Genomic DNA, 72,089 nt, shown 5'->3' on the forward strand with positions numbered 1-72,089 from the left:
TCAAATACTAAGAAAATCACCTTGAAAGTTGTCCGTATGAAGTTCTTAGCAATGCATATTACTAATCACAAAATATCTTCATGGAAGATGATCTTTACTTCATATCCTAATGATTTTGGGCATAAAAATTGATCATTTTGACCCATACAATGTATTTTTGGCTATTGCTACAAATATACCCGTGCTACCGTATCATTTTTAATTGTTCAAATATAGAATTAAGCAATAAATGTTATTTAAAAAACAGTAAACATCAGTGATTTTGTTTACATTTATTTTTTACGTGTGAATGTTTAGACACACATTTTGTTGAAAATGTCAAGTTAGATCTTACATTAAATTGCTACTTCTATACCACTTTTATTGTTGAAAAATCTTTAATTTATCTTTAATTCATACATTTGAAAGCTGAATAAGTAAGCTTTCTATTGATGTATGGTTTTTAGAATAGGACAATATTTGATCGAGATACAACTGTTTGAAAATCTAATCTGAAGGTGCAAAAAAATCTAAATACTGAGAAAATCGCCTTTAAAGTTGTCCAAATGAAGTTCTTAGCAATTCATATTACTAATCAAATATTAAGTTTTGATGTATTTACTGTAGGAAATTCTCAAAATATCTTCATGAAACATGAACTTTACTTCATATCGTAATTTTTTGGGGCATAAAAATCAATCATTTTGACCCATACAATCTATTTTTGGCTATTGCTACATATATACGCGTACTACTTAAGACTCTTTTTGTGGTGCAGAGTCACATACATGTATAATGTTTCATTGTTTAATACAGTACAGACCAAAAGTTTGGACACACCTTTGAACCAAAGTTTTCTATGAAAATTGTAGATTCACACTGAAGGCATCAAAACTATGAATTAACACATGTGGAATTATATACATAACAAAAAAGTGTGAAACAACTGAAAATATGTCATATTCTAGGTTCTACAAAGTAGCCACCTTTTGCTTTGATTCCTGCTTTGCACACTCTTGGCATTCTCTTGATGAGCTTCAAGAGGTAGTCACCTGAAATGGTCTTCACTTCACAGGTGTGCCCTGTCAGGTTTAATAAGTGGGATTTCTTGCCTTATAAATGGGGTTGGGACCATCAGTTGTGTTGTGCAGAAGTATATATAGAATTAAATATTTTATAGAATTAAATATAATTCCACATGTGTTAATTCATAGTTTTGATGCCTTCAGTGTGAATCTACAATTTTCATAGTCATGAAAATAAAGAAAACTCTTTGAATGAGAAGGTGTCCAAACTTTTGGTCTGTACTGTATATTTAAAATATATAATTTAGCAATAAATGTGATTTAAAAAACAGTTGACAGTAGTAATTTGATTGTTTACCTGTCTATGTTCATATATATGTATATATATATATATATATATATATATATATATATATATAATCACACATTTATTGTGTGCTATAGTGTGCTTTTGTTACAGTGTGAATGATTTGGTGTTCTTTTTCTTTAATCATATGTTTGTTTGCTTGTGTTTTCAGATCCGTTCGTCAGTCATCACGCTGTGTTTCGCCGGGAAAGAGTTCAGCTGGATCCGACACTTCGTCATCGCTGCTGCTATTCTGGCCTTCAACAACCTCCTGGTGATCTTCGTCCCCACCATCAGAGACATCTTTGGCTTCATCGGTCAGTAGTTTCTCTGTACAGCTCTCTTGAGAGGAGAAGAAACTTGAACGCACACATATTAATTCCTCATCTTCCTCTTGTAGGTTCATCTGCAGCCACCATGCTTATCTTCATCCTACCAGCGGCGTTTTACCTGCGGCTGGTCAAGAGCATACCCTTCAGATCACCTCAGAAAATATCTGTAAGTACAGACAATACGTTACAATACAATATTATGTTACGTTATATTATATTAACCTTTCATTTGATCTCCAGGCGACCATTTTCCTGGTGGTCGGCATCTTCTTCATGATCGGCAGCTTGTCTCTCATCGCCATGGACTGGATCCACAACCCGCCGGGCTCTAAAGGTGCTCATTAAAGCAGCGCCGGTCCTCTGCTGAAGCCGTTTCATCCCTCAACATGGACTCTCAGTTCTCACCGAACCCTGTGCCTCTACCTCTCTCTCCTCTCATAAGCTCTCGTTTGTTGTTTTAACTTCTCCCGTGTCTTTTCCCAGCACTCAGATCATTGCGTTCACGAGTCACGCTCATCGACACGGATGTGAACGATGGAAAGAGAGAGAGCTGGGTAGAAGGGTTCATCATATAAGCACTTGGGGATTTTTATCAAGACATGCCAACAATCACGTTTTCATCACGTCTTCGGGTCCTAGATAGTTAGTTTGTTATTATTAGTTCACTCAAAGATGACATTTCAGTCATTTTCTCATCACGTATGCTGAGGAAAATCTTCGACATGCAAAAGGAAGGCAACTAAACAATGCTGATTTCCATTTCTGAGTGAACCCTTTGTTTAATATGATCATATTTCCTCTTTGAGAGGGGGAGAAAGGTCCAATTATTGCATTTTTGTACTAAAATTAAGTACAGTTGGTCCACTAAAGCTCAGCTTTTTCCTCTCAAACTGATCCATAAACATCGACTCGATTCTCTTGGTTAAGAGGATTTTGAGTGGTTCAATTTTGGTTCAGTTCAAGATGTCTCGACAAAAGCAATTCAGCTGCTTTTTGAACCACACCAAACAGGCAGAAACATCCATTTCTGACTCATTAATTACCGTTAAGTCACACACACAGGTTCTAACCTGACCGTTTGCTCTCAAAGCCGGCTTCGCTTTATATTAACAGAATGCGGTCCGTACAAATCAGCTTTTATTGTGGAGATCTGTGCCTTCTTCCTGTGCCGTATCTGACTACACTGCCTTGCTGGAGCGAAACATGGAGGTTTACAGAAGCGAGACGGTCACGCCTGTCTCCGTGCTGAAACAGGTTTCTGCATGCGCCGGTCCAGCCAAAGTGGACGATATTTAAAGATCATTTGGTGATCTATTTACTCGGAAAGCAAGTGAATATTTCAAATGAAATGGTTATGATATTTTTGCATGTTTTAAATCACAAACATGGTCTTTTTGGACGTTGTATATGGTTTGTAAATAGTCTAATTTGGGTCACTGATGGACGCTGGAAGGGACGGATACATCAGATGTTCACCGGTAGAGTTTTAGTATTATATATTAGATGTCAGTGCCATTATGTTTTCTTTTTGTAAATTTGTAGAAAAGCCATTGTATTTCTATTGTGCCTCCTTGACGGTTTTTACGATGAACTGAAAAATGGAGTTGCGTGTTTTTTTCTTTTCTTTTTTGTATGTTACTTGATTAGTTAGCAGCTGAAATGGTACAGAGAGACTCGTACAGAGAGTGAACGTTTGGTCACATTTGACATCTAGAACGTGCTTGAAAAGCATCTGATTATAAGCAGGATTTGTCTTCCAATGTTTACCTCTAGAAACCACGTATCGGACGTGTTTGTAAGTGCGATTTATATATGTCTTGAAGTCGACATGAAAACTGACCCTATTTGCTTTCTTATTATTGCATAACTAACAATAGCAATACATTTATTACAGTATTTGTTTTTTAATCTTTATTAACACTACCCATACAGCCCCAAAAAAAAAATCTGGCCAAAAATAATTTTAAATAAAAATTAAAATATATTTAGTATATTCAATCATCATATACCAAAATAGTATTTCGAAATATTTGGAGGGCAAATTAAATACTTAAAAAAATATATTTATATTTTTTAAATACTTAAAAAAAAATGTATTCACATAAATATAAATTGTATATTTATGTAAAAAAATAAATAAACATAATTTATCAAATATATTTTTGGGCCTAAAACTTTATGTTTATGATAGCTCATGTATTAACATACAACTTTTTATAATAATGTATTAGTAAACTGTGAAATTAACACCTAAGAAAGTTTTTTCCATGTTATGTTAACAGATAAAACCTTATTGTTCCAAGTTCCAAAGAAAATGTCTGTTTGAAAAAAAAATTCATCAAAATGTCAAAACCACTTCACTTTTTTCTCATTTCTGACTGATTACAAGAAGTAAAACGGGTTACGAATGTGGTTTCATGTCGACTTTAAGCGTGTTTACATGCTCCTGATCGCTGCAGACGCTCCGTACGTCCACAGCCTCGTGCCTGTCGCTTCCTTCAGGAAAAATGTGCAGGAATTGTAATGTCTTTGAATGTACGAACTGTAACAGTTTACATGTATTTTGGTAATGTGAAGTCAACTGAGTATCCCAGTATTTTTCTGACTGTAGAGGAACAATCGAGAGGAATGAGGTGAAGCCTCGTCCGCTCACAACTTACGAAACCACAGCCAATCGGCTGCGGCCTCCTGCTGCTCGACCAATCACGAGCCGCGTATATCTGCCACGTGACTGGGGGATTTTTGTATCACTGAAGCTGTTTCCATATTATGTAACATGAAAAATAAAGAAATGTGAAACAATGTTTTTCTTTGTGATGATGATATTTGTTTGAACACACAGTAGTTGTGCATGTGTGATGAGTCATTTCCGGTGTAATTTGACCATGCACGCCAGGGCAATAAAACACTAGTGTGTCATGATCCAACACTTGATCTGACACACACTCACACCCTCAATCCAGAGCTCATGTTTAATGCAGTGCTGCAAATGAATGAATGAACACAGCAGGAAGAGAGGCCATGTGTGTGTGTGTGTGTGTGTGTGTGTGTGTGTGTGTGTGTGTGTGTGTGTGTGTGTGTGTGTGTGTGTGTGTGTGTGTGTGTACCTGGTATTCATCACGTTGTGGGGACCAAATGTCCCCACAAGGATAGGAATACCAGTAGATTTTGACCTTGTGGGGACATTTCACAGGTCCCCATGAGGAAACAGGCTTATAAATCATACACAATAAGTTTTTTTGAGGAAGTAAAAGTGTGCACAATCTCCTGTGAGGGCTAGGTTTAGGTGTAGGGTAGGTGTAGGGCGATAGAAAGTACGGTTTGTACAGTATAAAAACCATTACGCCTATGGAATGTCCCCATAAAACATGTAAACCCAACATGTGTGTGTGTGTGTGTGTGTGTGTGTGTGAGCTCTCAGGATGCAGGTCACAGGCTCAGCATGAATCACATCAACAGCTGCTTATGTAAGACCACCATACAAGCACATCTGGCCGCTGGTCACCCGTGTGCTTCTGCTGTAATGACAGATGCTTTTACAGCATTATAGCCTGTCAGAATGAGTCTGTGTGAACATACTATACTTAAAGACAATTTCACAAAAATTTTAATCATTTTAGAATTTTCCCTACATGCATATAATTACCAAACAAGCAAGTCATGCCAATGAGACATACACTGACATTTTTTCTTCTGCATTTTATTTTTGGAAACATGTCAAAATAGTTTCAGAGTCTCTACTAATGGTTATTTGAGGAATTTGACTGGGTTAATCCTGGCACACGGCACACAATAATCATATTCAGCACACATTACACAATAAACATGTGATCTGACGCAAGAATGCAAAATATTGAGTTAAGAATGTGGAGGAGTGAGGAGTTTGTGCGTTGGCATGAGGAAATGAAAGTTAAACATTAGCCAGATGGCAGAGAATGCGAGCAAGAAAGTTCTGGTAATGAAAAGAATGTCTATGTCTAAGGTATAATGTAATTTTATGTTCTTATAAGACTGTCGTTATTATCTGTAGATCCTAACGTTTGTTAAACTCAAACCTTAAATGCATCCGCCAGTCATCTGTGTAAGCAGGCATACATATAATACAACACTTTATCAGAGAAAATCTCTATTAAAGCAAAAACTGCACAAATATAAACTGAACAGTAGCTCTCAGTGCGTTTCTGATGTCTCAGCATCAAAATCAGCGCGTGAAGTCAGCATTATAGAGCCTATAGAAACAAGTTTTGAGTCAGATTTTGCTGACTCATAAAATGCACATATGCATTGCATCCAATTAAATACTCTCTAGAACGAAAACGGGGAAATCTTGGGGTCATTCCTCTAGAAAGTACCACAAAACTTGTCTAAAAAAGCATAACCAATGTTCTTTTAAAACAACATGTCAACACAGGAAAAATAAAAATATGCATTAAAGGCAGATTCGTGTTCGGAAGTGGCTATTAGAGAGCTTTGTTTGCTAAATCCTATAAACAGAGGCAGCTCCCTGCCCTGAGAACACATTCATTTCTATGACCTGAAAAAGACATCCTTCACACAATATCTTTATTCAAATGATAATGATTATAAACTAAGCTCTGAGGCCTGTACAAGAATGATGATCAGATGCCTTGAGGTGATGCTCACTAAAATATAACCACACCTGTCTGATAGCATTGGTATTAAACAATGCTGGAATCAATTAGCAGCATGTTGCTCATATTCAGGGTTTGGTGCCTAACACATCCTTCAGTGTTTGTGCTCTAGACTCATGGATCATTCTTCAAATCGTGTCTTTTGACGAGAGAGTGCTGGTAACTAATCAGAGACACTATGAAACCACAATAAAGGAGGAACCCAAGCCGAATCTAGCTCTTTTGAATTGGCAACCACAAGTAACACAAGTTTAACTCTCCAAAGACGGCACAGAAGCACTTGTGAATAGCATTCAATGCTGGTCAGAGGTGGCATAAATGCATTTACACAGCAACTGTATATTGATACATCGTAAACAATGTAAAGTCATGAAAGTCAGACTAAATTAAGCCTGCTCTGACCCACCTCAGCCCCTTGTATCAAAGTTATCATTGCTGTATGCCACATCTGAGCTTTAAAGTGTTTCTGAAAAATGTAGTCTTTTATGCATGCATTGCATCTTTACACTGAATTTTTTGAGCATGCACAGAGCAGCGTTAACTTGGCTGGTAAAGATGCCAAATGCCTGAGCAACCACCAGAACAATCTAGAATTAGTGAGTTTTGCTTTACGCTCACAGTGAGCGAGTTTTGCTTTAATTATGCTAAAGGTGTTTGATGAGTGATTGTGCCACATTCACCCCGAAAGCTCGATTTATAGCACAAACGACCCCACAAATCTCAATCCGCAGGGATTCTGCTGTTGGTGTAGTGTTCAACATCCAGAGAGAGATCGGGGAGGTCATTTAAGGATATTGTTTTCTCACTTAACAGGGCATGTCAGTGTAACATGTGTGCACAAGCAAACTAAAATGACCCAGACACAAACACTCGCAGTGAGGATAAGTGTGGAGATTCAGGAGACATTTAGAAAACAAAACAGTCATTTTTTTTCTGTTTTGCCAACATCGTGTTTGTAATTGTGCATGTTGTTTAGTCTATGCGGTTCTTGGTGATAATAATAAACTGTCATGTTTAACTTGTAGGGCAATTTTATTTACTTTTTCCTGATAGTAGGCTACTGTGTTGTGTCACTACTTGAGGACCAATGTAAAACTTGGATCCTTAAGCAAAAAAAGAATAAATCAACGATTATGAAATGTAATGAATCGAATCGGTTGACCATAAATTAGCCTTTGATCACGATGACTAAGGTGGTTTTGACGCCACAGCAACATCATGCATGAGGGAGGCTTGCACTGTCATGCTCTCCCTCTCTCTCTCAGACACACCCTCAGGTTTACAGATGCTTAACTACGATCTGGGTGACGCATGCTTTCTATCGCACATAAACAATGCTTCACCTGAGTAACAGCACAGGCCACGTGAGCAGGAGGCTGTGTCAGCTTTACTCTGGAGTTTTTTCACTTTTGAATGAAGCTGCTAATTTTAACATGCATCTGTCCAGTCTGTCTTTAAGATACAGTATTGCTGAAAAGTATCTGTGTTTTCCTGTATGGCGAAAAAAAAAAAATTAATTATGTGCTAAATATATGTTTTAAATAGCAAAGCTCAATTAAATGTGTTTTTAAAATGTAAAAACTTTTTAAAAATACTTAAAAACCTTAAAATGGATAATTAATTCAAAAAGATATATAACACACATTTAGAAAACATAGGGTGAATCTTTATTTCACTTTATGGCTTGTTCACACAACAAGAATGAGCAACCGGAGTCGATCCGTTTGAATATATCCTGTAACCACAGCAACAGACTGAAGTAAACATAAAAAATGGCGACGTCCATATCACGGCAGATTCGTATCACAGCTGACGCGAAACTAGTTCAACTGAAGCGCGTCAAATCGTTATTAACCGACAGCGACTTTTATACCAGAGCTGAGACCTAACCAGACGCGACGCGACACGATATGAGAGGTATCTTTTTCATGTTAATCAGGGTTTTTGATTAAACCAGTCGCAACGGCGATACGCGGGTTAACGGTTTACCGACGTCGAGTGCTAATTTCGAGTATTGATTATGTGCGTTATGTAATGTTAAAAGAGTTAATTGTAAATTCCAGTATCATTTTTGCAGTTTGATTTATCATTACCCTGTTGAAAAAAAAAAAAACAGTATATGCTGGTTAGGTAGGTTTTGATGCTGGGATGCTGGTTTTAGATGGTTTATGCTGGTGCTTTGCTGGTTCATGCTGGTCCTTATCTGATTTATGCTGATCCTTTTCTGGGTTATTCTGGTCCTTAGCTGGTTTGTGCTGGTGCTTTGCTGGTTTATGCTGGTCCTTAGCTGTCCTTTGCTGGTTTAGGCTGGCCCTTTGCTGGTGTATGTTGGTCCTTAGCTGGTTTATGCTGGTCCTTAGCTGGTTTAAGCTGCTCCTTTGCTGGTTTATGCTGGTCCTTTGCTGGTGTATGTTGGTCCTTAGCTGGTTTGTGCTGGTCCTTTGCTGGTGTATGTTGGTCCTTAGCTGATTTGTGCTGGTGTTTTGCTGGTTTATGTTGGTCCTTAGCTGGTTTATGCTGGTCCTTTGCTGGTGTATGTTGGTCCTTAGCTGATTTGTGCTGGTGTTTTGCTGGTGTATGTTGGTCCTTAGCTGGTTTATGCTGGTCCTTTGATGGTTTATGCTGGTCATGTTGCAGCATAAGCCAGCAAAGGACCAGCTTAAACCAGCATCCCAGCATCAAAACCTTCCTATCCAGCATATGCTGTTTTTTTCAGTACGGCCTGGTGGTACTGGTAGGTATGTTTTTATTCTGGTTTAAGCTGGTCCTTTGCTGGTTTATGCAGGTCATGTGTTGGTCAAGGACCAGCATAAACCAGCAAAAGGACCAGCATAAACCAGCAAAGGACCAGCATAAACCAGCAAAAAGACCAGCATAAACCAGCAAAGGAACAGCATAAACCAGCAAAAGGACTAGCATAAACCAGCAAAGGACCAGCATAAACCAGCAAAAAGACCAGCATAAACCAGCAAAGGAACAGCATAAACCAGCAAAAAGACCAGCATAAACCAGCAAAGGAACCGCATAAACCAGCTAAGAACCAGCATAAACCAGCAAAGGACCAACTTAAACCAGCATCAGAACCTACCTAACCAGCATATGCTGTTTTTTTTCCAACAAGGGGGTATAGCCATATTGAAAGTGACAATTGATATTTTACCTCAGGAAGACGTTGTGAACTCTTTGTGAACTAATAGATGAATTCTATTAAAATTTACTTTACTATTTATTAATTAGATGCTGCATTTATTTATAATTATAATTTTGATGTACAGTGTGCTTGCAGAGAGAGACTCTTCTGAGCTCTCTAGCTGTGATTTTTGATTGTCACATCAGGACAGAAAAACAACTACTTGTTGCTGGAATTGCATCACATCTCTGTGATATTCTGGTCTCCACTGACTCCTTCAATGTAAGTCTGTGTGATCTTTGTGTATGTTTTATTGTGCAACTGATCTTTCCTCATCTTTCCTCAGCAAGACCCGTGGTTTGAGGACTTTACGTCAGGATTTGTAACCAGAGCGATGACGGTGACCTGTGACTTCTCTGCATTTCTCACCTCTTTTGGATCGTCCGATTAGGTAACCATGTTATACTCACACCTGTGCTAGAGGGTTAAACGCCTCATTTAGCAGCCGTGCATGAAATGCATCAATCAATCATCTGACAGTCAAGTGCAAAATGATGGCGTCATTCTGTACTACTTACAAATACTCATAAAAAAGCTAAATCACAACTCACTATAAGCATAAGCAGCACATATGTTGTTTAAGAGTATTAACACTACACACTATTGCCGGACCGGAGCATTTTTGAGTCTGTTTTTGTTGCAAATAAACACAAAAGGTGGTTAACGTGGAGGAACACAATGTACTTTTATACTAAACGATCAAATATGTCATATGTTTTCTTTCTTGTTGCAAAGACCAACACCTGCATAAAAGTATGTTGTGTTCCTCCGCATTAACCGCATACGTGTTCACATCGTAAAAGTATGTTGTGTTCCTCGATAACCGCAAATATTAAACCAAGTACAGATGCATTAATGATGGAAACTAGCCCATCATTTAGATCAATTGTGACGCATGAGACCAAAACCTGATGTCATGTTCATAGTCACAAAATGTTCTAGAACAACAAACTATTGTCTTTGATGAACTAAATTGATCACCTACTGACAACTGACAGAAACTCAGGACAAGACAAACGAGAATAATGAATGGGAATAATGGCAATTTCAAATAGAGGAACTTAATTAATTTTTAGGTTGACTTCTAAAAAAGGTTGTGTCTCTGGATCTATTTAATCTTATCTATTTTAGTTAAGATCGACTGCTAAAAGTAGCTTATTTAGCATGTATATTTAATGAACAAGTAAGAAGGTGTCACTGCCATTAGTACAGAGTCAATGTTGTGTTACTTTACTAAAAAAAACAACACCACATAAAATTACAGTTAAATTGAACATTTACTCTTCTTATCCAGTTCTATGCAAAGCATGCTTGGAATAAAAAATCTACTGCACAATTTCCAAATTTAACAAGACATTTTAATTACAGTTTTTTACAGACGCTAGGACACATTTCTCAATACTTTGGTCACTTTTGCAAAACTCTTCACACAATTCTCCTAACTGACTTTCAGCTTGGCAAAGCAGTTCATTTCACATTCAAAATGCACTACAACTACCAAAACACTTTATTCAGGTCTCAAATAAACTCATTCTTCCAGAACACTAGCAAAGGTTGACAGCCGACAAACACACTTTGTCACCCACAAAACAATGACCTAAAAAACACTAACAACATGTAGCATTACGCAGTGTTTTCTTGTGTAAAACAAGGAAACATCTGTTTATAATTGCAATATATATTGTTTATAACTGCAATATATGTTACTGGAATGAATCAGACATGATGCAGAATTCATCAATATTTTATGTAATTTATTTTTATATGGGTCCATGTTTACATCACAATACAAACCTATTCAGCAGTTGTCTCCTTTTGTAATGAAATTGAAAGAGTAACACCTGTGTAGATGTTCATCTACTACAATGAGAATCATCTGTGGCTGGTTACAGTTTTTCTCAATTGCTAAAACACTAAACCCTAATGTCTGAACCAAATGCTCAGTTGCCTGAACCCATTGATTGAATCAATCACTCTTTTGGCAAAACCATAAGCACTTTTCACCTGTTTAGACACAACTTGCCAACACATTTTCATTGTGATGCACCCGTGCTGCATAATGGTGAGCACAGGTGACAAAAGTCAAACACAATTACAGTTTTTTCCAATTGCTAACACACAATTTTTCGAACTAGTCTGGTTTTATCAAAATACTTAACACAATTCACAAAACCACACACCCAAACTGCAAAATACCTCATATATCCTGTAAAATGAAGCACTGCAAACGAAACTACACAGAGCATTATCAAAATCAAACTTTTGCATGAAATGGCACACACTTCATTCATATTACCAGATTTTTGCCTAACCAACTACACACTCTTGGGCATAATGAAAAGCACCCCCATCTTTAGTATGCTTTGCCATAATACTATAATATGTATCAAATTGTTCACATGCACAGAAATATGCAGATACACACACATCCTGTTGCAATATTTTTTTTTCATTTTTTTTTTTCACTACAGTAAACAAGTCAGTGCAACATATGCACAGCAGATATATTTACATGGGACTGAACAAAAATATTCTTACAAAAAACAGTAAACTGAAAAATAAAATTTCAGAAAAAATATATTACAGTAAAAAAAAAAAAAAAAAAAAAAAGGTTCTCACCTGTGGTCTTTTTATAGTGCTTACATCCTGATTGAAGTGTTCACAATTAACCATTGAGGTGTTTGGCCAGGTGGCACATGTAATTGGCCAATTAGCTCATGCAGTGTCATTTTGAATAGCAGTGTTTTGAAATGGCAAGCATGTGACTTTATGTCAGATTGTTGTGTCTTATGCAGAGAACTGTTTTCAGTGCATTTAAAAAGTGTCATTTTGAATTGCAAAATGTGTGTAAAGCAAAAAAAGTGTTTAAACTTTTGGAGACTTGAGAAGAAGTTTTGCTCTCTGTGTGTCAGTTTAAATAATTGTGCTGTGCATGTCATTTTAGTGTGTTAGCAATTGGAAAAAACTGTAAAGCACAGGTTTCACCACTTGAACACAACAACTCAAAACTGCTCACATTTGTGGCTAATGATGTGAGGGAACATATACAGTAAGCCAGTTCAGAGAACACAGGTTTGTGAGGCCTGAGAGGAAGAGTTCGTGTGAGAGGTGGTCGAGGTGGTCAGCGAAGACAAAGAACAGTAATATCTGATGAAATCCAAACATCAGTAGATTCACTGTGTCCACCATAATCCGAAGATTTAGAGAAGAGAACAGGTAATTACCATTTTTTGACATTATAGTCAAATAATTATTTTCTCACATTCACTTGCATTGACGGTTTTTCAATCTAGAGGTCCAGTGGGGTTTTACGGATGGGCGGGACTTACCAGCTCTATAGTATGTCATACAGTAATTGCTGTCAACATTTACATACTGTACTATAATGTCAAAAAATGGTAATTACCTGTTCTCTTCTCTAAATCTTCGGATTATGGTGGACACAGTGAATCTACTGATGTTTGGTTGTACCCTTTGTCCAGCCTCCCTCATGCTCATACCATGGACAAGAACATGGTCAATCACAGTCGCTCTGATTTCATCAGATATTACTGTTCTTTGTCTTCGCTGACCACCTCGACCTCCTCTCACACGAACTCTTCCCATCTATGTTGTTGCCTGGCCAGACAAAATGTGGCCTGTGATGTGGATGAAGTCCTGTGGCCTGACCCAGTACGGAGACATGATGCTGTGGCTGAGTAATGCACTTATTTGTATATTTTTGTACTTTATTTTTACATGGGCTTACTGTTCACAAGTGGCAAACGCATAGGATTTCTGTATGTTTTTACAAGTGCTACGTGTAAATGCACAAGATTTCTGTTTTGTCTTTTTGTACAAGTGCTAAATGCACAGGTTTTCTTTGTTTTGCAACATGCATTTAGCCTACAGTGAACAATAAACATTTATTTCTCCAGCTTCATGTCCTGAGCATTGTGTTTTCTATTTTTCTACGTAGTGTTTAGTGACTGTTCAGTAGTGTTTTTAATTTTGATTGACTCGGGGCACTACTTGACAACATAGTTCAGTTTTGAGCACAGATTGAACTGTTTTGAGGTGAAAGTTTGGTTTTGCAAGAAGAGTCTGAGATTTTGTGAATATAGCTTGAAAATTGGGTTTTGTGTTCACAGTTTAGAGAAAAGGAGAGCAGCTTTCAAGAAATGTGTCTTAGCAATCGAGAAAAACTGTAAACTGCATTTTTAGATTTGAAATGTGTTTCAATAAAATATTGCTGTTGAATTCTGCTGTCTTATTCAGTTTTGCATTATGTTATTGTTTTGAACATAAGTTTAACAGTTTTGAAAACAGCATGTAAGCACGTGCAAAATGTCCTGTACGGACAAAGAGTTTTGGCAGTTGTTGTGTCTGAGTGAGAAAAGAATTCATGAAATTTCAGAGATGTAGTCATTGAATGCATTTTGTGCCAAAACTATGATAATTGATCCTCAGTTTAGCCCACATAGACTTCTGTTGTGCTCACAGTGTGAAGAGTTTTGCAAAAGTGACCTAAGTATTGAGAAGTGTGTCCTAGCGTCTGTAAAAAACTGTAAGTTACTGCAACTTAATTTTTTAAAGAATTGCAACTGGCAAAGAAAATTTGAGTTTAAATTACACACGATATTAGGTTAATGTAACCATTATTTTATGTCAACTGAACTGAACAAAATTACGTTCACAACTTAAAAGGTTTAATTAAATTCAATCAAATTTCAATTTCAGTGACTGAATTCCATTTTCCGTCATTCCGTCCCCTTATTCTGCATTGTGAAAACCACAATATAGGCATCTCTGCTCACACTCTACTTACATGTCCAGCATGAAATTGGCGTAACATCTATTTCCAACATGTCTGGAGCTGATGGCCATTATAAATGCGTCTGCACTCCGTGTTATATTTATCTGTGAGTGTGGTTTACGTGGAGGAACACAATGTACTTTTACACTAAATGATCAAATATGTTGTATGTTATCTTTCTGGTAGTGGAGACCAACACTTGCATACATGTTCACATTAAATTTTACAGTTGATTCCCTTAAAAAAGTTGCGCCAACTTGTGTTGTGGCTCTTTAACTATTTAATCTCATCTATTTTAGTTATTAAATCCACAACTATCATTGCACATGCTAAACTTATTTACAGCTTATTATTACAACAATGACTTTTAGAGTTTTTGAAGGAACACAATGTTAAAAGTTGTCACATGTTGCCTTTCTGTTAGTGAAGACCAACACCTGCAGACATGTTCAGGTCGTAACAGTACGTTGTGTTCCTCCATATTAACCACAAACACAAACAAATATTAAATCAAGTACAGATGCATTGATGATGGCCAATAGCCTGTCATTTAGATCAATTGTGGCGCATGAGACCAAAACCTGATGTCATGTTCATAGTCACAAAGTGTTCTAGAACAACAAACTATTGTCTTTGATGAATTGAATTGATCGCCTTCTGACGATTGACAGAAACTCAGAACATGACAAACAGCAGAATCTAAAAAAAATATGTTTGCTCAACAACAACAAAAACATCAGTTTGCATCAATTTTTTATTTTGAGTTATGGCAACTTCGAATGAGATTGTTGTCAACCAACAAACTATACTGAGTTAGAGGAACTTAATAATCAATTTTTAAGTTTACAGTTTTTTACAGACGCTAGGACACATTTCTCAATACTTAGGTCACTTTTGCAAAACTCTTCACACAATTCTCCTAACTGACTTTCAGCTTGGCAAAGCAGTTCATTTCACATTCAAAATGCACTACAACTACCAAAACACTTTATTCAGGTCTCAAATAAACTTATTCTTCCATAACACTAGCAAAGGTTGACAGCCGACAAACACACTTTGTCAGCCACAAAACAATGAGCTAAAAAACACTAACAACATGTAGCATTACACAGTGTTTTCTTGTGTAAAACAAGGAAACATCTGTTTATGATTGCAATATATATTGTTTATAACTGCAATATATGTTACTGGAATGAATCAGACATGATGCAGAATTCGTCAATATTTTATGTTGTTTATTTATTTTTATTTTTTTGTTACTAAGTAATTCCAAAATACAAGAATTTGTACACACACCATCCTCTGATACAGATAAAAAAGTAATGCTAATCTACTGCATTTTTAGATTTGAAATATGTTTCAATAAAATAATGCTGTTGAATTTAGCTGTCTTGTTCAGTTTTGCATTATGTTATTGTTTGGAACATAAGTTTAACAGTTTTGAAAACAGTATGTAAGCATGTGCAAAATGTGCTGTACGGACAAAGATTTTTGGCAGTTGTTGTGTCTGAGTGAGAAAAGAATTCATGAAATTTGAGAGATTTATTCATTGAATGCATATTGTGCCAAAACAATGAAAATTGATCCTCAGTTTAGCCCACATAGACTTCTGTTGTGCTCACTGTGTGAAGAGTTTTGCAAAAGTGACCTAAGTATTGAGAAATGTGTCCTAGCGTCTGTAAAAAACTGTAATGTTGTACCAACTTGTGTCTCAAACTATTTTAGTTCAAATCCACAGCTATTATATCACATGCTTATTTAGCATGTATATTTAATGAACAAGTAAGATGTTGTCACTGGCATTAGTGCAATATAGTGCCAATATAGTGGTTACTTTACTAAAAAAAGTTAACAAGAAAATGTTACTGCTACTTAATTTCAAATTCAACTGACACATAAATTTGAGTTTAAATTACACAAAATATTAAGTTCATGTAATGATCAACATTATTTTGTCACCTGAATTTTACAAAATAATGTTTGCAACTTTTAACTTGCAATTACACATTTATTAAAGTTGTGCTAAAAGTCACTTTTGAGAAATTTTGCCAATTTCTGTCACATTCTGAGACTGAATTTTATTTTCATAACTCGATTCTGTGATTCCGACGTATTCTGCATTGTATAAACCACAATATAGGCATCAAGCTTAGACTCTACCTACATGCCCAGCATGAAATTGCCGTAACATCTATTTCCTACATCTATTTTACAATGTGCCTGTGATTGTGGTTAACATGTAGGAACACAATGTACTTTTACATTAAATGATAAAATTTGACGTATGTTGCCTTTCTGTTAGTGAAGACCAACACCTGCAGACATGTTCACGTCATAAAAGTATGTTTCTCAGTAATAACCGCAAACACAAACAAACATTAAATCAAGTACAGATGCATTGATGATGGCCAATAGCCTGTCATTTAGATCAATTGTGGCGCATGAGACCAAAACCTGATGTCATGTTCATAGTCACAAAGTGTTCTAGAACAACAAACTATTGTCTTCGATGAGCTGAATTGATCGCTTACTGACGATTGACAGAAACTCAGAACATGACAAACAGCAGAATCTAAAAAAAAATATGTTTGCTCAACAACAACAAAAACATCAGTTTGCATCAATTTTTTATTTTGAGTTATGGCAACTTCGAATGAGATTGTTGTCAACCAACAAACTATACTGAGTTAGAGGAACTTAATAATCAATTTTTAAGTTTAATGTTGTACCAACTTGTGTCTCAAACTATTTTAGTTCAAATCCACAGCTATTATATCACATGCTTATTTAGCATGTATATTTAATGAACAAGTAAGATGTTGTCACTGGCATTAGTGCAATATAGTGCCAATATAGTGGTTACTTTACTAAAAAAACTTAACAAGAAAATGTTACTGCTACTTACAGTTTTTTCCAATTGCTAACACACTAAAATGACATGCACAGCACAATTATTTAAACTGACACACAGAGAGCAAAACTTCTTCTCAAGTCTCCAAAAGTCTAAACACATTTTCTGCTTTACACACATTTTGCAATTGAAAATGACACTTTTTAAATGCACTGAAAACAGTTATCTGCATAAGACACAACAATCTGACATAAAGTCACATGCTTGCCATTTCAAAACCCTGCTATTCAAAATGACACTGCATGAGCTAATTGGCCAATTACATGTGCCACCTGGCCAAACACCTCAATGGTTAATTGTGAACACTTCAATCAGGATGTAAGCACTATAAAAAGACCACAGCTGAGAACTTTTTTTTTTTTAACTGTAATATATTTTTTCTGAAATTTTATTTTTCAGTTTACTGTTTTTTGTAAGAATATTTGGTAACACTTTCTATGAAGCCCCTATTTATAACACATTATAAGGGTATTTCTAAGGCATTATAATAAATGCATAATGCATTATAAGAAACCTTATAATATGTTATACTATCTCATGAATAATCATAATAACAATTATAATACATTATAATACTTGAGTATTTGAGGTTATAACTTTTAAGATTATGATCATTTATAACACACAATGAACGGCATATTAAATCTTTTTAATTTATAATGGACTATATCATATTACATTTATTTTTTTACATTATATTACGCTTTATTTTGATGGTCCCCTAAGTCTATTGACTATAAGCTTAAACTTTCGAACTACATGCCAACTAACACTCCTTAGAGTATTAGTAGGCTTAGGTTATGGTTGGGCTAGGTAGAATGTTCATGTACTTGCAAAGTTACTTATAATATAACATAATAGTTTGTCTTTTGGGGAAACATCGAAATTTAGTGTTAGCATATATTCAGCATAATAATAATTACTGCTAGCTGACATGCAGTTGCAGAGTTACTTATCAAAAGCTGTCTGAAGGGTACCATCAAAATCATCAAACTGTTCATATTACACATTTATCTAAACTGATACCTGATCTTAGGGTTCTTTGGGAAATATTATAATTACTTATAAGTGGTCTTTGTATGCTTTAAGTAAAGTGACATGAGAAACATGGCAAGATATGAGACTTATAATATGTTATAACTATGAGGAGGTAATCATTCTCTTAAAAGCTATAATCACAAAAAAGTACAAATTATAATACATTAAAACTGTTCTTATGAAAACTCATGAGATGATATAACATATTATAAGGTTTTTTATAATGCATTATGCATTCATTATAATGTCTTAAGAATACCCTTATAATGTATTATAAATAAGGGCTTCATAGAAAGTGTTACCGAATATTTTTGTTCAGTTCCATGTAAATATATCTGCTGTGCATATGTTGCACTGACTTGTTTGCTGTAGTGAAAAAAAATAAAATAAAAAAATGTTGCAACAGGATGTGTGTGTATCTGCATATTTCTGTGCATGTGAACAATCTGGTACATATTTTAGTATTATGGCAAAGCATACTAAAGATGGGGGTGCTTTTCATTATGCCCAAGAGTGTGTAGTTGGTTAGGCAAAAATCTGGTAATATGAATGAAGTGTGTGCCATTTCATACAAAAGTTTGATTTTGATAATGCTATGTGTAGTTTCGGTTGCAGTGCTTCATTTTACAGGATATATGAGGTATTTTGCAGTTTGGGTGTGTGGTTTTGTGAATTGTGTTAAGTATTTTGATAAAACCAGACCAGTTTGAAAAATTGTGTTAGCAATTGGAAAAAACTGTAATTTCAAATTCAACTGACACAGAAATTTGAGTTTAAATTACACAAAATATTAAGTTCATGTAATGATCAACATTATTTTGTCACCTGAATTTTACAAAATAATGATTGCAACTTTTAACTTGCAATTACTCATTTATTAAAGTTGTGCTAAAAGTCACTTTTGAGAAATTTGGCCAATTTCTGGCACATTCTGAGACTGAAATTTATTTTCATAACTCGATTCTGTGATTCCGACATATTCTGCATTGTATAAACCACAATATAGGCATCAAGCTTACACTCTACCTACATGCCCAGCATGAAATTGCCGTAACATCTATTTCCTACATCTATTTTACAATGTGCCTGTGATTGTGGTTAACGTGTAGGAACATAGTGTACTTTTACATTAAATGATAAAATTTGAAGTATGTTGCCTTTCTGTTAGTGAAGACCAACACCTGCAGACATGTTCACGTCATAAAAGTACATTGTGTTCCTCCATATTAACCGCAAACACAAACAAACATTAAATCAAGTACAGATGCATTGATTATGGCCACTAGCCTGTCATTTAGATCAATTGTGGCGCATGAGACCAAAACCTGATGTCATGTTCATAGTCACAAAGTGTTCTAGAACAACAAACTATTGTCTTTGATGAGCTGAATTGATCGCTTACTGACAACTGACAGAAACTTAGAACATGACAAATGGCAAAATATAAAAAATATGTTTGCTCAACAACAACAAAAACATCAGTTTGCATCAATTTTTTGTTTTATGAGTTATGGCAACTTCAAATGAGATTGTTGTTAGCCAACAAACTATACTGAGTTAGAGGAACTTAATAATCAATTTTTAAGTTGATTCCTCAAAAAAAAAAAAAATGTTGCACCAACTTGTGTCTGAAACTATTTTAGTTAAAATCCACGGCTATTATATCTATGTAAAGCATATTGGGAATGAGAAATGCACTGCCCAATTTCCAAAGTTAACAAGACAGTTTTATTAAGTTACTGCAACTTTGCATTTTGCAATTGCATTTTAACTTGCAATCACACATTTATATAAGTTTTAGTAAAATATTTTATTTCAGATTTTTTCATATACTATTATTAATGCACTAATAATTTTTTATACATTTTTTGAATTAGTTAAAAGGTCCCCTAAATTACTTTTTAGAGTGATGAAAATGTTGCCAATTATGGTTTCATTCCGAGACTGAATTCCATTTTTGTATCTGGATTCTGTGATTCCGACTCTGTATTCTGCATTGTGTAAACCACAATATAGGCATCTCTGCTCACACTCTACTTACATGTCCAGCATAAAATTGGCGTAACATCTATTTCCAACATGTCTGGAGCTGATGGCCATTATTAATGTGTCTGCACTCCGTGTAATATTTATCTGTGAGTGTGGTTTACGTGGAGGAACACAATGTACTTTTACACTAAATGATCAAAATATCAGAATCAGAAAGAGCTTTATTGCCAAGTACGTTTGCGCATACAGGGGATTTGTTTCAGTGTTATTAGCTTCCAGTACACAGAGACAACAATGCACAGACAATAAAAATAAGAGAATAAGAAAAATACACATATGTAAACATAAATATACAAAAATGAAAAATAAATAAATAATAATTTGTAAAAAATAAATAGGTGGTATGTACAGTTGTGCTACTTTAGATCAAGCGTGACACATGAGACCAACACCTAATTCATGTTCATTTGATTAATTAAATTGATCACCTACTGACAATGGGAAGAAACCAAGGACATGCAAACAGCAAATCAATGCTTTTTCTTTTATATTGGATGCATTTTGCATAGTTGAGGCAATGTTCACGCCATGGTTTCACCTTCACTCTTAAAAATAAAGGTGCTTCCCGATGCCATAGAAGAACCTTTTTGTCTAAATGGTTCCATAAAGAACCTTGAACATCTGAAGAACCTTTCTGTTTCACAAAAGGTTCGTTGTGGTGAAAAAAGGTTCTTCAGATTATAAAAAGGTAAGCAAGAAATGGTTCTTTAAAGAACCTTTGACTAAATGGTTCTTTGTGGAACCAAAAATGGTTCTTTTATGGCAACCTTTTGAAGCATCTTTATTTTTTTAAGGATATACCTACATTTTTTTTGCCTTTTCTTGATTTTGCTGCTAGAAAAACCACATGCGATTTGTCGCTTTCCAAATGCCTCTCACTGGAAGTGAACTGTGAAACAGCCTCAACTCAATGATCTTCACAGCATTGCGTTAAAATCAAAATGACGTACGTTTTATATAAAAAAAATGAGAGACATGTTTTTCTGTGCAAAGCTTGTGTGCTTTCCAGCTAGTTCTTACTAAACCACATCATGGTTCAACCACAAAATGTAAAACATGATAAACTGAAAAACTGTCACGCCGTTCCAAAGCTGTGACTTTATTTATTTTCTTAAGAAAACCAAAGGAAATGGTTTCACTTTAACTGAATGCTTATGCTACTCTTTCAGTGCAATAAAAACTGAGGAGTGACAAGCTCCAAAAGCACTATCAATTACCATAAAAGTAGCAATTCAACATGCTTGAACACACCTTGTTAAAGCGCATTACATCAGTTTGACATCATTGACTAATATCAGCCCACTAGTTTTGAATGAGCAAAACTGCACATGAAATTTAGCTTGACCTTGTTTCACTGCCAAAGGTTGTTCTGAAAAACAAGTTTTAATACAGTGCCTTGCAAAAGTATTCATACCCCTTCTTTTTTTCACATTTTGTTTTGTTCAAGCATTATGTTAAATTACTTTTTTTCCCACATCAATCTACATCTCATACACCATAATGACAGCACAAAACAGGTTTGTAACAACTTTGCAAATTTATTAGAAATAAAAAACTGAAAAGATCCCGTTGCATAAGTATTCATACCCTTTTCTGGGACACTCGAAATTTATCTCAGGAGCATTCATATTGCTTCTAGATGTTACTAAACTTCGAGTGGAGTTAAACTGTGGCAAATTCATTTGAATGAGTCTGATTTAGAAAGACACACCTCTCAGAAAAGGTCTAACAGCTGAAAATGCATATCAGAGCAAAAACCAAGTCCTGAGGTCAAGATAACTGCCTGTAGAGCTCAGTGACAGACTTGCGTTAAGGCGATGATCTAGGGAAGAGTCCAGAAAAAAAATCTGCTGCATTGAAGGTTGACAGAAGCATTCTCCACGATTGGAAAAACTAGGACTCTAGAAAATGTCCAAGCTGACAGAGATGGAGAGGAGAAAAGGTGAGGCAAAGAATGGCAGATAATTGCCAAATGCAGATGTGCAAAGATGGTCACATCAGACCCAAAAAGAGTTGAGGCTGTAAAGGTGCTTCAACTATGCACTGAGTTAAGGGTATGAATACTTACGCAATGTACTTTTTTCATTGTTTCATTTTTAATAAATTTGTAAAATTTGCAAATGAACTAATTTAAAGCAGTTTAACATAATGCTGCAACAAAACAAAATGTGGAAAAAAATGAAGGGGTATGAATACTTTTGCAAGGCACTGTATCTGTGAAAGTATAATATTTTTTCCTTTAGCTTATTCTTTCATTGAAATGGAGAAGAGCAGTGCTGCTTTTGTGTTTCACCGTGAGGTTGAGTAAATGATGACAGGATGTTGGTTTTTAGGTGGACTGCTCCTTTAAATCAGCAGCCTCCGCTCAGATTCCCAGAATGCGATTGCGAGATACAGGAGGGCTGAATCCCGATCAAGCCGTCACTTAATGTCACAGTAAGCATCTGATCAAGGCGTTCATGTGTTTGGCCTCATTTAACAGGAAGAGAGACACGGTTAATCCACAGTCCTGTATAATAGGCTTAAGTGTGACCCAGTGTGGTGCTTTTCTTACATTTACGTAGGTAACAGGATAGTAACATGGTGTGTGTGCTTCTGGACCGTGGGTGATCATTGAATTATAAAAACATAAAGAGGCAGAAAGCGGCTCAGCGGATCGCTGTGAACGTAACCTTGAGAAGAGCAAGGCAGGGAATGGAAATTTCCCAAATGCAGAGGGAAGGGTGGGACGAGCTGAGCTGCGCTGTCATGTGATTCGGATGAAAATCAAACACAGCTCTTTTTTATCTGTGTGTGCAGCACCTGGGTCATTAGGATGTCACGTTTATTAGCCGATGACGCCCGGCTTGTTTTGACCTTCCTCTCGCTGGTGCACATGGAGATAAATGTCATTGTCCAGAAACAGTTTTTGATAAAAGTAGCTACAGCGTTGCTGAACTGCATTCAGTGTGTTCCCAAATGTTTCTCAGGCAAAAGTAACTAGATGTTGAAGAACAGAGCAGTGTGTTCGATGAAAAGTCACTATCACTGTGCTCAAGGTGTTCTGGGAGGTTTCTAGGACAATGTTATGCAGGTGCTAGGATGTTTTGGATGGTTTCCACCCTGAAATTTTAATATTCTGGTCCTTCATGATCATCTGTCCTTTTAATGTAAATAAGTTCAGAAATAGTTTGTGTTAGTGTTTGTATCTTTTTAGGCAGTTTTATCTCACCAATGGCCTGAAAGGAAAACTAATTAAAATGATGTACTTTTAGTAAAAATGGGTAAAATACAAAACATTTGAAAAATATACGCAATATATAAACATTGTTTTTGTTTTCTTGTAAAATTTCAATCTTGATCAGTGTTTTGAAATAGCACTTATTTTTTATATCTTCTGTTTTCATTTTAATTATTATTTTTAGTAATTTACATGCTTTTGTCATTTTTTTTATCTGTTTTTGTTGTTTTGAAATATAACTTTTTAAGTTTCATTTTATTATGTTTTAGTAGACTTTTTTTTGTAAAATATTTTATTTCAGATTTTTTCATATACTATTATTAATACACTAATAATTTTTTATACATTTTTTTAATTAGTTATTTTGTATTTTATATATTTGATATATATTTTTATTTATTTTGTATTATTTACATTTTATTTTATTAATTTTTATTGTATTTCTTTTTTGGCTTTTATTTATCTCCAGTGTTTCAACTTTTTAATTTAGTTTGCACTTTTCACCTAATATTGTATTTTATGATTATTTTTAATTTCAAATAATATATTATGAATATACTAATAATATTTAAATTTGAGTGATTTTGCTATAAGGCTTAACTGTCATTTTTATTCGTTTTTGTTCTTTTTAATTATTATTAAAATGGATAAAATACAAAACATTTGAAAAATAATATATAAACAATATAAAAAATAATATTTTTGTTTTCTTATAAAATGTCAATCTTGATCAGTGTTTCCTTGTGTAACAGACAAAAAAAGACAAATATTTCCTTTTATATTCCAACATTATGTCAATAATTAAATAAATAAAAAAAATAAAATGTCCGTAATTTGTTTTGGCTGTAGTACAATAGTCAATAAAGATTCATTTTTTTAATTAATTTTTTTATTTATTTTGGAAACATCATACATTATTCTATTTAATAGTTTTCTCACGCACTGTAAATGAGTCTTTTTTTTTTACCTTTATATTTTCAAAGATTTAAGGAGACTTAAGCAAAACTTTCCATTAGCTCTCCTTTTAATCTCATTAGTTTAACAGTTGATCTCATGTGCGATTGATTTTTATTTACCGTAGTAGGAAATTAACCAAGGGAAAAGTTGAATGAACCTAACGCTCATTTTTAGCTCATTGACTGACAGTTTCGATGAGCGGAGAGTGAATGAGGACGCTTTACAGCATTATTGACTGTCATGTTTGGTCAATATTATGATGTAATGACAACAGAGTGACACAGAGCTCTGGCATGTGTTGTTCTTCCTGTCCGAGGGCATCACTTCCTTCCTGGTGTTTCCGCACAGGAAATTGTAAGAGCATTGTTATTTGAGTTATTCGCCTTTGTCAACCGTACCTACAGACGTATACGACATACCACAGAGCTGTAGTTTAATAACAACATTCAGAGCGTATTTCCTGGGAATTAAGAGAATATGCCTGTCATTGAGATTAAATCATGCTCCATCCCTGTTATACAATCATCTCACCGCAGGATTTTATGATGGCACAGAGGATATCTCTGCTCTTGGCAGTTTTATGAGTGAGTTGTGTCAGTGCTGTAGTTTTATGGGTCTCATGTACAGTGTGAGAACAGTTTATCCAGGAGACCCGCTGTAATCCCGTTCCCCCACCTCTCGTCCGACACTATAACGCTAGAAGTCAGCGGGTTCATATGCTTGGGATCCGGGTTGTCTTTTACAATATTAGTGGAAAGTTTTGATGGCGGTTCGAGGTTCGTCTCAGCTTCTCCTGCAGGTCCAGGAATTCAGAGCTCTTTCAGCTGTAAGCGGATTACAGGCCCAAAGCTTCATATCAAACGATGCCCGTATTCCTCCCCGCTCACACCGCCTCATTTCTGCTGTTCAGCTGGAAAATTTCCTCGACTTATGTCATGGTTAATTGTGGTTACAACCTGGCCACAGTGGTGGTGATGTACTTTTGGACTAGTAATATTTTAGCATTATATATCATTTTTTATTCATATTTTGAAATAGCATTTATTTTTATATTTTCTGTTTTAATAACATTTTTAGCGATTTAGGTGCTTTTGTCATTTTTATCAGTACTATTTAGTTGTATTTATTATTTTAATTAGTTCTTTTTAGATTTTTAAATTTTAATTTTTGTGATTTTGCTATGTGCTTAATTGTAATTTTTATCCATTTATGTTGTTTTTAAATATATATGAAATATTTAGATTTAATTTATTTTTATTTTTAGCTTTCATTTATCTCCAGTGCTTTAACTTAGTTCAGTTTTCATTTAGTTTACATTTTTCATCTAATAATTTATATTAGATTTATACTTTATATGCTATGTGCTTAATTGTAATTTTTATCAGTTTATGTTGTTTTTAAATATAACTATTTAGGTTTAATTTAAAAAAAAAATCTTTTTATTTATCTCCAGTATTTTATTTTATTTAAGCCTTTTTATATATAATATATTATTAATATACTAATATAATTTTTATCAAATTATTTTATTCAATTATCAATTTTTTTATTTTTGTGATTTTGCTATGTGCTTAATTGTCATTTTTATCATTTTTAGTTGTTTTTAAACTATTTAGGTTTAATTAATTAATTTATTAGCTTTATTTATCTCCAGTAATTCAACTTTACGTTTTCATTTAGTTTACATTTTTCATCTAATATTTTATTTTATTTCAGCTTTTTTCAAATAATATATAATTAATATACTACTATAATTTGTAATTAATTATTTTAATTCATTCTTTTTTAAATTTTTGTGATTTTTCTGTGTGTTTAATTGACAGTTTTATTAGTTTTTGTTCTTTTTTAATTATTACTATTTAGGTTTTATTAGTTTTTTTTTTTTTTTACAGTTAGCTTCAACTTGAAAGCTTATTAAATTTTTTTTTACTTTATATTTCTGTTGTTTCAGTTTTATTTCAGTTAATAATAGATATTTTATTTAATTTTTTTATAAAATTTGAATTAGCTTTAATTAAAATTTTCAAATTTTTTATTTTTGTGTTTCTGTCATTTATATTAGTTTTTTGTTATTTTGGAATATTAATACTTAGGTTTAGTTTTTTATAAGATTTAGTTTTAGTTTTTTAATCATGTTCAAAAGTAATTTTAGCAATTCAACATTTTTCAGTTAGTAGCCGATATTTAGACTCCACTTTATTTAAAAAAAAAAATGTTTTTAATAGTTTAGTTGACAATAATATTCCTAACTGGAACCAGATGCAATACACAATCTGAATATCATCCATTCACCAAATTACTTTTATCTAAAGCAACTTGTATTGCATTCAAGTCCATGCATTTCCTGGAAATCGAACCCATGACCTAGGTGCTGCTGGCTGCTGGCATTATATTTTAGTCCACCAATTAAGCTAGCATCAACCAGCCTGAACCAGCCTGGAAATCCAAGCTGATTTATCGGTCAAAGGGATTCAGATCTTCACACATTGAAATGTATACTTTCACAGATGCTGATGATGCGATTGTGAGCACCGCAGATGTTAAACTGTATCTCTACTAACCTCTTATAACCCAGTGACCTAAATATATCTCAAATCTCATCTTACTGTGACACTCGGCATAGAACTGGCCACAGGTCAGCGAAGCGCATTGAGCGTTTCTGCGTATTTGCGGATGAGTTTATGTTCATTTCAATCCCTGTCTGTGTCAAAAGCGTTTGTTTTCCGGTCTGATAACTCCGTTATAAACACACCGAAGCTTCCCGCCACAGCTGGACACACTGGAAACATGATAACATTGACACGAGTGATGATAGTCCATGAGAACGAGGACATGTGCTCCATCATCCTGGTAAAACATCCCCATGCCCTACTTTTTATGTTCTCTCTCAAGTGTCCATCAGAACTTTCCGTGTCAGTATTATAGGGCTGTGAATCCTTGCGTAAACAGCGATTCATAGGGTTTTGATTTGATTCAAGAATGTTTTTTGCAAATTCAGAACAATTCAATTCGAGACAATTCACAATAAAATTCAGTGCAATTTGATTAATGATTTGATTCTGCATTGTTTAAGTGTATTAACAGGATTATTTAAATGCTTCCCCTAAATTCTTTATATGCTTAGTCAGGGGGCAAATTACATTGCAGCCTTTATGAAGTCACAGAGTGAGAGCTAAAAAAAAAAAAAAAAGAAACACTTTTGCCCATTGTTATATATGTCATATAGCATATGTAGAAATTTACCCTAGTGAAAAGTAATATATTTAAAATGCATTTACTTCAAACTAAACTGAATTCTATTAAGATATTTACTGATATATCGCTCGAGACTTACTGATATAAAAATTATAATACATTTATTTGAAATACTACATGTGCACAATGCACTTTCTTATATTAAGCCGAAAATGTGTTTTAATGTCAGTATTCCTGAGGATTATATGATCTTTGAATAATAAAGGTCTTTTGGATCATGTATTTTTGGATCAGTGATATTTTAGTATTATATATATAATTTTTATTCATATTTTGAATTAGCATTTATTTTTATAATTTCTGTTTTCATTTTAATAACATTTTTAGTGATTTAGGTGCTTTTGTCATTTTTATCAGTACTATTTAGGTTTAATTCATTATTTTTATATTATTTATATATTTATTTTATTTGGTAGCTTTTATTTATCTCCAGTGCTTTTATATAGTTTGCATTTTTCCATCTAATATTAGCTTTTTCATATTATATATTATTAATATACCAATATAATTTATTATCATAAACCTTGCTGGAGCGCATAAAGGAGAGATATGAGGGAATGAACAACGCGGTTCAAAGTCTCTATTAATTTGTAATTGTAGTAATTTAATGTGTATATATTTTAAAGCACTGAATTGCAATAGAAATCGTGATTCATTTGATTCTTAGTGTTTGAAATGGATTACTGACCAAAATCATTTACGATTCAAAAATCCATGTTTCAGGATCAAATGCATATGCATCGTCAGGTTTTATAATTGATGCATCGAGAAAACAAGTGAATTGTTATTACATCAGTTACATACTCACACATCATGAATTTTATTTCATGAAGTACCGAAATGGCCTCAGCGGGGGCCTGTTATGAGCATTGCCAGGTGGGCATTATGATGTTGAAGTGAAGTGCATAGCGTGAGCCCCGTGTCGGACATTCTCGGCAGGTTCCCATGAGTGCGGACAGCAGGCGGCTGTTTGTTTAATACGAGGGGATAAAACGATTATATAAGAATGAGCCAGGAGCCGGGGGAAGATGAGCCGACCTCTGCCCCTCTCTGTGGGAGACCGGCGGGATGTCTTCTCTCTCACGGACCCCCGTGATCCGAACATCGAGAAATCCACAGACATTCTCCAGAACCTTCTTGTCTGTTTTTCTTTACATTTTAATTCTCTTCTTATTTGAACTATGCGGCTGGGTTCAGAAGTTTACCTGGGAGAAATTCCAAGTCATTTGCCATGCAGACTAGTATAAAGGATAAAGGTTAAAAATGGATTTAGGATTGTATACCATAACATATAATTGTTTGCAATTAGCTTTTACAACGTTACGCTGAATAAATGGTAACTTAAGGCGAGACACTGCAGGTGAATAGGGTAAAAAAAATTACTTATAGTTACCACCTTACTTACCCAGCTGATTGATTACATTGATAATTGCAGACATTTTTTGTATTACAAGTTTTCTAAAATGTTATGTTTAAATATGCAAATGAGGCATTATTTAATGAAACATGCACTAATTTGCATACATTTCTAGTACAAAAATCTAAACACTGGATGAAGTCCGTTTCAAAATACTTGTTTAATTTTTTTGACATTTTGGGTATCTCATTTCGCCACAATATAATTCAGAAAAAACTTAGAACAGACAGGAAACACTATATTTCTTCATTTTTGGGGGAATACAATGTTGTAAAAATCAAGCAAATTATAAATGAACAAATGCCTCTGTAAAAACCTTTAGGATATAGTCAGGAATAAAAATGTCAAGTCGGTTGTGTGCAAGTGCTACTGAAGTGGAGATTTATGGCTTAGTGTAGAAGAAGAAAAAAAACCTCATTTTGAGAAAACAGCTTTTAAAAATATGCATTGTAATTGACATCTATTGACACAAATTGATAAAGTGCTACAACAGAAACACTTAACAGTGTTTTTTGGATGTTTTCTTTCCACTAGTCTAAAAAACACTTTATGTAAAACCAAAAGACCCAAAATCTCAAACTTGATAGGTCCATGAAAAAATGCATATTTGCCTGCAATGTCTCACCTTAAAACAGAACTAACTTTTATTGGTTACTTGCAGTTTACCACTTTTTTTTTTTTTTACAGTGCACAATAACTTTCCTAGATTTTCCAAGTGGTCACACCTTCACATTTCAAGTTGATTAAACTTAGTTTTAAATTTTAATTACTTTTAAAGCAGTTTTTTTTAACTGTTTTTACATTATTTTTTACAATGACTTAAGTTTAGATCATATGTTTTTATAACTACTAAAATAGACTGTAGCTTTAAGACTTTAAAGCTGAAGGCCTATTGTATTGTAACTAAGCAGCAGAGACATCTGGTTAGAAAATTTACATCTGACCACTGACATTTACATTCTGGTCCACCCATTCATAGTGAAATGAAGTAGTTGCTATTATTTGAAACAGCAAAAGAACGAGTTAAGAGTTAAAAATGTCAGCCTACATACACTCTGAAAAATAAGGCAGCAGCTATTTGCACTATAGATGCTATTTACACTGTAAAAAATGACAGTGAATTTAACGGTAAAAAACAGTAAAAATGCTACGGTAAAAACCTGTGAAATGGTTAACGGTAAGTTCCCCTTCTATATACGGTGAAAAACTGTGTTGGACATTGCATTTAATTTTACGGTAGTATACCGTTTTTGGAAGTGAAAAAGAACGTAAAATTTACAGTGAATAACCAGTAAATTGACATTCCCAGAATTCCCTGAATTTCATTTTTTTATTTGATGTTTTTTTGTTGTTGAAATAACTTCATCTTAATTTTTTTCTTGGCAGTTTTGTACATTAGGGTTGTATGTTACATCTAATGTTGTTAAATTAATGTTTTTTGCATTATTTCAGTTTTATGTGTGTTACCATGATGGTGTTTAGTGTTTGTGTGAATGACACTGTGCACCTTCTATATATGCTATTATTTAAAACCTCCGTGTGATGGACTTTGGTTCATCATGTGATGTTGTCATCACCACCTGCTTTTGGTGGTTATCATTGTATTACAAAGGTACAAAACAGATTTCAGTGCTTCAAAAAGTTGGTACATTACCATTATATGAGTTACGGTTTTTAGTACGAAATTACGGTATTTACCTGTAAATTTAAGTGAAAACCTTAAAATGTAAAACATTGCTACCGTAATTTTTACGGTAAAATTCTGGCAACCACAGCTGCCAGTTTTTTACCGTAAATTTTACGGATTTTTTTTTACAGTGTACACTAATTGTTAATATAAGGCAGATGCTATTTGCACTAAGTATTAATCGAAGGTCTTATTCACTTATACACTATTTACACAGTATTAAGAGAAGTTAGATGCAGAAAGATGCTGTTCACATATTAGGGGGAATATTTACACTTTGCAAAACAGGTTAAATGCTATAATATATTGCACTTCACCTATCAAATAAAAAAAGATGCAGGATCACTGAGTGTAATTTACAGTGAGAGGACATACTATATATGTTACAGTGTTAGTGTTATAACAGTGTTATTTGTATTAAATGTAAATAAAATATTACATCATTTAAAACAGCTTCATTTTCTGCTGCAATGACTCATTCTGGAAAAAATATGAATGGCTTAAATATCATCTGTTTCGGTGCTTGAGAATGAAAGGATCACATTCAGGTCTCTTCTCTGGTCCACTATTATGCGTAACCTCTTTTTTTGGGGGGGGGTCCTCTCCGCCTTGTGGTTCAACTGATGCATCTGCACTTCGTACTGATGTAATTTTTTTTTCTTTTTGGTTTTGCTTCCAACTGTTTAGCAAGTCTTTCAACAGTCCTCTTTTGTACTCAAACTCCTTGCCACCACTTGAAGATACTTGAGTTGCTACCTCTAAAGCTACATATGAGCAGTGTTGGGGAACGTTGCTTTTAAAAGTAATCCATTACAATATTGAGTTACTCTCTAAAAAGTAACTAATTATGTTACTTAGTTACTTTTTATGGAAAGAAATGTGTTACGTTACTTTTGTGTTACTTTTTAAATCTGGGCGGGGCTTGCTTGTTTGTTTTTAATATAAAAAGTTCTATTTTTAGCAAATGCAAAAGCTTTTTCACACCAAAAGCCTCAGGCATTTGCTGCCGACCATCGAAGGTTTGCGTTGAATTTCACTGTTTTTATTCATTTTGAGGAATACTGTATCTGTTTTTTTAGTGAGTGAGATGAATTAATGCATGTTCACATTTACTCAGATAACTCAGATATTTTCTTGTCAATTAAAAAGTAATGCGTTACTTGGAAAAAGTAATATTATTACGTAACTTGCGTTACTTGTAATACGTTACCCCATCACTGGTTTTAAGTATTTCTCATTTGCACTTAGTGAGCGTGTTTTATTTGCACTCATGTTGGTTTTGTGTGAACTTTTCAAGGATATCCAATTTTCAGACATTTTTGTGCTTTTTTCATCCTGAATGGAGCAAAGAAACGTCAAAGAGTGGTGCCAATGTTCCTCTTTTTTTTTTTTTTTTGCTTGATTTTTCATTTTATTAGGTCACACAGCACTTTCTATGTTGATGCTGCTATGTAACCACCTGTATTGTTGTGTAAAGTCATTTAACAAATGCTATTTGTGTATTGAATTTTATTTATTATTATTATTAGTCTACAGTGAACATTAATACTCCCAGTGCTATTTATTGCACTGTCAACACGACACTCCATCAGTAGACAGAAGAGCTGCAGAGAAATTCAAGGCTGTAATGTTCTCATCGATTTGGCACAAAACTATTATAACTACTATATATATATGTATAAAATGTATAAAACATTATTTTATTAACAGGTGTATCTCATATTTTACCAGAGGCTAGGCTTGCCACGGTAATTCCGTTTATGAGGGAAGATACATGAATTTATACACCGGTTTACATATATGCCTATTTGCTTGCACTTTTGAGATTCATACAAGCAGTTGTTGTGATAACAGACAAGAGTGAATCACAAGATATATGAGGCTATCACAAAATATTTAGATTAAAATAAGAAAATCAGCAACCATGCACATTATTTTACATTGTTTTAGATCACACTTGCTTTCATTTTACCAGAAGTTGACCCCAAGGTCTATTTGTGACTGTTTTGACCTTGGTTGGTGGGCGATGATGAGTGGAGTTAGTGTAAATAATAATTAATTTGGAAGAACCACTTTTTGTTTCCCCCAAAAAAACAATCTCAAAAGAACAATCTTTCTTGCGGTAAAGCACATTTTTTAAAACCTAAAGAACCTTTTGTGAAATTAAAACATTCCATGGATGTTAAGGATTCCTTTTGGAACCATCAATGCCAATTTAGAACCTTTATTTTTAAGAGTGTAGCATTTACAGGATGAAATAAACTCTGTAATTTAAATGATGATTCGAAAGGATGCTAAAAAGGTTAATTCGGACCAGTCTAATTAAAGAAATCAACCACAAACCTACGTAAATGAATGAGTAAACAGAACCTCCCTCGAGTATTTACAGAACAACGTTTAATTTACTGTCAAGACCAGCTGCAGCCCAGAAAAAGCCATGGGTTTAGTTTGCCCTTTCACACACTTAACATTTCAATTACCTGCTTTTTTCAAGATAAATTCACCCTGATCCGAGCACTCAGAAGACGAGGTGAACCAGTTCAGAAGGCTCTAAGGGTTTGCAGAAGGATTTCTGTATACTTGGGCCTCCTTTAGCCCACAGTCAGGCAGATAGTTTACAGAAGGAAGAAATTCAGCACCACTACACCTCTCTCTGGGACAAGACGTCCTACAAAGATCGGTGTAAAAACCTCAAACAAGTGACACAGAACCATAGGGTGACAGCGAAAAGATCTGACCTGATTAAGATACCCAGACACATGATAACGTCAGTCTAGCGTAAGAAAAACACTGACGAAACAGCGCTCATGGGAGGTTATCACAGAAAAAAAGCAGTGATTTTCAGAAACAAAACATTGTTGTCCATCTCAAGTTTGCAGGAGATTTTCCAGGATGTTCTGAAACTCCACTGGAAAAAGGACAGATAATATGCAAAAGAACATTTTGGTAACATTAAATTTCTCTTACAGTGGTATTCCCCCTTATATAAAATATCTAAAATATCTTATTTTGTTTTTCACAGTAGAAAGTAAGTCAGAGGGTGGTGAGTACATATTTGTTTGAGGTTTTTGGTAATAAATAGGATTTGGCGTTCACATACTTTTGTTTTGCATTATCAATGATCTTGGTAAAAGCATTTGCTCAATAAAGATATGAACATTTTGAGACCACAATTTAGAAACCATTCCTTCAGAAATCCAGAAAGCATTTTTCAATAAAATATGGCGCTGAAGAACATTTTGAGAGCACATTTTGAAAAACCACCCCATTAGAAAACCAATGGATTGGCAGGTGAAAGCATTTTTTCAATAAAATATGGCACTGAAGAACATTATCAGAAACCATACCTTCAGAAATCAAGATATTTCCAATAGATTAGCAGGTGAACGCATTTTTTTTTTCAATAAAATTTGGCACTGAATAACATTTTGAGAGTACATTTTTAGAAACCAGTCCTTCAGAACTCAAGATATTTCCAATGGATTAGCAGTTTAAACCATTTTTGTCAGTAAAATGTGCCACTGTAAAACATTTTGAGAGCAAATTTCAGAAACTATTTTTTCAGAAATCAAGATATTTCCAATGGATTGGCAAGTTAAAGCTTTTTTTTTTTTTTTTACAATAAAATTTGGCACCGAAGAACATTTTAGAAACCATACCTTCAGAAATCAAGATATTTCCAATGAATTGGCAGGTTAAATGTTTTTTTCATTACAATTTGGCACTGAAAAATATTCTAAAACCACATTATCAGAAACCATGCCATCAGAAATCAAGATATTTCCAATGGATTGGCAGGTAAAAGCATTTTTTTCAATGAAATTTGGCACTTAAGAACATTTCAGAAACCATACCTTCAGAAATCAAGATTTTCCAATGGATTGGCAGGTTAAAGCATTTTTTCAATAAAATTTGGCACTGAAGAACATTTTTAAACCACATTTCAGAAACCATATACCTTCATAAATCAAGATATTTCCAATGAATTGGCAGGTTAAAAGTTTTTTCATTACAATTTGGCACTGAAAACTATTCTAAAACCACATTATCAGAAACCATGTCTTCAGAAATCAAGATATTTCCAATGGATTGGCAGTTAAAAGCATTTTTTCAATGAAATTTGGCACTTAAGAACATTTCAGAAACCATACCTTCAGAAATCAAGATTGTCCAATAGATTGGCAGGAAAAAGCATTTTTTTCAATGAAACTTGGCACTGAAACATATTCTAAAACCACGTTTATAGAAACCAAACCTTCAGAAATCAAGATATTTCCAATGGATTGGCAGGTTAAAGCATTTTTTCAATAAAATCTGGCACTGAAGAACATTTTTAAACCACATTTCAGAAACCATACCTTCATAAATCAAGATATTTAAAATGGATTGGCAGGTTAAAGCATTTTTAATAAAATATGGCACTGAAGAACATTTTAAGAGCAATTTCAGAAATCAAGATATTTCCAATGGATTGGCAGGTCAAAGCTTTTTTTTTAATAGCATTTGGCACGGAAGAACATTTTTAAACCACATTTCAGAAACCATACCTTCATAAATCAAGATATTCCCAATAGATTGGCAGGTGAAAGCATTTTTTTCATTGAAATTTGGCACTGAAAAATATTCTAAAACCACATTATCAGAAACCATGCCTTCAGAAATCCAGATTTTTCAATGGATTGGCAGATGAAAGCATTTTTTCAGTAAAATTTGGCACTGAAGAACATTCTGAAACCACATTTTAGAAACCATACCTTCATAAATCAGGATATTTCCAATGGATTAGCAGGTTAAAACATTTTTTTAAATAAACTATGGCACTGAAGAACATTTCGAAATCACATTTTAGAAACCATACCTTCAGAAAGCAAGACAGTTCCTATGGTTTTACAGTGTATAGGTATTATTTGAATGATTTAAATCTTCAGTGGCAAACAAATATACCATGAAATTTTCCTGCATCTTCAGAAAACACATGTGACGGTTTCCCCCGAGTGTCATTTCTCGATGGATGCTACTAGTTTCAAAGGCAGAGCTGGGATTTCTTCCATCCGTTTTTCACACAGTGTGGAGACAGAAAAATGCTTTTGTTGATCCAGTCTTACCTATGGAGTCAGGGCGTCGCCTGGGGCCCCACGGCCTGTTTCAATAGGTCAGACATTCCAGCATCCGTGTTCTTTTGTGAACTCCAGCTCAGAGGCTGCGGTGGCCTTTAATCCGAGGGTAAGTCACCATAGATCGGAGTCCCATAACTGCCCTGCTCCACTTCCACACAGGGATTTGGCCGATTGGGGTTTGACGAAGAACCTCTGTGCGAAGGTGGTCAGGCGAGTGATTCGTTTAAGTTATGCTGGGAGCAAAAGAAACAACAAACTTAACTAGTTGCCCTTGTCTGCCGTGACCCAAAGCCGAGCGCGCTGTCCCAGCGTGGGGCCGCACTCGTTCCCGACTCGTTTAATCTGTCACTTGTGTCTAACGTCATCTCAGAAGTTCCTCTTTTGGTAAAATTCCTCACAGCTCCTCTCATAGTCATGTGGTCTCATGATCTCCCATGGAAAAGTCATTGGCTCTGACATCTGAGTGTTTCTCAGCAGATACAAATGAAGCATTTTGCTCCAAGTGACCTCACAATTAACTCCTTTAGATCTGTTTAAGAGGAACTTATAAAACAATGGTGATTGTTAATTCACACCTGAGAACTACCTCTTTTAAGCTATACATGCCAACCTCTGCAAATATCATTTCCTTTGTTAAAATAGGGCACAGGGTGGGTTGTGGTCTCTATGTGTGGTTCATCTGAAATCAAATTATCGGTCACAAACCCTAGATATTCACCTTTACCACAGAAGAACATGTTATTGTTTAGATGTTGATCTTTCATAGCAACATAAATTTTACTTCAGATGTTTCTCTCAAAAGTAAATTTCCGACAGAGATATAAAATGAATGTGCTTAGAAGCTCAGATTGTTTGGACTGTACATGTAGAGTGTAGAACCTTTCCATTGCGCAAAAGGTTATTGCGATTATTGAAATGCTCTTTTAGGAACTGATCACTAAAGGTTCGTTGATAAACCGTAAATGGTACTTCTATGGAAGCTTTATTTTTGAGAACTTCTGAAAGACAAGATTAGAGATTACGGTGCCTGTAATGTGAATTTACTATGGTCTTAAACTCTGAAAAAAAGTCTCCATTCGCTTTCAGTGCTGTCTAGGAGACACACAGATGTGATATTAAAGGTTTCATCTGTTAAGTTTTATTTCCTATGCGCAGGAAGAAGGCGGTGACCGCCTTCGAGAGGCTTGGAATGAGAGTCACTCCTCGTCTGGGTCAGGGCAGGTCTGTTTGTATACAATCACGTCAGAGGCTCCACCCCACAAGTGTCCGCCGGCTGATGCAATGCGACCGGTGAATATAAACCCGACATTCAGCAGCATCCGAACACGACTGTGATACCGGACGCGGCCAGAGGACATCTTCGTTGATTGTTAATATTATTATTAATATTAGAGATTGTAGGGTTTATAAGTATTACACTATTTATATTTAATTCAATGTGTTAATATCAGCGTATTTATTTCTTATCTATCACGGTACATTTTTGAAGGATCAATCGTTATCGTTTTTTAACTGATCACTGGAACATTCTTCACTACTGGGAGGGTTTTGTCATTTTTTCTCCATTCATAAGCGAGCTGAAGAAACGGATTTGTCTTTTTTTATTTAATTCTTAAGGTAAGATCACAACCAGGTTTATGTTATTTGATGTTTTAGATTTAATCTTTTTTTAAATCTGAACACACTTTCATCGCGTTTATTCGCTCGTTTTCATTCATTTTGGGCCGGTTTGTCTTGTGTCGCTTCGGTTCCTCGGCGTGACTCATTTGCGTTTCATCATATTTCCACACATCCGTTTAAAAGGATGCACTCGTTAATCAAACACACCGGTGTTTCGCATCTCAAATGATCTTACATATTAATATTTTTGGAAAACGCTGTCAAAGGCTGGATATATTAAATCACACGATTGAATGGGTTTTATTGACGTTGTCCTTTGATTTGTCTGGTGGCTGTTGATAAATGCGTGGGCGTTTGCTTGACAAAACGAGCATCTGCATGTTTCCTCATTATCATTATTTTTTTTATCTTAAACAATTATTCATGTGGTTTGGGGATTTAAACGAAAATCTAATGCTTGTCACTGTCTAAAATTGTCATCAGGATCTGTTTACATGTTTTATTGGGTTAAACGGGTCACCCGACCGGAATAAATACCTTAAATGGTTAAATTTAATACTTTTGTTCCGAATGTATATAAATATAGAGTGATGAGACGTCGGTATTAATAGTTGATGACGATGCGGCGGATGCAGCGTGTGCTGAGCTCGGTGTCGGTTTGTAATTTTCCACTCTTCGTGGTCACATGACCAACTGATCCCCCAGTTTGCTGGAGAACTGAGGCGCGGCTCTCAGACACTGAGTGCGGGGACGCGCATTTGTTAAACCACAGGAGGAGCGCGCATTGACGGCCCTTCTTATGGTTTCTAGAGACACGCTATCGACTGTCAAAGAACAATTATTTCTGCTTTTTTTAAACAACAATAACTAAAAATAATCATTAGACTACAATGAAATTGTACATGAAAATAAAATAAATTTCAAATTAAATGTACCAAATTTGAGGTAAAATGCTTTTTTTTTAAGGCTGTATTTAACAAATAAACAAAGTGCAAGGTGTTCCTCATTTGAGAAAATTCGAGTAACCTTTTTAAATGATGTTAAACAAGTTTTCCTGTGAACACTATTGTTTCCTGTTATGTAAAGGTGTTTCTGCAATGCTGTTGTTGGCCTTTAGAGACCAATTTATCAGCTAAATAGGAAAGTTTGAATTTTGGTAAACAGTAAGTCAAACCAATTGCAGAAGAATTTCTTACACAAAACACCAAATTAAAGCCTTGTGGCTGTGTATGTACACAAAAATACCTAATATTTCACAACAGTGGTTAAGCAAAACCAAAATCCTTACATAATAAGGACAATATTTCATTGTTTTATATTACAGCTCCTTTAAATACAAAGATGAGTCGTTTTGACTGCGCTCCAGACATGGACACCAACAGTGGCAGCAGGGAATACATGGAGCACAAGAGTTATCCCACCCAAGATCCCTTCAATGGGTAAAACTTGCTTTATGTGACCTAGACGAGTCACTATAGAATGTTTTAAGATTTGTTTTTGGGTGACCTTTAAATAGCATTGTAATCACAGCAAATAATAATATTTACACTATAATGTGTTTTTAAATGTTAATAATCAGTGAACAAATTAACTTAAAATCCAAAGTGTTTCTCGTTTGAGGAACGCTGAGTAACTTAAAAAATATTTTAAATAGTTAGCAAAACCTACATTTTTTGGTAACCTTTAAATAGCATTATAATCACAGCAAGACAACTGGACATTTGATCATTCTTAGAATATTAAAAATAATTGTTCAATAATGTTTCGGGTCACATGACCGGATACCTGTTTGTGGAGCTGAGGTGCGGCTCCTCTGAGCAATGCTTGGACATGCATTTTTTTTAAAAGAAGGAGTGTGCGTTGACGTCCCTTCAAAGATTTCTGGGGATCGACTGCCAAATAACCACTTTGGTTATTTCTGATTTTCAAATACGTTAATAGTCAGTGAACAGATAATAATGAGCAAATTTGAGGTAAACAACAAAATGAAAATCTTTGTTTAGGCAGTATTTAACTTATAAATTTGTTTTGCATTGCAGAATGAGCAAAGCTGGAAATACAAAGATGAGTCATTTTGACCGCGCTCCAGACATGAACACCAACAGTTGCATTAGGGAATACATGGAGCACAAGAGTTATCCCACCCAAGATCCCTTCAATGGGTAAAACTTGCTTTATTTGACCTAGACGAGTCACTATAGAATGTTTTAAGATTTATTTTTGGGTGACCTTTAAATAGCATTGTAATCACAGCAAATAATAATATTTACACTATAATGTGTTTTTAAATGTTAATAATCAGTGAACAAATTAACTTAAAATCCAAAGTGTTTCTCGTTTGAGGAACGTTGAGGAACTTAAAAATATTTTAAATAGTTAGCAAAACCAAAATTTTTGGTAACCTTTAAATAGCATTATAATCACAGCAAGACAACTGGACATTTGATCATTCTTAGAATATTAAAAATAATTGTTCAATAACGTTTCGGGTCACATGACCGGATACCTGTTTGTGGAGCTGAGGTGCGGCTCCTCTGAGCAATGCTTGGACATGCATTTTTAAAAAAAGAAGGAGTGTGCGTTGACGTCCCTTCAAAGATTTCTGGGGATCGACTGCCAAATAACCACTTTGGTTATTTCTGATTTTTAAACATGTTAATAGTCAGTGAGCAGATAATAATGAGCAAATTTGAGGTAAAAAAAAAAAAATGCAAATCTTTGTTTAGGCAGTATTTAACTTAAATTTGTTTTGCATTGCAGAATGAGCAAAGCTGGAAATACAAAGATGAGTTTTAACATCGCTCCAGATGTAGACAGCAGCAGTTCCAACAGCAATGAGTACAGTTATCCGGAATGTCCTGCCAAAGTTCCTCTCAATGGGTAAAAACTGCTTCATTTGTCCTAGACGAGTCACTAACAGTTAAAAAGTCTTCCTTTAAGTTGATCTAATGCACTGATGTGGTTACAGCATGCAATACACCGACGTGGACCCCGAAAGCCAGAACTTTCTCCCTGATCATCAATTGGGAAAGAAGAAGTTTGAAGCTGAATATGTAAGTAGTTGATCTGGTCTGATTGGTTTAATCGCATGCCGCACTTTACCACATATCTCAAATCTTACTTTTCTTGTTTTCCAGAGCCCAGGTTCTGCGTCATTTGGGATGTCAGTGTTTAACTTGGGCAATGCCATCATGGGAAGTGGAATACTGGGACTTTCCTATGCTATGGCCAACACCGGCATTGCCATGTTTGTGTGAGTATCGCAGTGCCTCTTTATTTCCATACAACCACAATCATCAGTTTTCAAAATGCACATGCACATTTGCATGAGCTGATGCCACCCTACTTCTCTAGTTACAGTTAGCAGGGGTTTTAGGACTTTTGTAATCAATGAACACAATGTACACAAACGTCGCCAATTCATCCCGATTAGGATAATTAGTGTCATTAATGAGTAGAGCAATTTGCCCCAGATTCAGTTTGGTGTAAATCTGCTGCAGCTGATCAGAGTCTGTCGGTTCGTTCGGCTCTGGCGAAGGAAGTCGTGCTTCGTTTTAGTGTTTACAAACAAAGCCGTATGTGTTAATCCTGTGGTTTCTGCCGGTTATGTAAAGGTATTCCAGGTGGAGCAATTCTCCAGGAACCATCAAAGAATGACCAGAATGGTTTCTTACACAACCGAAATGGGATTTCCAGTGCGCACAGTATAATCCTGACGATTTAAAACCAGAAACATTAAGAAAACCTGTACAGGTTGACCGTCAGCTCGGGGCATGTGAAGTGGAAATCTACTGAAGGTCACGCAGGTTATAACAGGATCAAGTGAGCTCCAGACAGTGGCGTTAATTAGTGTGTGAGGATATAATCACGTCTAATCCATAGTCACCTCCCTCTATTATGATCGTGTGTTTGTGTGTGTGTTCGTAACGTGACTGATTACAGACAGTCAATAATATCCAGTTGTAGCGCGAGCGAATGCTTGAGGTCATCTCGTCTACACATTGTCTTGAATGCATATTCCTAGACTTTCTGTTCACAGTTTGTTATACGATAATGCAGTTTTTCAAGTCGTCTTATGCTCTTGTTTGACTGAAACAATGTTAGTGCTCAAAGAGCATTGCAACCCATGAGAGACTCTAAGAGCAATTTCAATAATTCAGTGTTTTTGTTCATGTCTGCAGGATCCTGCTGGTCGCTGTGGCCATTTTCTCTCTCTACTCAGTCCATTTGCTGCTCAAAACCGCCAACGAAGGAGGTTAGCTTCTCTCTGTGCAACTACGTTTCTATTTTTATCTGTGATAAGCATGGGTTTTAATGCTCTGCCCCCTCCGTCCAGGTTCTCTGGTGTATGAACAGCTGGGGTACAAGGCGTTTGGGATTCCCGGGAAACTGGCAGCGTCCTGCTCTATCACCATGCAGAACTTCGGAGGTACGACAAGCCAGCAACTTTCAATTATGTTAATAAAAAATAAGTTTGTTCCCACATTTTCATAACCTAACTTTGTTAGCTCTAAATGTGCAGATATAAAGATGTTTTGGTTTGTTTCAAGGCACTAAAGTGTTTTCAAACTCTCTTTTAATCCCAGCTATGGCAAGCTACCTCTACATCGTGAAGTACGAGCTGCCCATCGTAATCAAGGCGTTCTTGGACTCCAGCGACAAGTAAGATGTCATTTATTGCTGTCACGTGTGCATCATAGATGATGTCTGGAGCTGTGCGAGGACTAGGACCGCACAGGCTGATGCTGTTGTTGTTGTACTAGAATGTTTTTCAGCTCTGTGTAGAACAGTGTGAGCGCTTCATTGTACAGCTGTCCGTTCGGGGGGGTCTGAACGTCTGTTCAAAGACGTCGATTGAGAGCTTTGTGACAGTGACCCAATGCAACAAACACTGACATCAAAGATTCAGACCCCTACATGGAGCCCAAAAGGCCTCTGCACACAAAGCCACATGACAGAACTGAAAAACGCTCTAGTTTTGTTTGTAAAACAGGATGTTGAGGAACAGCGGCGTGTCATTTCCTCAGTATGCTAATATCGATGTCTGTGGTGTGTTTTGCAGTTCGTGGTACACTAATGGAGATTATCTTGTGCTGATTGTGACTTTGAGCATCATACTGCCGCTGTCGCTGCTTAAAAACCTGGGTAAGTGTTTCCACACTCTTACAAAATGAACAAAACCATCAAATAAGTACCAAAAGTAAATCAAATAAAACCATAAAATTAAGTAAAATATGCTTATTGTTTTAAAAATGGTTAAATTACAAAAAAAAAAATGCAGATCCTCATGGTTTGTGTCTTGTTTCAGGTTATCTGGGATACACCAGCGGTTTCTCCTTGTTGTGCATGGTGTTCTTCGTTATTGTGGTGAGTACTGAGATATTGTACTGAGAAAAAAAATATGCAAATGAAAGCAAGAGTGCCATTGGAGCTGCTATTGTTAGTCTAATGAGACATTCCCTCCTGCTGTTGTTCTTCAGGTGATCTACAAGAAGTTCCAGATCCCCTGTCCGTTACCGGAGAACTTCATTAACATTACAGTGAACGTCTCTAAGCCGCAGGTCAACACCACAGACGAGGAGTGCTGCAAACCCAAGTACTTCATCTTCAACTCACAGGTACGAGACGGATATTTGCATTCGGATATTTGCATTTGATTGAAAGGAGTGTGCGGTGATCTAACTGTATTGTTTTATCTTAGACTGTGTATGCGGTGCCCATTCTGACCTTTGCGTTTGTGTGCCATCCGGCTATTCTGCCCATGTACGAGGAGCTCAAAGAGTGAGTAGAAATTTAATGCTTAAATCTAAAATACTTATTCACTGTAAGTTGCTTACAGTTACTAACTCTTTCTTTTAACTTTCTATGTGCAGTCGTTCCCGAAAGAAGATGCAGAATGTTGCAAACGTCTCATTCCTGGGAATGTTCATCATGTATCTATTGGCTGCTCTTTTCGGATATCTGACCTTCAACGGTGAGCAAATGCAGACACGTGGCCAGAGCATGAACGTCTTTGAAAAGCATTGCGACACATTTTATTGTCCAATGAAAGGTTAAACTATACAGTGAGGCAGTGTTTGTTTTAGACGGAGGTGTGTCTGTTAAAGAGCACCCGATTGAGCCGGCGGAAAGCCAGCGTCGAATCTCTCCACGGCAACAGCTGCTTTCGCAAGTTTTGGGAAAGCGTTCAGCTGTTTGCCTGCAGCAGAAATAGAACATCATGTTTGATGTTTTTACGTTTTCCTGAAACGTTATGCAACGAAGGAACTTCTCAGACTCAGCAAAAGGAAAATAAACATGTTTGTGGGATGGCTTGTTTGATGTGCAGGACAAAGTTAAAGCAGAATTTGTTTGACAATAATGTGTTTTTCACAGTGTGGAAAAGGGCAACTAAAACTAAACCTTTGTTACTTGAATCAAAAAATATAAAAACATTTGATTTCAGCTAGTTGTCAATGCATCATTTCATTGAGTGATTTTATCTTTTATTTCCTTTTTTTTTTTTAGCTATAACTACAACTGATTTTATAAGAAAATATTCTGAAACAAGCTGTGGCATTAAAAAAAAAAAGAGATTAACAAGAAAAAAAAGATTGTTTTTGTGCTAACATTTTGAGAACATTATTAAACACCAGATAACTAACAAATGTTTTAGTAATGTTACTGGAAGAGCGTTCATTCATAACTTTGAAAGAACCTTTCCAGGACATTAGAGACACTCTGTTGTCCCTGTTACCTGGGATTATGTCTTAATGTACTTAAATAACACTCAAGTCTGAACTAAAGGCCATGTTTTTTTATTCCACAGAGGCCGTTGAACCCGAGCTGCTGCACACCTACTCAAAGGTCTACAATTTCGACATTGTACTTCTGATTGTGCGTTTTGCCGTCCTGACCGCCGTGACCTTGACGGTGCCCGTGGTTCTCTTCCCAGTGAGTATTTCAGCACATTTGCAGGCCTGGAAATGCACATAAACGTTGCAGGAGTGTTGACCGGACGTTTTTCTAACGTTTCAGATCCGCACCTCAGTCAACCAGCTGCTCGGCGCCTCTAAAGAATTCAGCTGGCCGCGTCACATCTGCATCACCGTCGCCCTGCTGGTCTGCGTCAACATCCTCGTCATCTTCGTTCCCACCATCAGAGACATTTTCGGATTTATCGGTAGGTGTGACACAGGAAGTGATGTCATTGCATGTGTGTTATTGTAATGTCATATTTTGCAATCTGACACTGAAATATTAAAAAAATATTATTAAAATTTACAACGGTTTTTGATACATTTTTTTATTTACTTTTTTTATTTAGTTAATTCATTTCAAGTAATGAAAATGTTTTTAATGTGACTCTTTGCAGGTGCGTCCGCTGCTGCTATGCTGATCTTCATCCTTCCCTCGGCCTTCTACATCAAACTGGTGAAGAAGGAGCCCATGAATTCTTTACAGAAGATCGGGGTAAGACGTGATCTGACCGAACACGTGTGCTCTTGATGTGCGATCGACTCAGTATGTCTCATCACACTCTTGTTCTTCACAGGCCACTTTGTTCCTCATCTTGGGAATCATGGTGATGACAGGCAGCATGGCTTTGATCATCGCTGACTGGATCCACAACGCATCGTCTTCAGGCGAGCACGCCGACGGCCACTAGTGGGCGTGTCCTACCTCAATTGACAGGCAGATGGGCGGAGCCGATCCGCTAGCGCTGCAACTGAGAACTAGAAGAAGCTGCTCTATTTTCAGCGCAGAGCAAAGACAAACATCCCATTCTGAGAGAATGTCCTGAACTTTGTACAGTATGCTGTTAGGCCACACAGATGGTGATCCACTCGTATTGATGTGCTTCTTATGTTTTTTTTGTTGTTGTTGTTGATTTGCTTTTCTTTTGTGTTGTTCTTCCGGTACAGCTGAGTTTTCGGTGGTACGTCGCACAGGAACATGTGCATCATTCTCCATTTTCAGGTTAGGCGTTTCGTACTCACAACCAAAACGATTTCGCGATCGACAGCGAGCTGAGCGTCGCCTGCGGATGCGTGTTCGATCCATTTGTACCTTTGCCAAAAATATCGGTGTTTGTATGTAGAAAAGCACTTACTCTTTTTCAGCAAATGTGAAAAACTGTAATTTCGCACATTTTGGCTGTGCTTTAAATGCATTCGTTACGATGCCATTTATACTGTACTACTTGAGTCACCTTTACCTGTCGTGTAGATCTACTAATGAACAAAGATTGATTTGTAGTTGTCGATATCAGACAGGTGGAACGGCTGAATGACTTTACTGTAACTTATTTAAACCTGGACGGCAGCGATGAGAGCTTTAAAGTCAACGTGAGACCCAGCTGACAGAACTAAAAGGATTAAACAAATGTTCCTCTAGTAACATTAATAGAATGTTCGTTCAGATTTGGAAGTTATTGTAACATTTTTGAAATGTTACTAGTTTTAGAACATTCCGAGAACATTCAAAAGTAACTTTCCCGTAAAGTTTCGAACATTTAGGAATGTTTTTTTAATCAAAGCTCTTTTTATACACATTCTTAATCTAATTATGAATGTTTCATCATTGCACATTATCCAGAATAGCTATTCAGCTGACGTCGCATCCAAACTATGTTTACCAGTAGTCAAATAACTGTTTAATCATTGTTTTAGACTATTGTAGGTTATTCCGCCTTTCTGAAACACTAATAAAAATAGTGAATAATGATTATAAAGTAAACGAGCTGCTGGTTGTCTTTCACGTTGACTTTAAAGCATCACAGTGTGTCATTTGTTTTGCTTTGTAAACTGCAGAATCGAATGGCAGAACGTTGTTTCTGAGGGGAAATGTTAGTGTTTAACTTGACTTACCATTCAGTGTTTGCCATCGGGAGTTTAAAGTTACTCCCAGAACGAGAAACAGACTTACTGACGGAGGAGTGTGTGTCGTCCACCAATCAGTCGTATTGAGCGTGTGGAATAGAGAGGTCACATGACCACCGTCTCACACATGCACACACACACACCTCACTGTGCTTCCAACAGCTAAACCTCATGTGTCATCCAACCTGTTACTCTCCAGCCGTTATTTATGGGAAAACAGTGTAATTTAATCTATTTTACTATATTTATATATATATATATATATATAAATATATATATATATTGTATATATGTGTATATACCACAAAATGAAATGTATATATGCTGTCATTTATTCTTTTTTGTTTTATTTTCTCAATTTTGCTCAATATGTTTAAAAGGAAATGGCTTTAGATGTTCATCAGTGTGTGTCTGGGCCCTTGATCAGCCCTTTTTCATCTGGCTGTGAATGTCAAACTGAGCACAAGGTTCCTATTTGCTTGTGATCGGCCCTGACACACACACACACACACACACACACACACACACACACACACACACACACACCTTTACATTACTACTAAAATGCTGTACTCAAAGCTGAGAGGGGTGAAGCGCTCCTCATGTACAAGAGGCCATTCCTGCGAATGATACGCTCTTGTTTCAATGAAACACTATGTATATCATGTAATTAATGTCTATTAAAGGTTCATGATAACCCATCCATGTATCCTTGATTTATTCAATAGAAATCTCCTTGTTTTATTTTGTTCAGGCACTTTACATATGATTTTTTTCTTGTTGCACATGGTTACACTAAATATTTGATTCTAAAAGTACATTATTTTTTATTTATTTAATTTTTTTATTCACATTTTTAAATATTATTATTTTATATAAATTGTATATTTTATGCCATTTAAGCAAAAAATACATATTTTTAAATTGCTTACGAGTCTATGCTGACATTTTGAGTGTTTATATATTATTTATTAAATGTATATTTATTATTATTGTTTTATATATGCATATATATATTATTTATTTATTTATAAATTTCACATTTTTAAATATTATTATATATAAATTGCATTTTTATGCCATTTAAGCAAAAAATACATATTTTTAAATTGCTTACGAATCTGCTGACATTTTGAGTGTTTATATATATATATATATATATATATATATATACATATATTATATATATATATATATATATATATATATATATATAAATTTAATTATTTGTAAATTTCACATTTTTAAATGTTATTATATATAAATTGTATACATTTTTATGCCATTTAAGCATACAACAATACATATTTGTTTAATTGTTTACGAATCTATTTTATAACATGTTTTGAGTGTTTTTCTCAACAATATATATATAGGGCTGCCAACTCTCACACTTTCAGCATGAGACTCACGCAATTGACACTTTTCACACGCTCTCACGCCACACTCCATTTTCTCACGCAGTCAAAAGCACCCTCAGTTAAAACTGTAATAATATAAGAAGGATTCATTTTCGAATATGAGAAAAATATCATTTCTCAGAACAGCAGACTAAAAGGTTAAAAGATAAATATTTGTATTTTCGTATCAAAATATTTTTTAAATGCGGTTTCAATTATTTATATAAGTATAATGACTAAATCTTTAAATTCTTTTATTGTACATTGCTTTTCTTGTGGTAAAAAGTTAGCAGTTTTGCAGCACTGCAACAATAACTTTAAATCATTTTATGATAAAAACAGTATGACAGTTTATATATATATATATATATATATATATATATATATATATATATATATATATAATAATTGCACAATGCTGAAGTCAGACAATTCTGTTTTTGCTTCAAATGTGTAAATGATAAAATCAAATTTAAACAAAAAAACTGCTCATGCAAACATGTGTGTAGCATCTTTGTTTGTATCGAGATTAAAATGCAGTGTTTAGTTCTTATTTTCAATTTTTTTTAAATTTATTTATTTATTTATTTTTTTATAAAAATGTTTAGTTGTTGTAGTAGCAGCCTCTGCAAAAAAGTTTCATGGCCAGGAACATTTTTTTTTATAGCTGGTAAAGTTTCTTAAATGACGGTAAAGTTTCTTAAATGACCAAAAAATTTAGTTTGTATCAAGATTTAAAATGGCAAATATGGCAAAAGGTTTTAGGGCCTGCTTGCATGTGTAGAAATAACAACAAAAGTATTGTAATTCCCCTACTGTAGAAAAAGGTAAAATAACATACCGGTGAAATACTTGTTTTTATTTACTTTACAGAATTGTTTTCAATATCACTGTCCTTAGAATAATAATATAAAATTATTATTATTATCATTATTATTTTTTCTAATTCTTTTTTATTCTAATTTGTTTGGTTTCTAAATATACCAGTGTGAGAGTAATTTAGACTGAGACACCATATCACGACTAAAAAGAGGATTGAGTCCCCTTTAAACCTCAAGATCAAGTCAATTCACTAGCTTTTTCCTTTTAGTTTCCACACTGAAACTGTAGTTGGCAGCCCTGATATATATATATATATATATATATATATATATATATATATATATATATATATATATACACTTTATATGCACTTTTTTTTTTTACATTTGAACATAAGTACCGTTTTTTATCATATTTAAAATATGAATATAAAATGTATAAAACATATTTTTGGTGCAGTTTTGGTAGGTTTACAGAACTAGCTCTTCTGTTCGTGTCTATGGACAATATCGCCCTCAGCTGGATTTATAATGCATGAGTGTTGCTGTTTAACCGAAGGCCGCTAGTTATGTTAGTTATTTTTTAAAAGTGCATTCACTCGACGATCGTTTTAAACAGAAACACTTAATAACATTTAAGATGACAACAGTAATCATGTTAAAACGCTCTTTAGTCAAACTGACGGACAGTATCGAGCTGAAAGAACGTTAGAAGAAAACTTCGGTGGAAAGGAAACTACGGAAAAGCCCGGAAAGGAAACTACGGAAAAGCCCAAAAAGGAGGAGCGCTGCGTCAGAGACGTAATCTCTTATTGGTTAGACACCAACGAACTATTGTGAGGAAATCGGTTCACATGCTGCGTCCCAATTCGCATACTATCCGTCCTAAATAGTATTCGAAAATAGAATTAGTATGTCCCAAATCGTAGTATGTTTAAAAAAGTATTCCAAAGATTCCCGGATGGTCTACTACTTAACTTCGAAGTGCGGATCAATATTGCCCACAACACATTGCGCGGTGAACGAGGATTCGGTTAGAACTACAAACACGCATAAAAAGTGATAATAAAACTACAAACATGGCGGATACGCGCGACCAACGGACAGGCAGAGAAAGGGGTTTAAGTGATAAATAATCGATGTGTAACCTAATAGAAAATATGTATTTAATGTTATCCACGGTATATTTCATGTGAAGCAACATTATGAACTTTTATAATGCAAACACGAGCAGAGTTCTCGGCACGAAAGACGCGTAAAAGAAAGTTCCCCTTCATTTCTCTTTAATACCGTAGGAAATAAAATTAAACGAAATGTAGATGATGCTAACTGACAGGATTCAGGTAACTAAGCAACAGAGCGTCCGTTAAAGACGAAGTAGTATGTCCCAAAGCTTGCCTACTATTCTGCTACATACTCAGAAGTATGTACTTTTTCTTCACAAAAAGAGTACGTACTTTTAGGGCATAGTATAAGTATGCGAATTGGGACGCAGCAACAGTTTGTTTTCTTTAAAATAATTTATTGTATAATTTCGACTGTACTGAGCAAGTATAGCTACCTCTGGTGGACTTTTATGTATTTTTCATCAACAGAAAAAAAGCATAATCCGCTCTACTCAATTCTACTTCGGTGAACCTTAAACCCTACGTGATGACGCGGTGAGTCTCCCATCATGCCCCGTAGCAGCGCCACTCAGCGGTGAAGAGGCGGAACTGCAGCTTCTGACCCACATGTGGCCGGACGCCTTTAAATCTATCGCAAATACGAGCTCTGGGGCTCATGAAAGTGCACGAAAAGTGTGTGTTTTTGCGCTAAGGAGCGTCCTGCGTGCTAGTATATGATCTGAAGCCCGTGGAAGGACGCGCGCGGAGGTGAGTGTGTGCTAATGACAGCAGATGCTAACACAGCTAGCCGCGTCACACTGATAAACAAGAGTCTGAACTTATAAACATGGCATGTAAACATCTCGATATGTGTCTATGCGTGTTATCCACACTAATTAATCATATAGGACCAAGTTAAATGAGTATGAAGCGCTCTAAAGACCTCTGTTATCGCTCAAAGCTGCTAATGAGCAACTCAAACTTCAGCTGTTCTGAGAGAGTAAATAAACACAGCAAATAGAGACACAGTGACTAAGTTGCGCTGTCAGGATGATGATCCAAATGTGTCTAAATTGTGCTTTATTGCACATGTTTTTTCTTTAAATGTGCTGGTGCAGTAAATCAGGGCTCAGAGCTGCTGTGACCCGGAGCCAAAGATGCAAGAGGGGCCAGGAAAGGGTGAGTGGGGTTTATTCATATCTGGACATGCTGAGTTTGTAACTTTACGTACACAAAAGCGAACAAGGCATATAGAAATGAGTTATTGAATTTGATGGAGATGCATCTCATAGATTTGTAAAAGGTTTTTAATAAAACTTGAATTTTGTGATCTGTTTTTTTTTTTTTAGGCGGGCAGAACTCTGATGAGAGTTTGGAGGAAGAGGAGGCTCAGCGGTGCCCGATTTGTCTGAACCGACCCAGACGGGCGGATAGAGCCGTACCCGACTGCTGCAGACACGTCTACTGCTCGGCCTGCATTCTCCGCTGGGCTCAGGTCAGCTGTCACTCCTCAACACTTACACTTATACATATAGTAGCCAATTATCATATTAGAATGATTTCTGATGGATTATGTGAGACTGAAGACTGGAGTAATGATGCTGAAAATTCAGATTTGAACATGGCAATAAATTACAGTTTACCAGATATTCGCATAGAAAACAGCTATTTTAAATTGCAATAATATTTCGCAATATTATAGTATTCTTGAACAAGTTCATGCAGACTTGGTGAGCATACCAGACTTTTAGAAAAAAACTGTATATATTACGTTAATTTGCATGCTTGAGATACTTGCCTCCTTAAATTTGTAGGGTACTTTTAAAGGATTAGTTCACTTTCAGAATAACAATTCACAGATAATTTACTCACCCCCTTGTCATCCAAGATGTTTGTGTCTTTTTTTTCCTTCAGTCGTCAAGAAATTGTTTTTTGAGATAAACATTTCTGGAAATTTATCCATATAATGGACTTAAATGGTGCTTCGAAATGTGAACCTCCAAAATGCAGTTTAAATGCAGCTACAAAGGGCTGTAAATGATCCCAGCCGACGAAGAAGGGTCTTGTCTACCGAAACGATCGGTCATTTTCTCAGAAAATTTTTTTAATATACCTTTTAAGCACTGAAACTCGTCCAGCACTAGGGCTGTAATGCGCATTCGCGACTCTACGTAATCATGTCTGTGAACAGCGGAAAAACTCCATCTCATGTTCTCCTCAAGCTTTAAAATCATCCGACATTGTTGTACTTTACGTTGTACCTTGTTGGTAAAGAGTGTTTGTCTTTGCAAGTTCGCTTTGTAAACACTGGGTCTGTAGTTCCCCATACGTTGTTTCGCCGTGATTGCGTAGTACGTAACATCGCGAACGCGCAGCACAGCCCTAGTAAGAAAATGACCGATCGTTTCGGTAGACAAGACCCTTCTTCGTCAGCTGAGATCGTTTACAGCCCTTTGAAGCCGCATTTAAACTGCATTTTGGAGGTTCAAATTTCGAAGCACTATTTAAGTCCATTATATGGAGAAATTTCTGGAAATGTTTAGCTCCAAAAACATAATTTCTTGACTACTGAAGAAAAAAAGACATATCTTGGATGACAAGGGGGTGAGTAAATCATCTGTGAATTGTTGTCCTTTAAGTTTATAAAAGGGCATTGTATGAGATATCTTTCATGTCAAATTCTTACATTTTATTAGTACATTTAGAATAATAAGTCACCATTCAAATAAAATCTTTGTAATGAATGAATCATTCAGTCATTCATTCAAATGATTTGTTCAAACAGCTGATTTGTTCAATAATGAAGCTTAATTGTCTTGTCTTTATGAAAGAGTCACTGAATCACTGACTCACCTGATTTGTTCAAAAAGCTGATTTATTTAGTAACCAAACACTGTTGTGTGTTGTTCTGCTGTGGCTTTGTTTGGAATGATTTATGTTGGCAAAATCGAGCAAAATCAGCCAATGTTTTGTCTAAAATGTAAGTTACTTAGCTACTTGTTTACTGATCTTCTGTTATACACTACCAGTCAAAAGTTTTTGAACAGTAAGATTTTTAATTCTGCTCACCAGGCCTGCATTTATTTGATCCAAAGTACAGCAAAAACAGTAAAATGTATTTAGTTTTTACTATTTAAAATAGTAAAATGTAGTAGTGATAGTAGTGATAGTATTTTTCAGCATAGTAATGATGCTAAAAAAAAATCAGCTTTGATCACAGGAATAAATTACATTTTAAAATATATTCAAATAGAAAGCAGTACTTTTAAATCGTAAAAATATTTCACAATATTGCAGCTTTTGCTGTATTTTGGATCAAATAAACGCAGGCTTCTTTAAAAAAAACATTAATCTTACTGTTCAAAAACTCTTACTGGTAGTGTATAACTTTAACATCACATTTAGAATCGAACTGATATTCAGGAAACGGTACTCTTTCGTGTGATGTTGCTTACTTGTCATCACATATTATAAATATATATGTATTTTTTTGTATTGCAATATGCTTCTGTAAAAGTATGCTTCTTTTGTGTGAGCTGTTGCGCACATTTGTTTAGTGTCTCTCACACACAGACAGGCTCGCCATTTACACTGAATTTAGTAAAGTCAGAAAGATTCTCTCCAAAGTTGCTGTTCTTTCCCTAATTATTTTTTTTGTTATTGATCTTTTAATCGGGCTACTTGTTCAGACTGGCAAGTAAAATTCTCTTTCACTTGCCCTTTTTAAAAATCCACTTGTCCCGGACAAGCATTAATGTCGAGCTCTGATATAAATGTGTAAGCCAAAATATCTGTGAAAGTTTGCACAAAACTTGCAAAGTTCAAACTCAACTTGTGCAATAGTTGTTTAACAAGTGAATATGGCGTTCCTTTATTATTGATCTGCTTTTAAAGTGTGTAGTGTTTGGTTGCTTAGAGCAGCCGTTTTCAGTCTTTTAGATGTCATGAACCCCCATCCTAAAATTAAAATGGCATCTGTATACTTTCTTGTATAAACATCCAATTTATAATGTTAAAGTAAATTATAAAAATTATCTCTAAATGTATTTCTAAAAATATTTAGGTTCTGTCAAGTGAGATTATAGTACTGTATTATTAGTCTATTTATAATTGTAATAACATTTTTTTATTTTATTGTATATATTAATGTATGAATAAATATAATTAATTTATTTTTACTATATTTTTTATCTATTATAATTTTTTACTTTCCATATGTATATATTATATAATTAATTATTATATATTTAGTAGTTAAAAGAAAGGACGTGATGTTTGTGCTCTGCATTTAACCCGTTGTTGTTGTTGTTGTTGTTTTTTTCAAATTGTACGGCCCCCTAGTGCTGTGTGTTCCCGTACTGTCAGATTTAACAGCCTGTATAATCTGCACACTGGCCAGGTTGTAATGTGTAATGTTGTGTGTGATGGGCTACAGATGGTTCAGTCCTGCCCGGTGGACCGCAGACCCTTCAGCGTGATCTACCTGCAGGGTTCCTCGCAGCAGTGCATCAAGGTCAGACGTCCTCCTGATGTCCTGTATGTCTCAGTAAGAGGCACTTATTCCAGATGAAACTAAACAAAGCTTCTCCTCTGTGTTTCAGCTTCCTGTGAAGGCACCCAGACTGTCAGAGCAGCACACGTGCTGCAGTCCAGATAGTCAACGAATGAGTCGCGTCTCTGTGTCGTAAGTGCAGTGTGACTGTATTTACATATGATTGCATATGCTGTTTATCTGATTATTTAATCCTTCATTAACAGGGGAGAGACAGGAAGTAAGGAGAGAACACAAGAGAAAAAAGTTAACACCAAACAGAAATGCCACCGAAAATGTATGTGCTTCAATATTGATTCCTTTCTTGTTCATGAGGTGTTTGTGTGGTAGCAAAAGTGTCATACTTTGACTTGTTAGATCAAAATACATTGAATCTATTGTGAACCAAAGGTATTATAGTTGTTAACTAAAACTAAATGCTTCATTTTTTATTTATTTAAATAAAATAAATGTTAACTGAACTGAAATAAAATATTTAAACAGCTTTTTAACTACTTTTTTTCCAGCAAGTTGTCAAGGCAGCGTTTTTCATTTTCATATAACTTCAACTTCATGTACTAAAATAACTGAAAGAAAATAATAAAAATATATATTGACATATTATTAAAAAACTAAAATTCCCCAAATGTACTAAAACTCTTAACTAGAATTAAAATGAAATTGGAAAATCTAAAAATAAACACTAATTCATAATATTAATAAAATCTATAATAGTGATGCTAAAATGTAAACCAACATGAACATAAATGAAAATTTACGTAAATTTAAGTATTAAATGTTAAAAATTGTTTATTCTTTTAATCTGGTTCTGCACAATATATTTTCACATATATTTCAGTAATGACTTTTTTAAGAAGGTAAGACACCTGTTGCACAAACCATAGATTTTTTCACAGATTTCTTATTTAATTGATTGCCGTAGTGATATATGTATAACAGACAGAAACAATACATGTTTAGTGATATGAGCTTTTCAGCTTGTCAAAATAATAATAAATGTTTTTTATTCCACAGCAGGTGACTCCGATCCATCTGTGGATAAAAATAGAAAGGTTAGTTGCACTAATTGTATTTCTGTTTGGTCTCATTTATCACATGAATGAAACAAGAAGTGTTACACACTGTTTATGTGTGCAGGTGAATGCAGACTCATGCCACTCTCTTCTGCACACTCAGCATTTTCACTCATCACTGCCCAGCCAGCAGGGAACGGCGGTCGGCACGCTGACGCAGATCATGTAAGCGCACACTGTCCTAAAGGCAGAACGCCTTTTGTGACTTTTGTTTCTTTTTGTGACTGAACAGTGTCTCTTGGATGCATGTTAAAGTGTTTGTGGTTTCTGTTTTGCACTGTAGGACAGGATCTGTTGAGGTTTCTGAGGAGGGACCAGACGGCGTGCAGTGGAGGAGATTAGAGAGAAAACGCAGGTTGCTTCCTGCCTCTGTACCTGTTCTCTCTACAGGTGTGCCAAGGTGAGAAGCATGTTTCAATCAGCTTTTAAAAATGTGATTTTGTAATGTAGTGTTTGTGCAGTTTGGCAGTTACTTTTGTGTGCATGTCGCTTATTTTGACTTATGAACCTTTTGCTTATCGACTTTTAGGGTATCACTCCGCTCACACCTGCTTTTGTCAGCTGTCTCCGCTTCTCTGAATCTGCTGCTTTCTGAACACACAGGTAAGTACACTTGAAACCAAGTTGTCTTTATATTAAAGGACTTACAACATACCCAAGTTGTTATTTTTTTTATTTGTTTATTTTTTGTGTTTAGACCAACCAACCAACCAAACCAACCAACCAAAACATATTCTTTAGATTTTAATGGCACTTTATTTTTTTGTGTTTATTAGTTCCTCATGGCATAGTTTGTGCTGTCACCTGCCCCAAAGGTGAGGAGAAGAAGGGAAACAGGGGTTCTGGGTCAAAGACCTCTGCAAAACCAGCAGAAGCTGCTGCGACCAGGCGCTCCTCTAGACACAGTCGCTCTGAGGTGGAGGATTCCTCAGCCACTCAGTCACAACCGACAGATTCAGATACCACGTCTTCTTCGCCACAAACCGTAAACGATACTCATGCTTCTACAAGCAAAGGGCAGCAGGGGAACAATCCAAGGTCTGGAGCAAAGACGAGAGGACGTCCAAAGAAGGTGAAGGTGAAGAGACCTCAGGATGAGGAGCAGGAAACTGAGGTTGGGAATAATGAGGAAGATGGAGTTAATGAGGAAACAGAATCTGAGGAATCAAAAACAGACCAGAAATCAAGTTCTGATCAGATCGACGGTGACCAAGAGCTAGTCGATACGGAGGAGAAGATGGAGCTGGAGAATAAGATGAGTCCTGCTGAGAATGAATGTGTTTCCCCTGATCCTAGTAGCCCAGAAGAAGAAACAGCAAAAGTAGAAGACGTGCTAAGTGAGAGCATGGTTGAAGATGAAGACAATCAGATACTTCCACAAGAAGACAGCAACCAAGAAGTGGAGACAAATGATGAAGACCAAGAAAAATTGGTGAATGTTCCACCAATACAGGAGCAAGATTGTCCCTCTCCTTCCTGTGATGAACTACAAGAGTCTCAATCTGATTCCCAGGATGCGGAATCACCTCTGCAAGCAGAACCAACAGCTGAACCTCCTATAGATGATTCAGACCAGACTGCTGACCTGAAACCGGACCCTGACACCCCGGAAGACTGTTCCGACAAGCAGGAATCTAGTAGTCCTTCACCTCTCAAAGAGGACGAGGCCAATGAACCATCGTTTCTGGAAGAGAAACCCGTACCAGAAACAAAGGACACTAATGCAAGTAGTCCTCAGGATAACACGGACCTCATTCCCATGGAGTGTGATTCTCCTGCATCCGAAAGTGAAGCCCACATTGCTGAAGCTGAGATGGTTCCTACTGCTAATGTGCCTCGGATGGATGATCAAGAGCCCAAGCTTGACTCTTATAAGGAGGAAAAAGGCTCTGACAAGAGGGAGCGGGAGAGACGATCCCGCAGGTCTCGTTTTCACTCACCTACGACAACCTGGTCTCCCAGCAGGGAGTCCAGAAGCGAAGAGCCACGCAGGTCAAGGTCTCGATCACGGGACCGTAGCCACAAACCCCGGTCCACATCTCGAAGCCGCGAGCAGCAAGAGGAGGCGCGGGATGGCCGGCGGAATCGTAGCCGCAGTCGTAGTAGGGAGCGGGGTCGCAGACGACGTAGTCGTTCCAGGAACAGAAACCGACCCGGATGGCGGAGCCCATCCCCAGAACGCGCTGACCACGGCGGCCACTCTCCTCGCAAGAGAGAGTCATGGGGAGGGGATGGATGGCGGAGCAGGGGCGGTGGACAAGGTTTCCGCAATTCCAACTGGAGGAACAATGCGGAGAAACCTGGCCATTTCTCATCAAGAGAGCCCATTTTGTCTGACAACGGCAACTTCCATGAGGCGTCTCCTGACCGAGGCAGGAGCGAGAACCCGGATTGGGTACGAGAGAGGGAAAGGCCTTGGTCAGAACCTGATTCCAGAGGACGTGAGCCACGCAGGGATGAAAATGCAGGTGAACCGCCTGCAGAATCCTGGTCTCGGGGCGGCTGGAATTCTGGACGCGGCAGAGGAGGCGCACACTGGTCGTCCGGCCAGCAGGGCGAGCCTGCAGATAATTGGAGGCAACGTACTTCTTTCTCAGGGGCAGCAAACAATGCAGATTCGTATAATCGCTTCAACGACAATAGATCCGGTGGGAAGAGAAAAGAGTCCGAGGGCGCAGAGACTCCACTGGATCGTTCTGGATGGTCATCAGCGTCCAGCTGGGCTGTGCGTCGAACTCTTCCTGCCGATGTGCAGAACTACTATTCGCGCAGAGGAGACAGAGGAGGTGGCAACAACATCTGGAACAAACAAGAAGAGGATCAAGCTGCACCAAGCATCCCAAAACAAGCAGGTGTGTCTTTAGCCAAAAAACGGCCATGGGGTCCTATATAATCATTTTAATTTTTCCTAAATTCTTGTACTATTTTTCGTACCATTGTGTCTGTATTATCATGTCTGTTTTCCATATTTCAGATCCCCCCCAGATTGAGCCAAATGCACCACTGCCAACAGAGGCAGTGCCAGCCATGCCTCCTCCCCTGATTCCCCACCAGATGGGTGTGATGGGGGTCCTCCGTTACCCTATGGGCCCTCTGCTTCCGAGACCTCCAGCCGTCGGTCTGCAGCCTCCACCCCAGTTCAGCTTGCCCCCTCCAGTGCCAGTGCAGCTGCACCCCACTGGCCCACTCCTCCAGGTCCCAGCCATAGCTGTGCAGGGACTGCCTCCCCCTCCACCACCTCCTCCACCCGTGCAACAGGGCGGCTTCACTGCAGTACCGTCTGAAAGCCACCCGCCTCAGGTAAGGGCAAAGGTTATGTTATCCATAATTTTAAATAAATGAATGCATATGCCATTTTGGTTGTAACATTTGGATATTTTACAGCAGGTGATGGCCAGTTTTTCTGTACCAGTCAAAGGTTCATTCAAACCTATGCCGACCAAAGTAGTTACATTGCCGCCGCCTCCTGTTGGGATGCCCAGTGTGGCCCAGCCATCTTCTACCACTACCCAACCGGCCTCTCACAGCAAAGCCCACGCTGACAGCTCGAAGAAAGAGAAGGCAGGTGTTGCACGTCCAAGCAAACAGCTCCACACTAATGTTGATATTAGTTCCTAAAATACATTTTCCTTTTTTAAACAGAAATTGCAGATTCAAGAGCGAGCCGTCAATGAGGTGAAAGCAGCAATTAAGCCATATTATCAGAAGAACGAAATCAACAAGGAGGAATATAAAGAGATTGTACGCAAAGCTGTGGAAAAAGTAAGTTCATTGTTAGAATTGTAATTTTTTTTATGCAAACAGCTTTACAAATGCACACAGTAATTGTCTTACTTCTTCTCTCAGGTGTGTCACAGCAAGAGTGGCGAGGTGAATGCCGACAAGGTGGCCAACCTGGTGAAAGCGTACGTTGACAAATACAAGCGCATCCGCAAAAACAAATCCGAGAAGAGCTGAGGCTCGCTGATCTGCTGACTGCACAAGTGCAATTCCTCCACCGCGGGCTGCTGCCAGTATCACTGACTGGAGCCGTTCTTAACACATTTACATACGAGAATGAAGATTTTTCTAGAGATGACATATTTTGTTTAATTTGGATTTGATATAGTGCAAATGCCCTTTATTGGATAGTGTTTAATGGGTGTATGTGTGTGTGTGTGTGTGTGTGTGTGTGTGTGTGTGTGGGGGGGGGGTTGAAGATCCATGATGGTGTCGCTCTAAATGCATTTTGCTTCTAAGTTTAAAGTAGCAAGGAAAATGAGTAATTAAGGCAGATGATTCAAGTGGTACGACTGGACCTGTCCTGTCTCTCTCTCTCTCTCTCTCTATGTCTCTCTTTCAGTAGTCGATCATAAAGACTTTTCCCTTTAGAAGCATCAAAACAATCTGGAGTACATGTGCATTAGCTTTATTATTCCCTGCAGATGCCGAATGCGTGTTTAAGTGTGTGTGTGTGTGTGTGTGTGTGTGTTTGATTCAATCATAATCTTACGTGGAAAGAACACGGGTAGTTTGCTGGTGAGCTGAGATGATTTTGTTGTCATATCCAGGTTAAAGTCCTGTACTTCTGTTTATGCAGTTCAATCACTGTGTCTGTTTACCCTCCCAGAAGCAATTAAATAAACCAGCTCTCTGAATCTCATCTTTTGTCTTTTTACTGAGTTGAATCAGAGCTCTGAACACTCTCATTAACCTTAACGAGGGCTCGTTAACTCAGCTTTTCTAGTCTAAGATGACTAAGGCTCTCAAAACTGCTGATTCTTCAAATCGAATTGAATCATTTCAATCTTTTGAACTCTACTTTGTGACTAATGGCCAGTCTAGATCTGAATCATGATCTGAATCTATGTTTCCTGAAGTGATGCCCCAAAAACCCTTCAAGATCCGTCAGCGTCGGTCAACTGAATCAGTTGAATCATGATGCCTGTGAAAGTGACAGAAGTATGAGTGAACTCGTGTTTCCAAGCGTACGGACAATTGCCCAACGGACGAGTTTGTCCGTAACCTGACTTCGGTTTGACTTATATATTGTGAAATCATGGTTCTCGTGGAGGTTGACAGGTGAAATACAAGTTCCAGCATGTTCAGTGTAACAAGATCTGTGGCTCAGTGGTATAAGCACTGCCTCGTGGTTCAGAGGTTGCCGGTTCAAATCCCAGTGGTGTGAATGGTTGGAGTTGCAACTGTGAAGGGTGTGGCTGGTTATCCAGAACCCACTGTAGGAAAATTGTCGACTTAGGATAGGGCCTGGATTTAAATTTTTTATAAGTAATTTCTTGACTTGGAATATAACCGCTGCTCGTCATCGCCACGAAAGTCCCCAGGGGGAGGGTGGCTGGATGTATCCCCCCCCCTGGAGTGTCCCACCTTCTCTCGGTTCACCCGTCATGCTCTGATCGCAACTTCTGTAACCTCTCACAGCTCATGACCGGGTGACCGTTTTGACCGCAACCGTGTTTCCGTGCACAGCCCGGATTCGAACCGGGGTCCCCTTGTTCAGGAGAGATATGCTCACACCACTGAGCCACTGGCACTTCCACACTTGAAATGCTTTTTTTTGGAGTCTCGTCTTGTTTAATTGGTTAAAACCAATTAAAATATATTTCCTTTGTAAGAGTAAGTCTCGAACCCGGGTCGCTCAGGTGAAGGCATGACACCCTTACCACTGAGCCACTGGCACTTCCCCACTTCCAACGTCTTTTTTTTGGACTGTTGTCTTGTTTATTTGGTCAAAACCAATTATATTAAAGGAAGAGTGAGTCTTGAACCCAGGTCCCTCAGGTGAAGTGGTGACACCCTTACCACTGAGCCACTGGCACTTCCATGCTCTAATTGCTTTTTTTGGAGTGTCATCTTGTTTAATTGGTCAAAACCAATGAAATTAAAGGAAGAGTGAGTCTTGAACCCAGGTCCCTCAGGTGAAGTGGTGACACCCTTACCACTGAGCCACTGGCACTTCCATGCTCTAATTGCTTTTTTTGGAGTGTCATCTTGTTTAATTGGTCAAAACCAATGAAATTAAAGGAAGAGTGAGTCTCGAACCCCAGTCGCTCAGGAAAAAGTGCAACATCCTTACCACTGAGCCACTGGCACTTCCATGCTCCTACTGCTTTTTTTTGGAGTGTTGTCTTGTTTAATTGGTCAAAAGCAATGACATTAAAGGAAGAGTGAGGCTCGAACGCTCAGGAAAAAGTGTGACACCCTGTGGCTAGAAGGGATACATCTCTAGCTGGAAACTAACAACGATTAATCTGAATATTGAAATTAAAGGATATTTCTTTTGCAAGAGTGAGTCTCAAACCCAGGTTGCTCAAGTGAAGGTGTGACATCCTTACCACTGAGCCATTGGCACTTCCACACTCCAGCTGCTTTTTTTTTGGAGTGTCGCCTTGCTTAATTGGTCAAAACCAATAAAATTAAAGGAAGAGTGAGTCTGGAACCCAGGTTGCTCAGGTGAAGGCATGATGCCCTTACCACTGAGCCACTGGAACCTGCACACTCTAGCTGCTTTATTTGGCATGTCACCTTGTTTAATTGGTCAAAACCAATGAAAGTAAAGGATATTTCTTTTGCCAAAGCGAGTCTTGAACGCAGGTCACTCAAGTGAAGGTGTGACACCCTTACCACTGAACCACTGGCACTTCCACACTCCAGCTGCTTTTTTTGGTGTGTTGTCTTGTTTAATTGGTCAAAACCAATGATATAAAAGGATACTTCCTTTGCAAGAGTAAGTCTCGAACCCGGGCTGTTCAGATGAAGGCGTGACACCCTTACCACGGTTGTGACTAGAAGGGATACATCTCCTAGACGGTAACTAACAGTGGTTAATCTGAATATTGAAATTAAAGAATATTTCTTTAGCAAGAGTGAGTCTTGAACCCGGTTCGCTTAGATGAAGGCGCAACACCCTGACCACTGAGCCACTGGCACTACTACACTTCTACTGCTTGTTTCAGAGTGTCGTCTTGTTTAATTGGGCAAAACCAGTTAAATTAAAGGATTTTCCTTTGCAACAGTGAGTCTCAAACCTGGGTCACTCAGATGAAGGCATGACACCCTTACCACTGAGACACTGACACTTCCACACCCCAACTGCTTGTTTTGGAGTGTCGTCTTGTTTAATTGGTCAAAACCAACGATATTAAAGGATATTTTCTTTGCAAGAGTGAGTCTTGAACTCAGGTCACTCAGGTGAAGGTGTGACACCCTTACCACAGTTGTGGCTAGAAGGGATACATCTCTAGCCGGAAACTATCGATGATTAATCTGAATATTGAAATTAAAGGATATTTCTTTTGCAAGAGTGAGTCTCAAACCCTGGTTGCTTAAGTGAAGGTGTGACATCCTTACCACTGAGCCATTGGCACTTCCACCCTCTCAGCTGCTTTTTTTGGAGTGTCGTCTTGCTTAATTGGTCTAAACCAATGAAATTAAAGGAAGGGTGAGTCTCAAACCCTGGATGCTCAGGAGAAAGTGCAACACCCTTACCACTGGCACTTCCACAACCTGACTGCTTTTTTTTTGGACTGTTGTCTTGTTTATTTGGTCAGAACCAATGATATTAAAGGAAAAGTGAGTCTTGAACCCAGGTCGCTCAGGTGAAGTGGTGACACCCTTACCACTGAGCCACTGGCACTTCCATGATCTAGTTGCTTTTTTTGGAGTGTTGTCTTGTTTAATTGGTCAAAAGCAATGAAATTAAAGGATATTTCCTTTGCAAGGGGGAGTCTTTTACCCGGGTCACTCAGATGAAGTCATGACACCCTTAACACTGAGCCATTGGCACTTCCACACCCTGACTGCTTTTTTTTTTGGAGTGTTGTCTTGTTTAATTGGTCAAAACCAATGAAATTAAAGGAAGAGTGAGTCTCGAACCCCGGTCGCTCAGGAGAAAGTGCAACACTCTTACCACTGAGACAATGACACTTCCACACCCTTACTGCTTTTTTTTGGAGTGTTGCCTTGTTTAATTGGTCAAAACCAATGACATTAAAGGAAGAGTGAGTCTCGAACCCCGGTCGCTCAGGTGAAAGTGTAACACCCTTACCACGGTTGTGGCTAGAAGGGATACATCTCTAGCTGGAAACTAACAATGATTAATCTGAATTTTTAAATTAAAGGATTTTTTTTTTTGCAAGAATGAGACTTGAACCCAGGTTGCTCAGATAAAGTTGAGACATCCTTACAACTAAGCCACTGGAGCTTCCACACTCTGACAGCTTTTTTTTTGGAGTGTTGTCTTGGTTAATTGGTCAAAACCAGTTAAATTAAAGGATTTTCCTTTGCAACAGTGAGTCTCGAACCCGGGTCACTCAGATGAAAGTATGACACCCTTACCACTGAGACACTGACACTTCCACACTCCAACCGCTTGTTTTGGAGTGTTGTCTTGTTTAATTGGTCAAAACCAATGAAATTAAAGGAAGAGTGAGTCTCAAACCCCGGTCGCTCAAGAGAAAGTGCGATACCCTTACCACTAAGCCACTGGCACTTCCACAACCTGACTGCTTTTTTTTTTGGAGTGTTGTCTTGTTTAATTGGTCAATACCAGTTAAATTAAGGGATTTTCCTTTGCAACAGTGAGTTTCGAACCCGGGTCACTCAGATGAAGGTATGACACCCTTACCACCGAGACACTGACACTTCCACGCTCCAACTGCTTGTTTTGGAGTGTCGTCTTGTTTAATTGGTCAAAACCGACGATATTAAAGGATATTTCCTTTGCAAGAGTGAGTCTTGAACTCAGGTCACTCAGGTGAAGGTGTGACACCCTTACCACAGTTGTGGCTAGAAGGGATACATCTCTAGCCGGAAACTAACAGTGATTAATCTGAATTTTTAAATTAAAGGATTTTTTTTTTTTTTGTTGCAAGAATGAGACTTGAACCCAGGTTGCTCAGATAAAGTTGAGACATCCTTATCACTAAGCCACTGGACCTTCCACACTCTGACAGCTTTTTTTTTGAGTGTTCTCTTGTTTAATTGGTCAAAACCAGTTAAATTAAAGGATTTTCCTTTGCAACAGTGAGTCTCGAACCCGGGTCACTCAGATGAAAGTATGACACCCTTACCACTGAGACACTGACACTTCCACACTCCAACCGCTTGTTTTGGAGTGTTGTCTTGTTTAATTCATCAAAACCAATGAAATTAAAGGAAGAGTGAGTCTCGAACCCCGGTCGCTCAAGAGAAAGTGCGATACCCTTACCACTGAGCCACTGGCACTTCCACAACCTGACTGCTTTTTTTTTGGAGTGTTGTCTTGTTTAATTGGTCAATACCAGTTAAATTAAGGGATTTTCCTTTGCAACAGTGAGTTTCGAACCCGGGTCACTCAGATGAAGTCATGACACCCTTAACACTGAGCCATTGGCACTTCCACACCCTGACTGCTTTTTTTTTGAAGTGCTGTCTTGTTTAATTGGTCAAAACCAATGAAATTAAAGGAAGAGTGAGTCTCGAACCTCGGTCGCTCAGGAGAAAGTGCAACACTCTTACCACTGAGACAATGACACTTCCACACTCTTACTGCTTTTTTTTGGAGTGTTGTCTTGTTTAATTGGTCAAAACCAATGACATTAAAGGAAGAGTGAGTCTCGAACCCCGGTCGCTCAGGTGAAAGTGTAACACCCTTACCACGGTTGTGGCTAGAAGGGATACATCTCTAGCCGGAAACTAACAATGATTAATCTGAATTTTTAAATTAAAGGATTTTTTTTTTGCAAGAATGAGACTTGAACCCAGGTTGATCAGATAAAGTTGAGACATCCTTACCACTGAGCCACCGGAACTTTCACACTCTGACAGCTTTTTTTTTTTGAGTGTTGTCTTGTTTAATTGGTCAAAACCAGTTAAATTAAAGGATTTTCCTTTGCAACAGTGAGTCTCGAACCCGGGTCACTCAGATGAAAGTATGACACCCTTACCACTGAGACACTGACACTTCCACACTCCAACCGCTTGTTTTGGAGTGTTGTCTTGTTTAATTGGTCAAAACCAATGAAATTAAAGGAAGAGTGAGTCTCGAACCCCGGTCGCTCAAGAGAAAGTGCGATACCCTTACCACTAAGCCACTGGCACTTCCACAACCTGACTGCTTTTTTTTTTTGGAGTGTTGTCTTGTTTAATTGGTCAAAACCAATGAAATTAAAGGAAGAGTGAGTCTCGAACCCCGGTCGCTCAGGTGAAAGTGTAACACCCTTACCACGGTTGTGGCTAGAAGGGATACATCTCTAGCTGGAAACTAACATTGATTAATCTGAATTTTTAAATTAAAGGATTTTTTTTTTTTTTGCAAGAATAAGACTAGAAACCCAGGTTGATCAGATAAAGTTGAGACATCCTTACCACTGAGCCACCGGAACTTCCACACTCTGATAGCTTTTTTTGAGTGTTGTCTTGTTTAATTGGTCAAAACCAGTTAAATTAAAGGATTTTCCTTTGCAACAGTGAGTCTCGAACCCGGGTCACTCAGATGAAAGTATGACACCCTTACCACTGAGACACTGACACTTCCACACTCCAACCGCTTGTTTTTGAGTGTTGTCTTGTTTAATTGGTCAAAACCAGTTAAATTAAAGGATTTTCCTTTGCAACAGTGAGTTTCGAACCCGGGTCACTCAGATGAAAGTATGACACCCTTACCACTGAGACACTGACACTTCCACACTCCAACCGCTTGTTTTGGAGTGTTGTCTTGTTTAATTGGTCAAAACCAGTTCAATTAAAGGATTTTCCTTTGCAACAGTGAGTCTCGAACCCGGGTCACTCAGATGAAGGTATGACACCCTTACCACTGAGACACTGACACTTCCACACTCCAACCGCTTGTTTTGGAGTGTCGTCTTGTTTAATTCGTCAAAACCAATGAAATTAAAGGAAGAGTGAGTCTCAAACCCGGGTCACTCAGATGAAGGTATGACACCCTTACCACTGAGACACTGACACTTCCACACTCCAACCGCTTGTTTTGGAGTGTCGTCTTGTTTAATTCGTCAAAACCAATGAAATTAAAGGAAGAGTGAGTCTCAAACCCGGGTCACTCAGATGAAGGTATGACACCCTTACCACTGAGCCACTGGCACTTCCACAACTTGACTGCTTTTTTTTGGAGTGTTGTCTTGTTTAATTGGTCAAAACCAGTGAAATTAAAGGATTTTCCTTTGCAACAGTGAGTCTCAAACCCAGGCTGCTCAGGTGAAGTGGTGACACCCTTACCACTGAGCCACTGGCACTTCCATGCGCTAGTTGCTTTTTTTGGAGTGTCGTCTTGCTTAATTGGTCAAAACCAGTGAAATTAAAGGAAGAGTGAGTCTCAAAACCCGGTCGCTCAGGAGAAAGTGCAACACCCTTACCACTGAGACACTGACACTTCCACACCCTGACTGCTATTTTTTGGAGTGTCGTCTTGCTTAATTGGTCAAAAACAGTGAAATTAAAGGAAGAGCGAGTCTCGAACCCAGGTTGCTCAGGTGAAGACATGATGCCCTTACCACCGAGCCACTGGAACCTGCACATTCTGGCTGCATTTACATTACATTTACATTTATTCATTTAGCAGACGCTTTTATCCAAAGCGACTTACAATTGGGAATACAACAAGTGATTCATCCTAAGGAGGCAGATCAACATGTGTGTGCTCAAAAATACCATATATCTCAGGCATTGTTAGATGAGTGCTGGATAGAAAGGGAAGATCAAAAAAAAAATTGTTTATTTTTTTTATTGAGTCAAATAGTGTCAAAAAAAGATGGGTTTTCAGCAGTCGCTTGAAAGCTGTTAAGGAGACTGAATTCTGGATAGGGGTGGGAAGATCATTCCACCAGACAGGAACGTTGAATGAGAATGTTCTGGAAAGTGATTTCATGCCTCTCTGTGGTGGTACAATGAGGCATCTTTCACTAGAGGATCTCAGACTTCTGGAGGGAGTGTAGATGTGTGGTAGTGAATGGAGGTAGGCAGGTGATGATCCGGTGGCTGTCCTATAGGCCAGCATCAGTGTCTTGAATTTGATGCGAGCTGTAACCGGTAGCCAGTGCAGTGATATGAAGAGAGGTGTGACATGGGCCTTTTTGGGCTCAATGAAGACCAGCCGTGCTGCCGCATTCTGAATCATTTGTAGAGGCCTGATTGTACATGCTGGAAGACCAGCTAAAAGAGCATTGCAGTAGTCCAGCCTGGAAATGACCAGGGCCTGGACGAGGAGTTGTGCAGCATGCTCTGTTAGCTACTTTATTTGGCATGTCACCTTGTTTAAACCATTGGTCAAAACCAATGAAAGTAAAAGATATTTCTTTTGCCAAAGTGAGTCTTGAACCCAGGTCACTCAAGTGAAGGTGTGACACCCTTACCACTGAACCACAGGCACTTCCACGCTCCAGTTGCTTGTTTTGGAGTGTCGTCTTGTTTAATTGGTCAAAACCAATGATATTAAAGGATATTTCCTTTGCAAGAGTGAGTCTCGAACTCAGGTGAAAGTGCGACACCCTTACCACGGTTGTGGCTAGAAGGGATACATCTCTAGCCGGAAACTAACAATGATTAATCTGGATAATGAAATTAAAGGATATTTCTTTTGTAAGAGTAAGTTTCAAACCCGGGTCACTCAGGTGTAGGCATGACGTCCTTACCACTGAACTACTGGCACTTTCACACTCCAATTACTTTTTTTAGAGTGTCGTCTTGTTTAATTGGTCAAAATTAAAAGAAATTTCCTGTGCAGGAGTGAGTCATGAATCCGGGTCATTCAGGTGAAGGTGTGACGCACTCATCACTGAGCCACAGGGGTGACATTGCACTTCCAAAACTCATACTTATATAACATTCAATTCACAGTCAATAATAACTTATATTACAATCACTGCCCCATGTCTTCGTGTGAGTTTGGTCAACAAACATCCTCTGAGTCTCTGGAGCTCCTGACTAAAGCTCTTCTCATCTGCTCTGAGTCTGGGCTCATAAAGTTTGATGAACCTTACAGCTCATTACATTCAGGATGAATCATGTTCATGTTCAATGGGAGTCAGACTCGAAAAAAAAAAGATTCGATTCAGTTGAATGACCGAACGCCCTCATGTGGAAATGTATGTGCATTACACTTCTGTTACTTTCTTTAACATCTTTGATGAGCCAGAGGAAAACACTTAATCTACTGCACTGGTTCAAACTAATTTAATGAAGTGTTAATTCTTTAAAGCAGCAACAAAATAAATAAAAAAAAATTCGGCAAACTGTATATTTTTAGAAAAACATGATTATAAGGTCTGCAATATAAATTTAATAAAATGTGTGATTTACACTGCTGATATTTCAGATATAACTCTTCGAAATTATTTAATAAATTACTGATTATCCTGTGTTTTTTTAAATAGAAGAAATGTTTTGTTAGATCTATAATCCGAAGAAAAATATGACAGAAATTTTTTTTTTTTATTCTAATAATGCTATTAATATTAATACTGTTATTGCGTTTTACATCCCATTTGTTAAAATAATACATATAAAAAGTCAACTGAACTTAACCAAGCGCCCTCCTGTGGTGAACTGCGTGAATTATACTGTTGATAATTATTTCTACAGTTAGTCAGAAGACTGGATAAACTGCATTGGTTTAATATTTAATGAATTGTTGATTACCGTGTGAAGCAGAAAAACATCTGTCAAATTATCTTTCCAAATAAGTTAAAACATTTGTAATATATACACCTACATTTTTAAACGCCCTCCTGTGGTGAATTGTGTTAATTACATTGCTGATACCTTCTATCTCGAGTTAGAATAAAAACTAGGGATGGGGCCGATCCGATCCAGTATCGGTATCGGGTTCCGATACCAGCTTAATTAATGGATCGGAAATTTCCGATCCAACCTAGAGAAATTTCCGATCCAGAGTTATGTCTACGTACAGTGCTGTCTGCTGAAATGACTTCACAAGTGATCCCGGGCTAGGTGACGTGTCTGTGCTCCAATGAGACACTGAGAGAGATGACATGCCTCCTTTCAGAAAATCTTCAGTTTGCAGGTAGCAGTTTAGCATTGAGCGTCATACATGTCCGCTGTGTGGAAATACTTTACGGTCGGAAACGCCGCAAAGACGGCAACGTGCAATGTTTGCAAAGCCGTTGTTCCGAGAGGTGGCACCTCGTGGATTTATTTAGTAGATTAACTGTTAAATATTACCCATCATAGAGTAAAAGTTTATAATTTGTAGACTTCGTGCGTGTTATTTTCTGTTTTTAACGTTGCCGCGCACACCTGAAGCGAGCACGCGCACAGAGAGAGAGAGAGAGAGAGAGAGAGAGAGAGAGAGAGACGTGATTCAAACTGCGCGATTCACAGACTGATTACTCTTTAACGTCTCTTGAACAGAAACATTCATACAAAGTTATGTTTAAATACCCGTTGTTTTATTCTGGTAACACCGTCGGTTATGTCTTCAGTGAACCGAAACAGCTGAGAAGGAGATGCGTGCCAGTATTACGTGCATTAGGCCTTAAAGAGACAGCATCCTATAAATACCTGCAGTGAGAAGCACTAGTTATTTATCAATGAATTATTAAATTTCTGCACCTGAATACTAGTATTATTGATTTTATTAGTAACTTTATGTTGTATTCATCTACACTTGTCATTTGTGTTAGTGTTCTTGTTTTGTTACTTATTATATTAGTTCAGCTAGTTTTTGCTGTGGATTAGAAGTACTTAAAGTAAGCATTCAGTAATTAATAAACAACAAACTTTTTTTTGTTTTGTTTGTTTTTTGCTGATCCGAAAAGTGCACTTATTGCACTTTTATTCAAAATGTTTAACATTTGAAAACCTTATTTTGTTGCTGCTACACAAGCAAGAATTTACTGAATTTATGTTGATCAGATGCACATTGTTCTATTTATAGTGTGAATATTTATTTTTTATTTCAAATATTTGAAAACCTTTTTGTTTTATGCAACAAGAGTGTATATTGCACTAGTATCTAGTAACCCTGTCTTGAAATTTAAATAAATATCAATTTAAACCCTTAAAGTTGCATATTTGTTTTCAGGATGGGATTTCTGCCATTTTCTAACCTCATACTTACCTCAAGTTGCTTTTTGGGAGATACTTAGACTTGCTTGTAGAGAAGTTTGTTACAGCCTCATAAAATCAACAATAATGATAATAGTCATAGTGATATAAAAGCAAATAGAGCTCTGGTATCGGAATAGTATCGGTATCGGCAGATATCCAAATTCAGGTATCGGAATCGGATCGGAAGTGAAATAATGTGGATCGGTGCATCCCTAATAAAAACATTATTGTCTAACATAAATTTGGCCAGTCTGAAGTTAGCGCCCTCCTGTGGTGAAATGTGTGGTTTAAACTGCGGCTACTTTCCTCTAAAGCTGTAACTCGAATAAGAGTAAAACATGGCACTAAATCATTTTGTCTTGACTTAAGAATATTTAATAAAATAATAAAATAAAACAAATAATACATAAAATAAAAATATTATTATTAATATTACAGACGCGGATAAATAAAAATCCGCGTCTGAACGCCCTCCTGTGGTAAACTTTGTGAATTACACAGCTGTTAATTATTTCTAGTTATAACTTTAATGAGACGAAAACCTTGTATTGAACTATTTTCTTGTAATTTAATATTCAACACCTTGTTTATTACCTTGTAAAGCAGTAAAACTTCTGTCAAATTACTCCTTTTATTTGGTAAAAATATTTTTTACGTATATAACGTACATTTAAATTTCGCCCTCCTGTGGTGAATTGTGTGAATTACATCGCTGCTAATTCAGCTATAACTCGATGGAAATGTTCCATTTTTACACGGATCCAAATTTATTTAACAAGTTATTATCGTATTATCAAATTATAATCTACAAAAACTGCAAATGTATTTATTTTTAGTAGAAATATACTATATTTGTATATATGTAAACGTTCGAGTCTGAACGCCCTCTTGTGGTGAACTGTATGAATAACACTAATACAATTTTACCGCTGCTACTACGGCACTATCCTTGCTATAAATAATTTTTAATTGATTTAAGTGTATTTATTTGTTTAAAAATATTTTAGCTTCTTTTATTACACTGCCCAACGACGACGAAAAATCAAATATGGAAAAATAAATCATAACAAACACGGAAGTAGAAAGAAACAGGGCGCAGTGTTGCCAAGTCCGCGGTTTTCCGCGGAATTGGGCTACTTTAACACTGTTGCCGCAGGTGTTTTTCATGTCCACGGTTTGAAACGACGTTAACGTTATCTTAACCCCTGGAAGCGAACTGTACCGGGGAACCCCTCCAAAAAACGTGTATTTTACCTTTTACCTTTAATTACGTGTAAATATCCTTTAATTTCATTCTTGTAAAACCTGGCAACCCTGCCTGGGCGATAATCACGCGCACCTGCCGGAAATTAGCCACATCATTGAACAGGTATATAAAGCAGCATGGTTTTCAATTATACACTCTAAAAAGTGCTGGGTTAAAAAATAACCCAACCATAACCCAGCTGCTGGGTAACTATGGGACAGAACACGCGTTGGGTTGTTTTGACCCAAGTGCTGGGTTAAATAATTTGACCCAAAATGCTGGGTTGTTTATTTGACCCAACCAGTGGGTCAGATTAACTGTGTTGCTGGGTTAAAAACTACCTAAATATTGGGTTATTTGTTGTCTAATTGCCT

The 72,089-nt window shown here is 36.8% G+C and overlaps 3 protein-coding genes across 7 annotated transcripts; all 3 read left to right on the plus strand.

The window, feature by feature from the left end:
• The first annotated feature begins 1,483 nt into the window (after nt 1-1,483).
• Nucleotides 1,484-4,488, plus strand: slc38a4 (solute carrier family 38 member 4). The gene is made up of 3 exons (XM_073838190.1): nt 1,484-1,667; nt 1,751-1,848; nt 1,923-4,488. Exons 1-3 carry the CDS (start codon nt 1,499-1,501, stop codon nt 2,025-2,027), a joined length of 372 nt encoding a protein of 123 aa, XP_073694291.1. The 5' UTR covers nt 1,484-1,498; the 3' UTR covers nt 2,028-4,488.
• A 32,781-nt stretch (nt 4,489-37,269) lies between these two features.
• Nucleotides 37,270-47,152, plus strand: slc38a2 (solute carrier family 38 member 2). Of its 3 annotated transcripts, XM_073838495.1 has the most exons (18): nt 37,270-37,587; nt 38,915-39,029; nt 39,630-39,752; nt 40,351-40,470; nt 40,559-40,643; nt 40,728-40,843; nt 41,772-41,845; nt 41,927-42,019; nt 42,177-42,252; nt 42,653-42,735; nt 42,899-42,957; nt 43,071-43,208; nt 43,292-43,371; nt 43,464-43,564; nt 44,399-44,523; nt 44,608-44,752; nt 44,945-45,042; nt 45,125-47,152. In XM_073838495.1, the coding sequence occupies exons 2-18, from the start codon at nt 38,932-38,934 to the stop codon at nt 45,236-45,238; spliced, it is 1,728 nt and encodes a 575-aa protein (XP_073694596.1). In that variant the 5' UTR covers nt 37,270-37,587; nt 38,915-38,931; the 3' UTR covers nt 45,239-47,152. The 3 variants fall into 3 exon arrangements, with proteins under 3 accessions (XP_073694596.1, XP_073694597.1, XP_073694598.1); XM_073838496.1 differs by lacking the exon at nt 38,915-39,029; XM_073838497.1 differs by lacking the exons at nt 38,915-39,029; nt 39,630-39,752.
• Nucleotides 47,153-50,379: 3,227 nt separating this feature from the next.
• scaf11 (SR-related CTD-associated factor 11) lies at nt 50,380-60,045 on the plus strand. Of its 3 annotated transcripts, none has more exons than XM_073838019.1 (15): nt 50,380-50,546; nt 50,897-50,957; nt 51,128-51,273; nt 54,214-54,291; nt 54,380-54,462; nt 54,537-54,607; nt 55,345-55,382; nt 55,468-55,568; nt 55,687-55,803; nt 55,933-56,006; nt 56,180-58,255; nt 58,378-58,703; nt 58,788-58,964; nt 59,046-59,165; nt 59,250-60,045. In XM_073838019.1, the coding sequence occupies exons 2-15, from the start codon at nt 50,936-50,938 to the stop codon at nt 59,358-59,360; spliced, it is 3,540 nt and encodes a 1,179-aa protein (XP_073694120.1). In that variant the 5' UTR covers nt 50,380-50,546; nt 50,897-50,935; the 3' UTR covers nt 59,361-60,045. The 3 variants fall into 3 exon arrangements, with proteins under 3 accessions (XP_073694120.1, XP_073694121.1, XP_073694123.1); XM_073838020.1 differs by having other exon boundaries at nt 58,791-58,964; XM_073838022.1 differs by having other exon boundaries at nt 55,507-55,568.
• The last annotated feature ends 12,044 nt before the right edge of the window (nt 60,046-72,089 follow it).

Source organism: Garra rufa, chromosome 4 (genome assembly GCF_049309525.1).
Source record: "Garra rufa chromosome 4, GarRuf1.0, whole genome shotgun sequence".
Lineage (NCBI taxonomy): Eukaryota > Metazoa > Chordata > Actinopteri > Cypriniformes > Cyprinidae > Garra > Garra rufa.

Excerpts from the sequence above, each read along its gene's own strand:
- slc38a2 (XM_073838495.1), top strand. The coding sequence starts at position 38,932 with ATGAGTCGTTTTGACTGCGCTCCAGACATGGACACCAACAGTGGCAGC. Across the intron at positions 42,020-42,176 it reads CACCATGCAGAACTTCGGAG|CTATGGCAAGCTACCTCTAC; the intron begins GTACGACAAGCC and ends TTTTAATCCCAG. Across the intron at positions 44,524-44,607 it reads TGCCCGTGGTTCTCTTCCCA|ATCCGCACCTCAGTCAACCA; the intron begins GTGAGTATTTCA and ends CTAACGTTTCAG.
- slc38a4 (XM_073838190.1), top strand. The coding sequence starts at position 1,499 with ATGTTTGTTTGCTTGTGTTTTCAGATCCGTTCGTCAGTCATCACGCTG. Across the intron at positions 1,668-1,750 it reads AGACATCTTTGGCTTCATCG|GTTCATCTGCAGCCACCATG; the intron begins GTCAGTAGTTTC and ends TTCCTCTTGTAG. Across the intron at positions 1,849-1,922 it reads GATCACCTCAGAAAATATCT|GCGACCATTTTCCTGGTGGT; the intron begins GTAAGTACAGAC and ends TTTGATCTCCAG.
- scaf11 (XM_073838019.1), top strand. The coding sequence starts at position 50,936 with ATGCAAGAGGGGCCAGGAAAGG. Across the intron at positions 55,383-55,467 it reads CTGTGGATAAAAATAGAAAG|GTGAATGCAGACTCATGCCA; the intron begins GTTAGTTGCACT and ends TTATGTGTGCAG. Across the intron at positions 58,256-58,377 it reads AAGCATCCCAAAACAAGCAG|ATCCCCCCCAGATTGAGCCA; the intron begins GTGTGTCTTTAG and ends TCCATATTTCAG.